General features: G+C 40.7%; 12 non-coding genes across 12 annotated transcripts; 2 read left to right on the forward strand and 10 right to left on the reverse strand.

Moving 5' to 3' along the window:
* The first annotated feature begins 3,244 nt into the window (after nucleotides 1–3,244).
* trnah-gug (transfer RNA histidin (anticodon GUG)) lies at nucleotides 3,245–3,316 on the forward strand. Its single transcript has one exon. It is a non-coding gene; the product is annotated as a tRNA-His (tRNA).
* An 18,194-nt stretch (nucleotides 3,317–21,510) lies between these two features.
* Nucleotides 21,511–21,582, reverse strand: trnaw-cca (transfer RNA tryptophan (anticodon CCA)). The gene has a single exon. It is a non-coding gene; the product is annotated as a tRNA-Trp (tRNA).
* Nucleotides 21,583–24,605: 3,023 nt separating this feature from the next.
* On the reverse strand, nucleotides 24,606–24,677 carry trnaw-cca (transfer RNA tryptophan (anticodon CCA)). Its single transcript has one exon. It is a non-coding gene; the product is annotated as a tRNA-Trp (tRNA).
* A 1,423-nt stretch (nucleotides 24,678–26,100) lies between these two features.
* On the reverse strand, nucleotides 26,101–26,174 carry trnan-guu (transfer RNA asparagine (anticodon GUU)). Its single transcript has one exon. It is a non-coding gene; the product is annotated as a tRNA-Asn (tRNA).
* A 1,599-nt stretch (nucleotides 26,175–27,773) lies between these two features.
* On the reverse strand, nucleotides 27,774–27,845 carry trnal-caa (transfer RNA leucine (anticodon CAA)). The gene has a single exon. It is a non-coding gene; the product is annotated as a tRNA-Leu (tRNA).
* Nucleotides 27,846–30,286: 2,441 nt separating this feature from the next.
* On the reverse strand, nucleotides 30,287–30,369 carry trnal-uaa (transfer RNA leucine (anticodon UAA)). Its single transcript has one exon. It is a non-coding gene; the product is annotated as a tRNA-Leu (tRNA).
* A 3,526-nt stretch (nucleotides 30,370–33,895) lies between these two features.
* Nucleotides 33,896–33,983, reverse strand: trnay-gua (transfer RNA tyrosine (anticodon GUA)). Its single transcript is given in 2 exon segments — nucleotides 33,896–33,931; nucleotides 33,947–33,983. It is a non-coding gene; the product is annotated as a tRNA-Tyr (tRNA).
* Nucleotides 33,984–39,820: 5,837 nt separating this feature from the next.
* trnas-gcu (transfer RNA serine (anticodon GCU)) lies at nucleotides 39,821–39,902 on the reverse strand. The gene has a single exon. It is a non-coding gene; the product is annotated as a tRNA-Ser (tRNA).
* A 7,596-nt stretch (nucleotides 39,903–47,498) lies between these two features.
* On the reverse strand, nucleotides 47,499–47,570 carry trnaw-cca (transfer RNA tryptophan (anticodon CCA)). The gene has a single exon. It is a non-coding gene; the product is annotated as a tRNA-Trp (tRNA).
* Nucleotides 47,571–50,032: 2,462 nt separating this feature from the next.
* Nucleotides 50,033–50,116, reverse strand: trnal-uaa (transfer RNA leucine (anticodon UAA)). Its single transcript has one exon. It is a non-coding gene; the product is annotated as a tRNA-Leu (tRNA).
* Nucleotides 50,117–63,378: 13,262 nt separating this feature from the next.
* trnat-agu (transfer RNA threonine (anticodon AGU)) lies at nucleotides 63,379–63,452 on the forward strand. The gene has a single exon. It is a non-coding gene; the product is annotated as a tRNA-Thr (tRNA).
* A 3,773-nt stretch (nucleotides 63,453–67,225) lies between these two features.
* trnal-caa (transfer RNA leucine (anticodon CAA)) lies at nucleotides 67,226–67,336 on the reverse strand. The gene is made up of 2 exons: nucleotides 67,299–67,336; nucleotides 67,226–67,271 (listed from the first exon to the last, which is right to left on the reverse strand). It is a non-coding gene; the product is annotated as a tRNA-Leu (tRNA).
* Between the last annotated feature and the right edge of the window lie 4,395 nt (nucleotides 67,337–71,731).

Below are 71,731 nucleotides of genomic sequence, written 5' to 3' on the forward strand. Positions count from 1 at the left end.
CTTAGACAACCAGCCATCTTGCCTGTGGTTCTTATAATTAATTATATATTTTATTTCTTTCTCCTCGTTGATAAGAAAAAAAGTGAAATCATGTAATAAGAGAAATGTCTTTTTTCATGAGGAAAACCAGCACAAGCAAATGAAAAGTTTAGAGCAGCGCTCAATAAAAACGATCAGAAACAGACAGCGCTTATTATGCGGATCAGTATATTCCGATACCGCTGGTTCTGCAGAAGAAATAAGAAAAGCCGAACTCCTAACACTGTGTTGCCATTAAGGCTACTTAGTTAAAATAAAATTGTACCGTCACCTTTTTAAACGTGATTGTTAGAGACCTGTTGAATCTCAACTGGGGTTTCTTGAGAGATCGTTCAGCGAGCCAGTAATAAGAAAACTACTTCGCTTCCAATCTCTCCTGTCACTGTAAACTCGGACGTGATGTTCCGCAGATGTGCAGTGTGTGCTTTTCCTCTTGTTGTATTCAAGAGTACTCACTGTGTGAGCTCCTCACTGCGTTTCTTTTACTTTTCCTGTGATTATCTACGTGGAATGCGGTGACAAAATAGTCTTGAACATTTTCGGTTTGTGAAAGGAAACACTAAAGAAAATACAAGTAATGAACTTTTAAAATAACCACAGTACAGCTAGAAGAGAGGAAGATAAAATACGATTTATAATGAAATTTATAATACACTTAAGGGAAACACAGCCGCCCGAACAAGGACTTGAACCGTGGACCCTCAGATTAAAAGTCAGATGCGCTACCGACTGAGCTATCCGGGCACTGAAAGAAAGTGCCACTGTCGGGATCCTCGTAAGTCACATGTCTCTTCTTGTGCCGAAGCGCAGTCATACCTGACCCGTCTGGAATGTCTACTAACAGACTTCAGCCACAAGCGACGGCACCACTCCCAGTAGAATGACTGAGAAATACAGCATGACATGGGGAGGTAAGGGGCTCCCACAATTAATCTTTCCTCACATTACTGATTTTTTCAATAGCATTTTAACCTTTTTTCACATTCAGATTTTTTCCCATTTAATAAGATCTTTTAATCAACAACATTAAGAAAGAAAACAAATGGAACATTTTTTGGAACAACAATTTAAAAAAAACCTTTCAATGCCTTGGTTCTATAACTGTGCACACCCTTTATAAAGGGAGTTGTAACTATGCTGAAATTTAAAGAGCATTTCTGTAGAGAAAACAAAACATTTTTTCTGCCTTGATGTTAAGCTCAGGGAGCCTGCCTTTTAGAAATTCTATCTCTAAACACCTTATGCAGCCTCCTGAGAGACTAACAAATATTGTTTTGAGAAATTGGCTCACACACCGGAAGGCACTAACGTTTCTCTTCGTTAGAGTATGTGAATAACTGTTTAACCCAAAATGTTTGGAATTGTGATTTTGTTAAAATTCAATAAATAATCTATCACCAGCACGAAATTATTATGAAAGTAAGATTTTTTTATCATAAACTGTAAGACATGAAGAGAGTTTACAGGTCGTATCCTTCGCTTTGTCTCTTAAATTAAGCGTTCAGGATTCAAACCGGTGTTCGGACTGTTGTGTTTCTTGAATTTCTTGTAATCTTGTAATCATCAAATGTCGATGTCCATCAGTGTTTTTCTCGGTTATACAATGGAATTCGCGCAGTTTTCAGCTCAGTGCGGAGTCCAGAGGGAGGACTCGCTCGCTGAATGATCTCTCAAGAAATCCTGGGTGAGATTCAAAAGGTGTCTTCAACAGCCACGACACGTCTGAAGACCTCTGGATTTCCTGAATCTGACATAAAATTAGTTCAAATCATTTGGTAGTTAACAGAACTAAATGCTTTAGAGGTACATTTAAAACAGCAGAGCAACACCATAGCACTTCGAGTGTGCCTGAATTTAATTTTATAAACCCGGTGGTACACCAGGACGTGCATTGAAGTGAAAGCAGGAAGCGCTGCGATATGCACTGTGCAGATCCCGCCACACTAAGAGGTGATAGGGTCTGTTCGATGCACAAAGAACGCTTTGAAAAGCGTCCAAAGCAAGTCATTCCGAGTTGGTCGTTTGTGTTTTCCGTTCAGACGCGAAATGCACGCATGGAAGCATGGAAGCCCTGCGACATGGTGAGGGGGTCTGTTCGATGCACAAAGAACGCTTTGAGGGGGTCTACAAGTCATTCCGAGTTGGTCGTTTGTGTTTTCTGTTCAGACGCGAAATGCTGAAATGATCTCTCGGCTCCTCGGTTGTCATTTCTGCTCCGTAAAGAAATCACAGCACGCGTCGGCTTCCAGCACGGTGGGTCGGGACACGATGCCGGGGGTCGGAGAGAGCGATGTCTTCCTCGTTAGTATAGTGGTGATTATCCCCACCTGTCACGCGGGAGACTGGGGTACATCAGGACGCGCATTGGAGTGAAAGCAGGATGCGCTACGACATGCACTGTGTAGATCCCGCCACACTAAGAGGTGAGTGGGTCTGTTCGATCACAGCGCTAGGCGAATCCCCAATCCCCTTTTGTGCGTGGCGACAGAAGAAGCCGCACTGTTTCGAACCAGGGAACTTTCGCGTGTGAGGCAAACGTGATAACCACTACACTACGGAAACGGTGGCAAACCCTGCCCAGCGGCTCAGAGCTGAGCCTGTCATGGACGGAGCAGGAAAGGCGGCGCCACATTCTACAGCCCTCTCCACGCAATCGACGAAATCGGGCCACTGAAGTGGAGAAAATCGCCTCTCCATAAAGTGCAAATATCATCTTGGAGAGTATAAATCCTATTGCCAAAGGTCAGCCCTGTCTACCAGAGTAACCCTCCCACCTCCTGCAGCGATGATCAGCTCGTCTCACACGCGAGAAGTCTTCGGTTGGAAACAAGCGCCCCCTCTTCTCGCGCGTTTTGCACGTTCGAGAGCTTTTAATGCGGTTCCTTCGTACACGGTGCTGATCTTTTGGAAAGCAGGAGGCAAAACTGACACGTTCCCATACCGGGAGTCAAACCCGGGCCGCCTGGGTGAAAACCAGGAATCCTAAACGCTAGACCATATGGGAGCACACAACCCCGCTGTTCCGGGCATCATGCAAGCAAACTACATAAATATGAGAAAACACGCAAGAGAGTTGTCACTCAGAGTGTCGAAGGGTCGATGTATACTGGGGCTCAGTTGAAATGCAACGTCAGGACTTTGCCGAATTAGGTAACACGAAGAGAGCACAGCCTTTTCCGCCCTGCCGTGTGTGTCTCGGTAACTCGCCGTGATCGTATAGTGGTCAGTACTTTGCGTTGTGGCCGCAACAACCCCGGTTCGAATCCGGGTCACGGCAGAATAGGGGCGTCTGCTTTTACTACTTGCGCGAATGAAGGCAAAAAAAAGCCAATCGATGTGAACGAACGGCGCTTTACAGAGGAGTACTGCCTGACTGGATCGTTGATGAACGACAGAGGCCACTCCGACCTCTTCTCGGTTTTCTTCAATGACTTACTAAGGATCTTCTTCACATTCGCCCATGCAGGGGAAGCCAGTTACACCAAAGCAAACGCAGGAAAGTGCATTTCAAGCAGAGACCAGGAGGGACTTGTTTACACCGAGAGTGGTCGGAGAATGGAACAATGCGCCCAGCCCTGTTGCTGGAGCCGATTCTTGATGAGATCTTGGGCTCACTAAGAGGCCCCCACTGGATGCTAATCTTTCTGTTGTTCTTGCAGGTCCTGCGCTGCTTTTGAGCCGACAGAGCTCGTCCTGGTCTGTCGGCACAGCCCAATTGCAAATGATCGGCTCCGCGTAGAGAAGGAACGTGCGTTTGGTACAAGAGTGCATGAAGGGACCGGAAATACATTGGGAACAAATGACCGGTCGCTCAAGACCTCTGTGAAGTACAGGAGCGTGCAAAAAGAGGCTGTTTCCGCCCGGTCTCGAACCGGGGACCTTTCGTGTGTTAGGCGAACGTGATAGCCGCTACACTACAGAAACCTGCGGGGACCGCTGCTGGTGTCTCGCTTGCGTTTCGGGCTGAGAAAGGGACGCGTCACTTTAGGCAGGGGGCGCTGGAGAGAGGAACAAAGGGCGCGATGAAACAAAATGCCGAAACCCAGGATCGAACCAGGGACCTTTAGATCTTCAGTCTAACGCTCTCCCAACTGAGCCATTTTGGCGGTGCGCAGAGCACACAGCCACCTGCTCCAGCCTTCCTGTGTTGCGGCATGAGCGCACCAAGAGGAGCGGGAGAGTGTTACAGGAACGTCACTCAGAAGGAAAGCCACCCAGCTGCGCCCTCTGAGCTCTGTCCAGCGCATCTTCCTCGCATGGACTCCTGCCTGCGACAGGCAGGAAACAATTAGCAAGAACAGAACAGCACCCCATGGGTGTCTCATGACCACACCTTAGGTTGTGACACGTGCAGGTGTGAGGGGTTGCCGGGCTACTCTGGAGCAAAACTTGGGCGGAGGGGCGGCGGGAAAGCAGACAAAGAGGTGACACCTCAAGGTCTGCACGATCACAGCTCTCCGCCGCCCCAGGCTTCCGCTCGATAAGCTACTGGACACACCCGCCCCTCCTCACACAGACCGTGGAAAACCCCCCGAGTGGGAGGGCTCTCTCTTCCTCCCAGGAGCTCTTGGACACGACGCACAGACAGAGCGCGGGGAGCCGCCGCCTGCAAACACGGCTCCAGGCAGGACTCCACTCCACTCCGCAGGAGCCGCAGAGCAGAGGAGATGGGGGCAGCTTAGCTCCTGTGCAGAGACCTGAGCTGTTGTTGCTGCGGACGCTGTCTTTTCTGTTCTCGGGGTAGGAGTGAATGTTGAGTTGCCCTTTGAAATGAAGCAGAGCACTTCAACGGCACGGGTGTGTGTGTGTGGGTGCGCCCTGGTGATTCTGGGAGACAGATCGAACCTGGGCTAAAAGAGAGGGTGTTTAGCCCTCTTCCATTTGCTAGTTCAGAGTTGTACAACCCATTTGTATCTGCTAGGCGGCGCAGTCGTCGTGCACAAAGATCGCTTTGAAAAGCGTCCAAAGCAAGTCATTCCGAGTTGGTCGTTTGTGTTTTCCGTTCAGACGCGAAATGCTGAAATGAACTCTTGGCTCCTCGGTTGTCATTTCTGCTCCGTAAAGGAATCACAGCACGCGTCGCCTTCCAGCACGCTGGGTCGGGACACGATGCCGGGGATCGGCGAGTGCAATGTCTTCCTCGTTAGTATAGTGGCAAGTATCCCCGCCTGTCACGCGGGAGACCGGGGTTCGATTCCCCGATGGGGAGTAGGAAGCTTTTATTTTACCTCCTTAGAGAAAGGACTGCCTTTCACTTCTCTGTTTTCTTTCACAGCGTCGTGCACCTTTTCATTGCTCTCGCTTTCAGAGCCTCCGCACGGCACACGACTCGACATCAGGAAGCACATTGAAGTGAAAGCAGGAAGCCCTGCGACATGCACTGTGCAGATCCCACCACACTTAGAGGTAAGTGGGTCTGTTCGACGCACAAAGTACGCTTTGATAAGCGTCAAAGGCAAGTCATTCCGAGTTGGTCGTTTGTGTTTTCCGTTCAGACGCGAAATGCTGAAATGATCTCTCGGCTCCTCGGTTGTCATTCTGCTCCGTAAAGAAATCACAGCACGCGTCGGCTTCCAGCACGGTGGGTCGGGACACGATGCCGGGGGTCGGAGAGAGCGATGTCTTCCTCGTTAGTATAGTGGTGATTATCCCCACCTGTCACGCGGGAGACCGGGGTACATCAGGACGTGTATTGACGTGAAAGCAGGATGCGCTGCCACATGCACTGTGCAGATCCCGCCACACTAAGAGGTGAGTGGGTCTGTTCGATCACAGCTCTAGGCGAATCCCCAATCCCCTTTTGTGCGTGGCGACAAAAGAAGCCGCTCTGTTTCCACCGAGTTTCAAACTAGGGACCTTGCACGTGGGAGGCGGAAGTGATAACCACTACACTACGGAAACGGTGGGAAACTGTGCCCAGCGGCCCAGCGCTGAGTTTCGCCAATGCGATTCAGCTGCTTCCAGTGCCTTTATTAAAGTGCGCTGATGGACCGTGCTCTCTCTCCAGAGACCAGCACGCCTGTCATGGACGGAGCAGGAAAGGCGGCGCCACATTCTACAGCCCTCTCCACGCAATCGACGAAATCGGGCTACAGAAGTGGAGAATTCTACAAGGCAGCGCCACATTCTACACATTCTATTGGGCCCGATTTTCTCGGTTCGAAACCGGGCGGAAGCAGGCCCGTTTCGTTTTTTGCCACGCACACTGTTTGCGGATTTGCCTAGCGCTGTGATCGAACAGACCCACTCACCCCTTAGTGTGGTGGGATCTGCACAGTGGATGTCGCAGCACATCCTGCTTTCACTTTAATGCGTGTCCTGATGTACCCCGGTCTCCCGCGTGACAGGTGGGGATACTCGCCACTATACTAACGAGGAAGACACCGCTCTCTGCTTAGTGAGCAAAACACTTACTTGGAGCATTGTGGGTGCTGTGGTTTAAATGCTATTGGTCTGTGAACAGAATACCCCTATCCCAGTGCATTGTGCCACATTAAATAAACGCACGAGAAAAAGAGATTCAGAACGCAAAGCTGTGTCAGTGTTCTGTGTAAAAAATCGGTTTGAACATCATGGGAGCTGTTTTTAATAAGCTGTTGAGTAAAGAATATTTTAATCTTCCTGCTGTCAGTAGTATTGTGCATATAGTTGACTCTTACCTTAATGAAAACAGGACGTAAAGGAAGGGTTTCAGAATTCAGACAAAGCTTTATTCCCGTGCTTACAGTCTGAGTAATTGGAGACTGCACTATTCTGTTGCCTATGGTCATATACGGGTTTTTCGCATGAAGCCGTATTGAACAGTATTTCTCGCGGTGTGAACTTGTGTATACAGCGGTCCCCCGAGTTCCAGTTAGTGCGTAATTACGCATCGATGAAAAACCGAAGGTTTAAAAAAGGATAATTAGCTCACTGATACTTTGATGTAGAGGCTGTGGAAATATCCACATGTCGTGGTCATTAAAATGCATTTGGTTTGAAGGCGTTCTGTGCTTCCGTTGCGAAGATATGGACAAAAGAATATTCGTGCTTGGTCAAAAAAATGTCATATAAACGAAAAAGTAAAGGCTTAGAAAGCATTCACAATGTATTTTATACACAAAGCAAGTATTCTCGCGATTCTAAGAGGTTTCGTGTAAAATCGTTTTCGAACTTTAAGCTAACTTTACCCCGGTCTATATTTAGCGTTCGGTAGGGATAACACTGCTGATATTGATTGAGTAAAAATCTGCGATGTATTGACACCTTTATCTGAAGCGAGAAGTCCTCGAACGCCGCTTATGAAGTCTTGGGATTCATACCAAGAAATACTTTTTGTTTTCCCTCCCAAAATGCTGCTATTGCATTACACATTATATGAACATTACCAGTTTTGGTAGCTTCTGGGTGCGATTTTCCAAAACTGAAACTAATTACAAAATTATTTGAGATGAACCATGTCCAAAAATTGTAAATCATGACTAATATTAATATCAACTGAAATTACTACAGAAAAAAAGATTTAACCGAGACATTCATAAGGCTATGCAAGCCTTAAAAGTAGAACAATTAATTTAATATAACTTTTATTTTTTTAGAAATGGGCTCATACAGCTGAAGACTCTCCGCTAGAGTACGTGAATAACAGTTTAACCCAGAATGTTTGTAATTGTGATTTTGTTCAAATGCAATAAATCGTCTATCAACAGTAAGAAATTATTAAGAAAGTAAGAAATTGTTTTATTTCATAAACTGTAAGACGTGAAGAGAGTTTACAGTTCGTATCCTTCGTTTTGTGTTTTAACTTAAGCGTTCAGGATCCAAGCCCGTGTGCGGACGGTTGTGTTTCTTGAATCTCTTCGACTAAAGTCGTTGTTTAGTCTTCAGTTTTTTCTCGAGTTGTACCATGGATATTTTATACGATTCAGCTTTCAGCTCAGTGCGGAGTGCAGAAGGAGGACTCACTCGCTGAACGATCTCTCAAGAAATCCCGGGTAAGATTCAACAGGTGGTTTCTTCAACAGCCACGACAAGTCTGACTTTCTCTGAATTTCCTGAATATACTGTAACATTAAATTAGTTCAAATAATTTGGTAGTTAACACAACTAAATGCTTTGGAGGTATATTTAAAACAGCAGAGGAAGACTTTAGGCACTTCGAGTATGCATTAAATTAATTGTGAAAACCTGGATCTATATGAACAACAGTTCTCTTGTTCATAATATCTTTTTATATTTGTTAATTGAATATATCAATTGAGTATATCTATTATATTTTTGAATGGGATGGGACTGTACACTGGTGGTTCCCAGGGGAAAACAGGGTTATTGAGCCATTGGACATTCAGAGATTATATGTTGTGTGGGCCAATGTAACCGTGTGCGAAAGTTAAAAAATCCCCTTAGATGATCAAAGAATAAGTTGGGTGGGTGAATGTAATTGTGCTCTAACAATCCTCTTAGATGAAGCGCTACAGATGCAGCCCCTGAAAGTGTATTCGACTTACCTGTATAGTACTGCTGACACAAATGTAGCCTCTACATCAGACAGAAAAGGCAATGTGTTTGCTTAATTGTGTGAAGGATCTCCTCGTGAATCTGTCTCATTCATCAATTGAAATAGAAGCCATTAGAATATGATACATGTTCACCCTCAACCCCGGAGCTGCTGGACGAGCTTGTTTCAGCTCAGTGAAGTTGGCCCCCTACAAACAGCAAAAACGATGAAACCCACCTTGGTCTTTAGTGCTGTGTTTGTGCCGTTGAAAGTAGCATTTCTGCTACATTAATAATATTTTCTTGGAATAGAGAAGTTGTCAATTTTAAAACATATTTGAATCGAAATGTGGTTTTGAGTTAGATATTGGCGTGTTCATGTAATTAGTCTGTGTTTGTCATTACTATATATATATATTGCCATGTTACTAGAACTTGTAGCTGAAGTTTACTAGTTGTGTTTTTATGATGATTAGCCATATGTTGATAACAATATTGTATATAATGTATAATTTGAACTACATATTTTCCTGGTGTGAATAATTGTATATTTTCAGAATAAATTTCTAAACCAAATCATTGGCTTGATTTACTAGTTTCTACCCCTATAACATCTATCTTTGATGTATAATAGACCTTTAACCATATATGTATAATAGTCCTCTAAAGTTATCCGTATAATAGAACTCCAACCATTTATGTATAATGAACATATAATCATAGATGTCTAATTGACCTATAGCGAAATACGTATATTAGAATTTCATTCTAGAGGAATTATGGACCACATTTATACAGTACGTCTAAGATATGAGTTTCATAGACGTATATTCTACATCATTTGCCCATTGGGATGTCCCGATTTTAATTGAACAAAGCTAGATACACATTTTCTAATGCAGCCTTCATTACAAGACAGTTTATTTCTCGAAAGCATGTTATGTAAAAAAGAGAAAAACAAAAATATATGGATGACAATCTTTTAAAGCTGAAGATTTTACTTATGAGAAATTGTCATCTTATGTATCTAAACGCTTTTCAACCGCTGGTTTTAGAACTTTGCTGTGCTTCCTGCATCATTTTCAGTGTTATAAACTGGGTGTAGAGGGAGCCATCACTGTGTAGAGCAGTTGATAGGCTGGAGCTGTTCAGACTACTCTTGTTATTTCTCAAATGCTTCCATTGTTTTTCTTTCACGCTAGGACGCGAGTCTGTACATGTGTTTGGTTTTCGTTTCTCTGATTCTCATTGAAGATTTGGGAATTAACGACGAAAGAATCAGTTGCCTCGGAAGGCAGAAGCTTTGGTTCTCAATGATCTTGAAGAAACGCCCATGTAGAGTAGCATGTGATGATTTGTACTACAAAACACCAAGTGCTTAATGTGACGTCTGCGTTTACCATTGAAACTTTTCATCTCGGGTGAAAAAGCAGTTGTGTTGAATAGCTCCCCTCAGCAAAAGCATGCTGGAGTCGACGAATGGAAACCATCCTCTGCTATGAGCATTTTGCGCATGATTGATAAGTACACCATCAGTTTAATGAAGTGCATTGAAACTGATTTTTTCTCTCATGTGTGCAAACTTCACACTTATGGTGCTCTTTAATCTTTACAAATATGCAGATGCCCAAATGTATCTTTGGATGTTCTGAGATCCTTGATAGTTTCCTCAAATTCTTCAAATGAACATCCATATCAAAGCAATTATGTTTATATATATATATTCCAGATGTGGTACATATAAAAAATATCAACATACATTTGTACAGTGCTCATTTAATAAAAATTGTCAAGTTCTCTAACAAATCTGTTTTCTAATTTTAAAATATTTTTGCTAAGGATACAACAGGTGTATAAATAAATTATCCCGAAAGCCAGTTGAAGATAAAATTCCACACGTGAAAATGGTTTTCTTGGACATTGACGTAGGTACTTAACTCTTTACTTGTTGTAGTTCCACACGAGTAAAACACATTTCCTCCAAAGTTCAAAAGGGTTTGCAAAGAAATCCCATCAATTTTTAGCAGAGATTATGTTTACATCGTAACAATCTGAGCTTGAACCACTAGCCCTTTGTTTAACAGCTGCACAGGGACACATTTTTTCACCATTCATACGTTTGTAGTTAAAGAAAATAAAATACTAGCATATTCCTGCCAGCTGGCAGTATTTCTTCTGCACTGACGAAGAATAATCAAGAACTTTATTTAATCTTTCGCAGGCTATAATTTCCAGAAAAGGAAGTGAATACTTGTATTAAGCTAAATCAAGCCGACGGAGATGCACTGCTGTTGTTTTTCTGCACTTTTCGTTAAAAGGAGAAAGAATCACTGACATTTTTTTTGCAGTATTTTTTCTGTCCTCATAAGCAAGATTTGTATTTTATCTTCCAGAAGTTGTATGAATTTCTTGAAGTTTGGAAACAGCTTCTTCTAGAAAGGAAATGAACACTTGCTTCAAAGTAAATCAAGACATATCTCTCTCGCTGTGTGTGCTCTTATCTGTCCATCTCTCTCTTCTCTCACTCTGACAGTCTGTGCAGAGTCTCTGAAGGGGATGTAACACCACTTGGCAAAGAAGAAAAATTCTGAGGCAGAATAAAAAATCATTATTCTCTTCTCAGTCAGATTCACAGTTTAGACTCACACTCAGACTGAAGTTCAACTCCATACTGCTCTCTATCCTCACAATCCAGAACAAGAGTACATTCAGACAATCAGTGCTGCTACATGAATAATATCAGAACAGCCTGGACTCAGGTCACATCTCCCCCTTTTCTCCTTCCTCACAGCCTCTTAGAGACAGAGAAGAGCTCCTGGTTCTCCTCTTCGTGAACAGGGCTCAGGGGTCACTGATCTGGCAGCTGTGGGCTCTGTTCCAGGTCAGAAGCAACAAGTTTCTATTAACCCTTTCCAGGACTTCCAGCCATTCAGTATTACTTTCTTTACTGTATTTCAGCCTCCAAAGATGTTTTTTATAAACGTTTTATAACACAAGTGAGTGTGGAATTATCTTAGTATTTATGTAATTAACACCAGTAGTGACACTGTGATCAGTATATTGATTATCAGTAGCCAATGGTCTGAAGGTCATGTCTACAATAGTGACCAGTTGACCAGTCTGTAGCTCTGAGCAGTGGGACTCAGATCAAACAGAAGACCTGTCTGTGTGTGATTCCACACCAGACCTGGGATTCAGCATCTCCCACACGTCTCTCAGAGTCTTATAAATATACAGTTAAACAGAGTCTAATAACATTTATACAGTTAATTAAATCATCAAACCCGCAGAGGAATTGAGAGATCAGGAGTCTGAAGATTACACTGAAGATTCGTGTAAAACCCTTAAAAGCGCTTATTTCAGGGACTCATGCTTGTTCTCTACTGCTCCACATGGGTACGCTTTGTAACGCATTAATCTGCGAAGTCAACTATTTTTTTCTGTTTAATGAATATCTTTCCTAGGTCCGTCACTCTCCTTTTCCAACTGTGATGATTCGCTTCTCTTCACAGCCCGGTGTTTTCTTTTTTTATTTGGAGATGTTATATCTTTAAGAAAAGCCCTCCGGGCTCCGGACAGGAGTCTCCTCCAGCGGAGACGCTCTGCTCTGTCAGAAACAGGGCTGTGATGTCACAGACACTAACAGGATCGCCGGGATCAGAGAGCAAGACCGCGGGAGGTGCGCGGAGAGCACGCAGGAGAGTTATTGATCACTTATCAATCGACAACCAATTAATTCAACTGAAGAACCGTAGAAAAATCGATTAACTTCACCGATTGGTGAGTATTGATTCTTTTCTCAACCCTGTTTGAATATCTAGAAAACACTCAATAAAGACTATATCAATCAATTACCATAATGCGTTTAGTGTTAATAATGTTCAATCCAAAATTAAACAATGATTATTCATATTATTATTTAGGCAACTGTATCCTAGAGCTAGAAAATTATATTCCAAGTTGATAAATGTATGTAACAGTTTAAATGAATTTTTCCAATGTTTATAAATCATAAGAATGGTAACCACGGCGACAGGCGCCCTGTTGCATTTGTCACAGAGAGCGGTGTGACGTCACAGGCAGCAACTAATACTAATACCAGTGTCTTCATGTTAATATTAATCAGAGTACAACTGGTAGTTTTAATGTTAGTGTTCAAGTGAGTATTAATGACAATAACGCTACTTTTAATGTTCATTTTCATGTTAATATTAATTATAACTAAAGTGTTACGGTTAGAGTATTAACACCAGTAGTAATGTTAATTTTAATAATATCATTCCTGTTATCATTAGTAGTTTGTGTCAGTGTTAGTGATAGTGTTACTGTTGTAATATTAGTAGAATCAATTTGTGCTAGTTATCATGTATATGTAGATAAGTGTGTTTGTGGTATCTGTGTGTGTGTTGTCTGTTCATGTGTGGGCTGTGTGTCTGTGAGTGTCTGTGAGCTTGTTGTGTCTGTTAGTGTGTGGGGTCTCTGAGTGTGTGGTGTCTATAAGTGTGTGTCTGTACGTATGTGTAATGTCTATTTGTTTCTGTGAATGCATGCCTGTGAATGTGTGTGTATGGTGTGTGTCTGTGAGTGTGTGGTGTCTCAGTATGTAGTTTTATATTTGTAAGTGTATGTGTGGGTATGTCTGTCAGTGTGTGTAGTGTCTATGTGTCTATGTGAGTATTAATGATGATAGGATTACTGATAGTTTTAGTATGAATGCTAGTATTCATGTTAATATTAGTGAGAGAATATCTGGTAGTTTTACTAATAATATAAGTAAACATGTAAGAGTTTGTGATGATAGATACTTTTAATTTTAGTTGTAATGGTAGTATTCATGTAAATATTAGTGATAATTATACTGTTAGTGTCAGAGTATCATCATCATGTTAGTTTTCATGACAGTATTACTGTAATTATAAGTATTATTAGTCTAGTAGTAGATTTTGTCAGTGTTAGTAACAATGATAGTGTAAGTTTTGGTGATGGTGTTATTGTTGTAATATTAGCAGTATCTGCATTAGTGTTAGTTATAGTGCATCTGTACCTAAGAGTGTATGCGGTGTCTATTTGTGTATATAGTGCTAATTTGTGTGTCTGTGAATGTGTGTGAGTAAGTGTGTGGGTGTGTATCTGTGAGTGTGTGTATAATGTGTGTTGTGTCTGTGAGAGTGTGTTGTGTCTGTGGGTGTAAATGTGTGTGAGTGTGTAGGTATATATCTGTCAGTGTGTGTAAATGAGTGTGGGCCCCACTGGTGTGTTTGACAGAAGTGACCCATCAACAGGTGTTGAGGTCCAGCGTAGCTTGTGAATTGAAACACGGTCTAGAGTCCAGACCAACATCCACTGTGCACAGCTGTGTATGTACCATACACTGATCGATTGCACCACTGGACCTCTGTAAGCCAGGCTCCTACACAGATTGTAAAACTGGCACAAACGTAGGGTGAAACACAGGGTTTTGGCTGTGGACATCTCAACATGGGGGAAAGGGACAGTAAAATAGTAAGGAAAATACAAAAGAAGAAACTGAAATATATGTGCTCACTGTAAAGTAGGAAGAGGTGGTCAGACAAGCAAAACAGCTTTGCAGATAATGCGTAGCGACATTATTTTGTGTCAATCAGCTCACAGATTTCACTTCATGTGCCTTAAGCTGTAATTTGTATGATTGTTGAATGAGATTCTTCACAAGCCTGCTCAATTGCCAGTGGAGAGCTTCACGACACACACCTTCATGAAGACTCTCTTTAAGATGATTACACCTTTCATTGTCATGTTGCCTTCTTTGCATACAGTAGTAGCACCAACACCAAGAGAAAGGATGAGAAATGGCTTTTATCAAGTGATTGCAGTGTTTGTTTGACTGAGGATCCTTGTGTGCTGAACTGTGTAGTGCAGTAAAAGAGAAGGTTTGTGTCATTCAAGACTGTAACAGAACAGAACAATACAATTACAATGCTTTTATGAGCGTAAATATTAGTGGTACATCACAGTTCACAGTATAATGCTGAAAACCTTCTCTACATTTTTGACTGATGTATTTAAAAGGCAAGAAATACTATCATTATTTAATTGAGCTCCTCTAAATGTTGTAGACTGATGATAAAATGTATAGAATTAGGTGACAATATTGGAATTCATTCAAATGCACAAGATTTGTCACTGGACACTGCGTCACAGAGGCTGATCTCTTCTCCCTCATTATGCAGGTTTACCCACTCATGAAGAACTGTCCTCCAGAGATAGTCAGCTGCCATTACTGACTCAGACATGATGTTCGTGTACATATTATACCTTAATTGTACCTGGCACTGCATTTCAATAATTTGATCAAAATGTCTAATGAACAAACAATAATCAAATATTTCTTTCCTTCTTTTAGTAGATAAAGTCTTTGTCCAAAAATGAAGCATTTGTTCCTTTCCTCTCCTACCAGCCTTTATAAGTCACCCAGTTTTCTCTGAGCCAACAGTGTGAAGTATGAGGCAGTCAAGGCTAACACAGCCGAGCGCTCTAAAGAGCTGGATTAAAGCTCCAGTCTCTTTGGGGGCGTTGAGTTGGATTCCCACTGCTGCCAAATATCTCCAACTATCTCTGTGTCAAGAAGAACTTGTTTTTTTCTTGTTACATCCCTGTGGTTTCAACCAATTTCAGACCAATTAATTTAAACAACCATGCTGTTCTTATGGCACGGCAAAAAAAAAATAACATGACACCGTCTTTAAAACACACATTTGCTGCAGGGGGAACAGGAGAACTCAGTCTTATAGTGTAATGTCATTTTCTCATGCTTGTTTTTAGATGATTGTGATCGAATCTATGATCAGATCTATGACCCTTTATAAAGGTAGCACACATATAACGTGCCACGTTTTCAGAGAATTGAGTTAAATACAGGTCAGAAGAAAGTGACAAAATGTCCGCTAGGCAGTTCAGCAATTTCATCGGTGTTCTCTGTTGTTTAGGTGTAGAGTGCCAGCCGTTACAACCAGGAACCACACAGTTTCAGGCGTCAAAAAGACTTCCCCAAAACGCTGATTCTCTCCTTGCTCCGATGATGGCATCCACACATTTCCTGCAACAAAGCCGGGATACGGTCTTCAACAACACAATTGAAAAGCTTGTTTAGAGAACCACACAGTGTCAGGAATCAAAAAGACTCCCCTAAACCCTGATCCTCTCCTTCCTACAATGATGGCATCCAGACAATTCCTGCAACAAAGCCAAAAAAACGAGTGAAAAGAATACTCCCTACTCCTGCAATCTTTCGCAACGAAGGACCGTGTGTGGTCTGTGTTAAATACACTGTTCATCATTTATAATAATCATAAACCTTATTTTATATAGCTCCTTTAAAGGTGGTTTCTCAAAGTACTTTACAGAATGATAACAACAATAAAATAAAAAAAAATACACAAGATAAGCAGGATGAGGATATACAGTTAGAGGAGACAGTAGATGGTGATACTAAGTACAGTAGAAGCAGAGGGGTAAGGAACAGTTAAATAAAGGTTCTTCTAAAGAAGAAGGTTTTGAGTCTGGATTTGAAGGAGCTTAGAGAAGGTGACTCTCTGATATGCTTGGGGAGAGAGTTCCAGAGCTATGGGGCATAACGGGAGAAGACCCTATCACCCAGGGAGTGTTGACGGGCTTGGGGGACATATAGGAGACCAAAATTAAAAGAGCAAAGATTGCAAGGTGGGGAGTTGGGCAATAACAGCTCAGAAAGGTACTGAGGTGCCAAGCCATGCGGAGCCTTATAGGTGAGCATGAGGATTTTGATGTCAACACAAAACTTGACAGGCAGCCAGTGCAAGGACTACAGGATAGGAATAATGTGATCACTGATCAGGCATAGTGCTAATTTCTCCATTGTGGCCGCTGGTTCATTTTCGACTGTCGGCTATTAATAAGTCCTCTATTTGACTTGATCAACACCAATCCCCAGAGATTAAATCAGTGAAAGATTTATTTGACAGTCTGTCCTGAGCTAAGTCTTTCAAGATAGTCTTTGTCAGCTGAACATCAAGGCAGAAAAAAGCTTTAATTTGTCTTCTCAACAGAAATGCTCATTGGTCCCTTCAGCTTTATGCTGGCAACAACAGCTGCCGAGAGTCAGTGCAAACCATAGTGTGCCATCAGTTCCACTTAATATTGCTTTTGGCTACACCACAGAGAAAATATAATATCATGCCAGCAGCAAGGACTCGCTCGTGTGTACAGAACTCTTCCATTGTGCTCAGCCTCTTGATGTGGAATTGGGAGTCCAACGGTTCTGTACACCTTCTCACATGCCTCAATTCATCTCTGATCTCTATAGGAGACTCAATACCCACTTCTGAAACTCTGAAATCATTCACATTTTGTATCAGCATTTGAAAGGAATTAGGTGAGGATTTTCTTACACTATTGTTATATTAGCATTACTGTAGTGTTGCTAATGTGCTACATGCAATTTATAATCCTAAAATTTTAAAATTCCCACATTTGTAGTTGATTTTGTGTGATCTTCACCTTCACACTATTTTATGTGCCATTTATTGCTTATTAACGTACTATTTTTAACCAAAATAATATTAAGTAAGACCTGTATGTATTCAAATAGTATTATTATTATTTATACTTACTTGTCAAAAGAGGACTTCTGAGATTTTTGCAGATTTCTTCTTCGTTGAAAAACGTGAAAGTATTTAACCAAAATGGCGACTAACGAATATCAGCAATGCATTGTGGTATATAACCGGAAAAGTTACTGTGTTTCCAATGTCAATTATATATGCGTTTATTAATGTTGTCGATATTACAGTTACAATTTAACATTGATAATACATCGCAGCAATGTGCTCCCTGCTGTGTGCTGATGTGCAACTTTAACGCATGCAGTTAGTAAGGAAACGGTCACTGTTGTAAGGTATTATATATAATGACATTATGGAATAGGATGGGGACAGGCCTGGCGTCACGGGGGGAGGGAGGAGTGTCGCCCCCTCAGTTCTGGACAAAAGGATTTTTGAACACTTTCTCTCACTTAACCTGCACCCTAAAAAAAAGTTGTACTTTGTCAATGGTCAGATAACACTAATTGACACTAACAGTCACTCGGACTGTTTGATGTGAAGGAGGGCTATCCGTCCAGGAACGGCACATATCAGTGTCATTATTGGGTGTCAACATTACGATCCTGTTTGCTCAGCTGGACCGATTCCTTGCAGTAGTTTATCCTTATACTTAAAATTCTTATATAACTAGACTAGTTATAGCAGTCTGTGCTTTCTGTTGGTTTTACAACAGTGTTGACGGAACTGTTGTTCCGTCTTTATTACAGAGATGAAGACAAATTTCAGCGGCCAAGTTCGTTGCAATCGACCCATTGTAGATACTGATCAGCCTCAAGAAAAAAACATCACTTGTGCCTTTAAAAAAAAAAAAGAAAAACAGAGTTGTAGGTATTGAGGTAATTTCAGGTAGAATATAAGAACTAAAGTTAACTAATCCCACAGTAATGCGTGGGGTCCTATCAATAGAAAAAAAATAGTTGTAACCCGAAAACACAACAACCACAACACGAGAAGTCTTCCGGAAACCTAGGTAAATCCCTGTAGAAGTCTAACAGCTATAAAAACAAACAAATGAAACAACTTAAAAAGATCGCAGGGTCCAACCCCGTCCATTCCTATTTCGTTTGCCAAGATTTACTTTATCTATATCGTCAATTGTCTTGCAATGTAGAAATCTCTGTAATAAGAAGAAAAGAACTATCAGTAGTAGTTAATAATCCTTCGACAAAGAAACAGGTGCATTCAAAACACCAGCCTCCACTGCTTGTTAGGATGGCTGAGTGGTCTTAGGTGCCAGACTCAAGGACTCAATCATGTGTAGTGACAGTTTTATGTTATTCACAACACGGATTTCCATTCATGTTTATTAAGATCTGTAATTTGTATGTTGATTGTATGAGAACAGTTTCTTCAAAAGTCCTGTCAATTAACAGTGGAGACCTAGCCGACGTATGTCTTCATGAAAACGCTCTTTAAGGCGATTACAAATGTCTTGAACAAATCTGTGTCATATTTTTAAAATAGTTTAGCTCAAGATGCAACGGGAGTATAAATGAATTCTCCCGCCCTCCATTCCAAGATAAAACTGCATGTGTGAATCTTATTTTACGTGAAGTTGATGATGTTGGTCACTATTGGAAATTGCCCAGTGATATTGACTCAGGTACTCAGTTGTTACGTGCTGTAATTCGATACATGCAAAGCATTTGCATTCCCTCCAATTATCAATAAAGTCAATAATGTATTAAGCATTACATGCCACTTCTTCCCTAGATGATGTTCATGTTGGATCAGTGAGAAAGGCATGCCAGGTTGTACTTTAACCAGCACCTTACTATCATTTTAGTCCCAACCTGACCGCACTAAGCAATTGTACCACAGAGACTCAAATGGGTCGGTTTTCTCCATTTACGGTTTTTGGGAAAAAAATCATCTGCATTTTTAAGCAAGATTGTATTTCAAATTTCACAAATTGTAAGTATTTCTGGAAAAACGCTGTTGCAGAAAGAAACTGAGTAGACGGGAATAGCCCAGTCAGTAGAATATCGAACTTTTCTTCTCAGGGTCACTATTCAGGCGGCTGATATTCTTGCAACTACTTATTCCATGCTGAAATGAGCAGGAAACAACGTTTCAGCAGTGGAGCCTTCTTTGGGTGTGATATAGAATAAACCTTTACTTGTTTCTTTCAAATGAATTTAAACCTCATCTCCAGTACCTAAACTCGTCAGTTGCCTTCAGTAGCTAAAGACACAGGGCATACTGCTCCAGGTGAGGTTTGAACTCACAACCTCGGCATAGCTCCGCTGGGTACTGCCATACTGTATGTGGTGTACAGGTACAAGTTCACTACGTGTTGTAGATTCCAGGTTTGGTACCAGCAGAACCAGCAAACACATCAACTGATCTCAACGTGATTTGAACACACAAAGCTCTAATTTGAGTCAGAGTCGCTACCATTGCACTACGAAGTCACTCACAAGATTTGCTTTTAACTCCCCCAAAGAGAAAAATCAGTGTCCCTGAAAAATATTTTTTTCATTCTCTCCTGTGAGGAGCGCCGCTCTTCCAACGAGGGTCTCTTTCCATGGGTGAATATGGTTGTCTGGGGAGTTGCGGTGTTTATCACTATTGGACTTCCCCAGTCTTAAGTGCTGTTGTTGGACACGGGCAAAAGACTCGCATTTTCGGCAAATATAAAGAGGGTTAAGGTTTCGGCTTTAGCGGAGCCGGTGTTTACATTGACAATAATAAGAAGATCGTCCCTGGGTGGGCTCGAACCACCAACCTTTCAGTTAACAGCCGAACGCGCTCGCCGATTGCGTCACAGAGACTGACAAGAGAAGCTTTTCTCCATTCGCACCTTTCCGGTCAAAAAATAAACATTGCTTGCATTTTCTTGCCAGTCGGCAATATTCCTTCTGCTCTGATAGCCAAGAATTAAATTTCATTTTTCACAAGCTGTATGAATTTCTTGAAAAACAAGTTGTTGCAGAAAGGAAATGCATTCATGCATTAAACTAAATCAAGCCCTATGCGGTTGTCCAAAATGGTACTTTCTGCACAAAAAGACAGGAAGAAAGGCACAGCTGGGATGTGGAGCCAGGATCTCCAAATAAAGAGACAGGTACTTAAAGCAACTAAGCTACGGCGCCAGCAGAATTCTCCTCTTTTACAGCCGCTTGGACACACCGCTCTGAGCCATCTGCATTCAGTAAGCACTGAGTCTGCTGGCTGAGCAAGCTGCCTCCTTTACATGCAACAGAAACCCCGACTGTAAGAGAAACGAAGAGACATGGCTTTTATTGGGCACTTTTCATGTCCAATGCGCTTGACATCTCCCAAGGGCGGCAGAGTTCATTTACGACACTTTTCCTTTCTTTCTTCTTTCTGCACTCTTTGATGAAACAAAGCGAGAAATCATGTAAGGGAAAATGACTTTTTTCATGGAGAAAACATGCACCAGGAAATGTTGTGTTTAGAAGACGTGAGTTAACATGAAAAGTGACCTAATTTACAGGAGCAAATGCTCGCCTAGCAAGATCTGCTTTACTACAAGAGAGAAGTAGAGTGAAAGACGTGATCATTTCACGCCGTTGTGGAACAAAACGCTTTTTTCTTGGAATTCTAAATCAATTAGAAATTCAGAGCGACACATAAAGGCTTTGTCTGCTTAAAAGTGATGATTTTTAAAAACTGATAAAAATGTAGAAAACACGTTTCTCACGTAGAAATTTAAGATGGGGGTGGGGTATTACTAGTAGCGGCGCTGAACTCACCATGAACATCACCAATTCATTTACGTGACGGGCTAGTGGTTTAATGGATAACGCGTCTGATTTCGGTTTATTAGATTGTCGATTCGACTTCTACCGGGGTTGTGTGATTTAAATCAGGCTCCTCAGAAATAGATGTCCGTTATGTAAAAGAACCGCACCTGAAAGCAAACGTTGGGTCTGGGTTCCTTTCTTTCCTGCATGAAATAGCAAATCGTTACAAAAAAAACACCAACTAATGTCCAATAGCGTTAGTCATTTAAGTAAACATGAATATACTGTAAGGTCTTGGTACATGGGAGTGGATTTCAACTACAATTAAAAAAGAGCAAATTATAATTACAGGCTTCAGACACTTTTTCATACAACAGTGACCAAACACTCCCTACCTTTCAGATTTGCTTGAACCTGTAACAAGAAGGAGGTCTGAAACTTCCATTCTCTGATGTTACTGTCTCTAAAACCGGACGTGATGTTTCGCGGATGTGCAGTGTGCCTTTTCTCTTGCCGTGTTCAAGATGCTTCGCTGCATAAGCTCCTGACTGGGTGTTCCGTACTGTGCTGTTACTTTGTTGAAATTACCCGTGCGGTGTACAGATAAAACCCGACTGCGTGGTGTAAGTTCCGGGTTTGGCACCAGCAGCACCTGCAGACTCATCAGCTGACCTCGATGTGATTTGAACACGCAACCTTCTGACCTGGAGTCAGACGCGCTACCGTTGCGCCACGAGGTCACGCACCTCTAGTGCTTTTAATTCCCCCAAAGAGAACAATCAGCGTCCCTGGAAAAGTTTTTTTTCATTCTCTCCTGTGAGGAGCGCCGCTCTTCCAATGAGGGTCTCTTCTTCCCAGACCACAGATTATTCTTTCCGCCCGGCTCTCTCACAGAGAGCAGGCACACCGTCTCCACTGATGTGTTTACTACATCTATAGATCTGACCCCCTACAGCCACGATATTCCTGGACAGGATATTTACCACCAGCCTCGTGAACTTCTCATCTTGACCTCTCCCAGGAGGAGCACAATTAACACAGAATCCACTCTCCATTTAGCAAATAACACAAAACACTGTTTACCTGTCAAGACAGAAAACCAGGCTGCTCCAGGTGTGGCTTGAACTCACAACCTCGGTATGACTCCACTGCTCATGTCATTGGACATGGCCTGAACCAGGAAAGAGATTGGAAATCGAGACTTCATGGCGTTGTTTTAAAACTTGCCTACTCTTTCAATTTTTTCGGTCAAATCTTTTATCTGGGAGTACTTTCAGTTGATGTTAATCCTTGTCCCTATGCACGATTCTGGGCCATGGTGCATCTTGAATAATGTTCTTATAGGCTTCAGTTTGGAAAAGTGCGCTCTTCAGAAGCTACCGAAAACGCTAATGGTTACATAACACTTAAGCAAAAGCAACGTTCGGGTTTGAAAACTAATATTACTTGCTATGAATACAAACACTGTTACAGGAGGCGTGTTAGGGCTATTTTAGCTTAGATCATCAATTCATCTGACATTTCTTCTCCATCTATATCAACAGCGTAATCGCTACTGAGCTATAAAGGCAGGTCCTGGCAATACAATCTTCTTTAGAAAACATTTTTAAAACTGTTTCCACGACCACACGTAAAGTAAAAGATACCGATTGCACGCAACTAATACATTCTCTTTTCCAGGGACGTTGTAGCTAGATGCAAATTACAATCGAAAATGTATCAGCATAGATTGTACAGCATTTATGTTTATATTTATGTTAAAATGAAGGATAATATATCAAAATATCAACATCCAACTTCACAGTGCTAACGTAACAATGCTTGTTAAATTCTCAAACAAATCCGCGTTGTATTTCTAAACTATTTTAGCAGAGGACGCAACAGGAGTATAAATGATATCTCCCGCCAGCCCTTCAAAGATACTTTTCCATGGGTGAATATGGTTGTCTGGGGAGTTGCGGTGTTGGTCACTATTGGACTTCCCCGGTCTCAAGTGTTGTTGTTGGACACGGGCAAAAGACTCGCATTTTCGGCAAATATAAAGAGGGTTAAGGTTTCGGCTTTAGCGGAGCCAGTGATCACATTGACAATAATAAGAAGACCGTCCCTGGGTGGGCTCGAACCACCAACCTTTCAGTTAACAGCCGAACGCGCTCGCCGATTGCGCCACAGAAACTGACGTAAGAGGCTTCTCTCCATTCGCACCTTTCCGGTCAAAAAATAAACATTGCTTGCATTTTCTTGCCAGTCGGCAATATTCCTTCTGCTCTGATAGCCAAGAATTAAATTTCATTTTTCACAAGCTGTATGAATTTCTTGAAAAACAAGTTGTTGCAGAAAGGAAATGCATTCATGCATTAAACTAAATCAAGCCCTATGCGGTTGTCCAAAATGGTACTTTCTGCACGAAAAGACAGGAAGAAAGGCACAGCCGGGATGTGGAGCCAGGATCTCCAGTTAAAGAGACAGGTACTTAAGCAACTGAGCTACGGCGCCAGCAAAATTCTCCTCTTTTACAGCCGCATGGACACACCGCTCTGAGCCCAGTAAGCACTGAGTCTGCTGGCTGAGCAAGCTGCCTCCTATTCACGCAACAGGAGCCCCGACTGTAAGAGAAACGAAGAGAAATGGCTTTTATTGGGCACTTTTCATGTCCAATGCGCTTGACATCTCCCAAGGGCGGCAGAGTTCATTTACGACACTTTTCCTTTCTTTCTTCTTTCTGCACTCTTTGATGAAACAAAGCGAGAAATCATGTAAGGGAAAATGACTTTTTTCATGGAGAAAACATGCACCAGGAAATGTTGTGTTTAGAAGACGTGAGTTAACATGAAAAGTGACCTAATTTACCGGAGCAAATGCTCGCCTAGCAAGATCTGCTTTACTACAAGAGAGAAGTAGAGTGAAAGACGTGAGCATTTCACGCCGTTGTGGAACAAAACGCTTTTTTCTTGGAATTCTAAATCAATTAGAAATTCAGAGCGACACATAAAGGCTTTGTCTGCTTAAAAGTGATGATTTTTAAAAACTGATAAAAATGTAGAAAACACGTTTCTCACGTAGAAATTTAAGATGGGGGTGGGGTATTACTAGTAGCGGCGCTGAACTCACCATGGTGCAATTCATTTACGTGACGGGCTAGTGGTTTAATGGATAAGGCGTCTGATTTCGGTTTATTAGATTGTCGATTCGACTTCTACCGGGATTGTGTGATTTAAATCAGGCTCCTCAGAAATAGATGTCCGTAATGTAAATGAACCGCACCTGAAAGCAAACGTTGGGTCTGGGTTCCTTTCTTTCCTGCATGAAATAGCAAATCGTTACAAAAAAAACACCAACTAATGTCCAATAGCGTTAGTCATTTAAGTAAACATGAATATACTGTAAGGTCTTGGTACATGGGAGTGGATTTCAACCACAATTAAAAAAGAGCAAATTATAATTACAGGCTTCAGACACTTTTTCATACAAAAGTGACCAAACTGCCTAACTTTCAGGTTTGCTTGAACCTGTAACAGAAAGGAGGTCTGAAACTTCCATTCTCTGATGTTACTGTCTCTAAAGCGGGACGTGATGTTTCGCGGATGTGCAGTGTGCCTTTTCTCTTGCCGTGTTCAAGATGCTTCGCTGCATAAGCTCCTGACTGGGTGTTCCGTACTGCGCTGTTACTTCGTTCAGATTACCCATGCGGTGTACAGATAAAAACCATCTGCGTGGTGTGAGTTCCGGGTTCGGCACCAGCAGCACCTGCAAACTCATCAGCTGACCTCGACGTGATTTGAACACGCAACCTTCTGATCTGGAGTCAGACGCGCTACCGTTGCGCCACGAGGTCACTTGCCTCAAGTGCTTTTAATTCCCCCAAAGAGAACAATCAGCGTCCCTGGAAAACTTTTTTTTCATTCTCTCCTGTGAGGAGCGCCGCTCTTCCAACGAGGGTCTCTTCTTCCCAGACCACAGATTATTCTTTCCGCCCGGCTCTCTCACAGAGAGCAGACACACCGTCTCCACTGACGTGTTTACTACATCTATAGATCTGACCCCCTAAAGCCACGATATTCCTGGACAGGATATTTACCAGCAGCCTCGTGAACTTCTCATCTTGATCTCTCCCAGGAGGAGCACAATTAACACAGAATCCTCTCTCCATTAAGCAAATAACACAAAACACTGTTTACCTGTCAAGACAGAAAACCAGGCTGCTCCAGGTGAGGCTTGAACTCACAACCTCGGTATGACTCCACTGCTCATGTCATTGGACATGGCCTGAACCAGGAAAGAGATTGGAAATCGAGACGTCATGGCGTTGTTTTAAAACTTGCCTACTCTATCAATTTTTTCGGTCAAATCTTTTATCTGGGAGTACTTTCAGTTGATGTTAATCCTTGTCCCGATGCACGATTCTGGGCCATGGTGCATCTTGAATAATGTTCTTATAGGCTTCAGTTTGGAAAAGTGCGCTCTTCAGAAGCTACCGAAACCGCTAATGGTTACATAACACTTAAGCAAAAGCAACGTTCGGGTTTGAAAACTAATATTACCTGCTATGAATACAAACACTGTTACAGGAGGCGTGTTAGGGCTATTTTAGCTTAGATCATCAATTCATCTGACATTTCTTCTCCATCTATATCAACAGCGTAATCGCTACTGAGCTATAAAGGCAGCTCCTGGCAATACAATCTTCTTTAGAAAACATTTTTAAAACTGTTTCCACGACCACACGTAAAGTAAAAGATACCGATTGCACGCAACTAATAAATTCTCTTTTCCAGGGACGTTGTAGCTAGATGCAAATTACAATCGAAAATGTATCAGCTTTAAAATTTTCTTTTGGATCCACAGGACGATCAGCACGAGACTCAAAATATGCCTGTGTTTGATTGTACAGCATAGATTGTACAGCATTTATGTTAAAATGAAGGTAAATATATCAAAATATCAACATCCAACTTCACAGTGCTAACGTAACAATGCTTGTCAAATTCTCAAACAAATCCGCGTTGTATTTCTAAACTATTTTAGCAGAGGACGCATCAGGAGTATAAATGATATCTCCCGCCAGCCCTTCAAAGATACTTTTCCATGGGTGAATATGGTTGTCTGGGGAGTTGCGGTGTTGGTCACTATTGGACTACCCCGGTCTCAAGTGTTGTTGTTGGACACGGGCAAAAGCCTCGCATATCCGGCAAATATAAAGAGGGTTAAGGTTTCGGCTTTAGCGGAGCCAGTGTTCACATTGACAATAATAAGAAGACCGTCCCTGGGTGGGTTCGAACCACCAACCTTTCAGTTAACAGCCGAACGCGCTCGCCGATTGCGCCACAGAGACTGACGAGAGAGGCTTCTCTCCATTCGCACCTTTCCGGTCAAAAAATAAACATTGCTTGCATTTTCTTGCCAGTCGGCAATATTCCTTCTGCTCTGATAGCCAAGAATTAAATTTCATTTTTCACAAGCTGTATGAATTTCTTGAAAAACAAGTTGTTGCAGAAAGGAAATGCATTCATGCATTAAACTAAATGAAGCCCTATGCGGTTGTCCAAAATGGTACTTTCTGCACGAAAAGACAGGAAGAAAGGCACAGCCGGGATGTGGAGCCAGGATCTCCAGTTAAAGAGACAGGTACTTAAGCAACTGAGCTACGGCGCCAGCAGAATTCTCCTCTTTTACAGCCGCTTGGACACACCGCTCTGAGCCATCTGCGTTCAGTAAGCACTGAGTCTGCTGGCTGAGCAAGCTGCCTCCTTTACACGCAACAGGAGCCCCGACTGTAAGAGAAACGAAGAGAAATGGCTTTTATTGGGCACTTTTCATGTCCAATGCGCTTGACATCTCCCAAGGGCGGCAGAGTTCATTTACGACACTTTTCCTTTCTTTCTTCTTTCTGCACTCTTTGATGAAACAAAGCGAGAAATCATGTAAGGGAAAATGACTTTTTTTCATGGAGAAAACATGCACCAGGAAATGCTGTGTTTAGAAGACGTGAGTTAACATGAAAAGTGACCTAATTTACCGGAGCAAATGCTCGCCTAGCAAGATCTGCTTTACTACAAGAGAGAAGTAGAGTGAAAGACGTGAGCATTTCACGCCGTTGTGGAACAAAACGCTTTTTTCTTGGAATTCTAAATCAATTAGAAATTCAGAGCGACACATAAAGGCTTTGTCTGCTTAAAGTGATGATTTTTAAAAACTGATAAAAATGTAGAAAACACGTTTCTCACGTAGAAATTTAAGATGGGGGTGGGGTATTACTAGTAGCGGCGCTGAACTCACCATGGTGCAATTCATTTACGTGACGGGCTAGTGGTTTAATGGATAAGGCGTCTGATTTCGGTTTATTAGTTTGTCGATTCGACTTCTACCGGGGTTGTGTGATTTAAATCAGGCTCCTCAGAAATAGATGTCCGTAATGTAAATGAACCGCACCTGAAAGCAAACGTTGGGTCTGGGTTCCTTTCTTTCCTGCATGAAATAGCAAATCGTTACAAAAAAAAACACCAACTAATGTCCAATAGCGTTAGTCATTTAAGTAAACATGAATATACTGTAAGGTCTTGGTACATGGGAGAGGATTTCAACCACAATTAAAAAAGAGCAAATTATAATTACAGGCTTCAGACACATTTTCATACAAAAGAGACCAAACACTGCCTGACTTTCAGGTTTGCTTGAACCTGTAACAGAAAGGAGGTCTGAAACTTCCATTCTCTGATGTTACTGTCTCTAAAGCCGGACGTGATGTTTCGCGGATGTGCAGTGTGCCTTTTCTCTTGCCGTGTTCAAGATGCTTCGCTGCATAAGCTCCTGACTGGGTGTTCCGTACTGCGCTGTTACTTCGTTCAGATTACCCGTGCGGTGTACAGATAAAACCCGACTGCGTGGTGTAAGTTCCGGGTTCGGCACCAGCAGCACCTGCAAACTCATCAGCTGACCTCGACGTGATTTGAACACACAACCGTCTGACCTTGAGTCAGACGCGCTACCGTTGCGCCACGAGGTCACTTGCCTCAAGTGCTTTTAATTCCCCCAAAGAGAACAATCAGCGTCCCTGGAAAAGTTTTTTTTCATTCTCTCCTGTGAGGAGCGCCGCTCTTCCAACGAGGGTCTCTTCTTCCCAGACCACAGATTATTCTTTCCGCCCGGCTCTCTCACAGAGAGCAGACACACCGTCTCCACTGATGTGTTTACTACATCTATAGATCTGACCCCCTACAGCCACGATATTCCTGGACAGGATATTTACCAGCAGCCTCGTGAACTTCTCATCTTGACCTCTCCCAGGAGGAGCACCATTAACACAGAATCCTCTCTCCATTTAGCAAATAACACAAAACACTGTTTACCTGTCAAGACAGAAAACCAGGCTGCTCCAGGTGAGGCTTGAACTCACAACCTCGGTATGACTCCACTGCTCATGTCATTGGACATGGCCTGAACCAGGAAAAAGATTGGAAATCGAGATGTCATGGCGTTGTTTTAAAACTTGCCTACTCTTTCAATTTTTTCGGTCAAATCTTTTATCTGGGAGTACTTTCAGTTGATGTTAATCCTTGTCCCGATGCACGATTCTGGGCCATGGTGCATCTTCAATAATGTTCTTATAGGCTTCAGTTTGGAAAAGTGCGCTCTTCAGAAGCTACCGAAACCGCTAATGGTTACATAACACTTAAGCAAAAGCAACGTTCGGGTTTGAAAACTAATATTACTTACTATGAATACAAACACTGTTACAGGAGGCGTGTTAGGGCTATTTTAGCTTAGATCATCAATTCATCTGACATTTCTTCTCCATCTATATCAACAGCGAAATCGCTACTGAGCGCTAAAGGCAAGTCCTGGCAATACAATCTTCTTTAGAAAACATTATTCAAACTATTTCTACTACCATACATCAAGTAAAAGATACCGATTGCACGCAACTAATACAATCTCTTTTCCAGGGACGTTGTAGCTAGATGCAAATTACAATCGAAAATGTATGAGTTTTAAAATTTTCTTTTGGATCCACAGGATGATCAGCATGAACCATCAAAGAGCCTGTAGCTGCAAGAAGGTTAAAAGCGCACAAGTGATCTGTCTTTGGTCAAAGGAATTGCTGGAGCAGTAGGACGCAGAGCAATATCTAGCAGCTGTAGACGATGTTCGGGGAAGAGATAATTCTGTTTTCAGCACAGGGAGTGAGAATGAGCTCAGTCCGGCTCCCAGCAGAATCCATTCTGGTTTGGTTACTGTCAGACTGTGCATCTGAGGCTCTTTGGATCGCAACGTGAAAAAAAAAAAAGTACAAAAAACATTTGCTCACATCTTGTGATTTCCACGAGAGGAAGAGAAGATATCACAAAAAAAAAATCAGAACTGAAGATTTGGATCCGGGACCTCATACTTGTCAAATGATTAAAATAATAATTATGAAAATATCAGGTTGTGTTTCTGCAACATATCGTGCACAGTACGCCATTTTTTCTAAAAATACAGTAGATTGTACTTAATAAAAATGTACAATTCATCGCTGGTATAAACAGATGTGTGCTGTGTTTGCCTTTGTAAGCATTTGTTTAAAAAAGAAGTTCACAATATGATAAAAACACAGAAAGCACAAACCTAATAATATAACGATACAAAATCAATACCAAATCATAAAGCCAATTAAGTACCTATCCTTTGAAAACAGTGACATTTGTATATACTTTTGAATTACAAATCAGACAGAGTAGTCCCTTAATTCAAAGATCAGATCTTGGCCAAAACAAGACAATTAGATGTTAGCTGAATTCGGAACAAGAGCCTCTGCTTCATCGTTTATTGAGCTTTTGATCAACGTCTGAGCGAAAAAGATTCGCTATTTTAACTCTTTGATTAAAGTTTACAAAAGCACCTTCCTTCGAGCAGGAGTGAAAACAGCGACTTGAGGATTCCTAACTGTTTTTAATACAGTCCGCCACGCTACCAACTGAGCTATCGAAGGGATTTAAAGTGCTCCTCTCTGGCACATATTGCCCAATGTAGTGAAATATTCCGGGTGATTAAATTCCAGTTCGACATCAAGTTTCCAACTCGTTTCCTTAGTCTTGTTTACCTTGAATTTAAGCCACAAACCAGGATTCTACTGTATAAACTTCCGGGGATGTTACAAAATGTTTGAGGGGGCATCAATCATTACAGGCGGAAATTCACTCCTTTTTTTTCTCGAGGCATCATATTAAACATTTCATTTGGATCGAGAAGAGGATCACCATGCGAGACAGAACAAACTGTTTGATTCCATCTTTATTGGGAGCTGCATCACAGCTAATGGATGTAAAGCCTTCAATATGCGATAGTGAGAGTTCAGTTATGCCAGGGAGTGGGAGTGAAGAGAACTGAACTGAAATTTAGTAAATTCATATTTAAATAGAGTGTAAATCATCAAAGTGTTCTGTCACTTCAAACTTAGTACGACACTACCAGGAGTGGGGATCGAACCCACGTGGACTTTCGTCCATTGGATCTTAAGTCCAACGCCTTAACCACTCGGCCATCCTGGTCTACAGCAATATGCTGCTCAGTTGTTTAACATTTGAATATGATTCATCTATTAAAAAAAATTAAACCAGCGCCCTGTCACAGAAACGTACCCCGGTCTCCCGCGCAACAAGCAGGGGTACTCAGCACTGTACTAACGAGGAGCGCTTGTCCGCAGCTCGGCGTGAGCTCTGTTTACTGTCAGCAGACATTTCCTCATTTCAAAAGACGTTTTCGCCTGCTCTCAGTAATTAATGTCGGTTTGAAGTCTGTTCCTGTTGTCTCCACTCTTGACGAAGAGCAGCCTTACGTAGGAGACTCCCTCTCTCAAGAATTTTGCCATCACCCTGCAAGAGAGAAGAGCCATCAACCACCAAGACACTTAACATTAAGCACATGAAATGGGAGATGTTTTTTACTTAAGGATGTTACCGTTTCCACTCTAACTTCTTTGTCAGAAGTGGGATATGAACAAACATCTCTAGGGGAAACTACAACCTGAACGCAATGCCTTGGACCACCAGCCATCCTGCCTGTGGCTCTTAAATGGAATGATATGTTTTATTTCTACTTGATGATAAGGGGAAAAAAAAGTTAAATGTAATTAGGGAAATGTCTTTTTTCATATGGAGAAAAAAAGTCTAAGCAAATGTAAAGTTTAGAGCAGCACTCAATAAAAACTATCTGAAACCGAAAGCGCTTCTTATGCGGATCAATATATTCCGATACCAGTGGTTCCGCAGAAGAAATAAGAAAAGCTGAACTCCAAGCACTGTGTTGCCATTACGGCTACTCTGGCTGTAGCTGCTTTAAGATCTACTCAGCGGGCACAGAATGTTGTATGAGGTCAGACTGGTTTGCGATGTCTAAATAACAGCATGCGAATTTAAGCTTATTTAAGAGTATTTAGAATATAATACATGCACCAAAAGCGTTAATCCTTCACTGGCTGCTATTTGAAACGCCTTCATAAATGACACGTAATAGAGATTTATGCAGCTAGATTTTATGCTTCACCATACATTGCAGTCGGGAAAATAAATCAACTTTCTTTAACACCTCTGGATAAAGTTCTTGGATAAAGTGGAGCAGGTTTTAGACCTCTGCGTACAGCGCCCTTGATGTCATTTTATTTTTACAGCAGCAAGCATCCTGAAAGTTTTTTTTATATTTTTTTATTTGAACAACAAAAATACATATAATACAAAAAAGATCACATATGACGTATCAACAACATCGTCAGGGGCACGTGCCCCGTGTAATCCAATTACACTTTCTGAAAAATCTACTGTCCATGCAAATGTACATGCTGATCTACAGGGTTCTTTTCTGCACTGAGCTGCTCATTTGAAATCCAGAAGGCAACACAGACGCGCTCCTATACCAAGAGTCTTATCTGGACCACCTGGGTAAAAAAACAGGAAACCTAAGCACTATTCTATACTGACAGCTTTTGAAAAGGAGCTCTGTAATATGCACAAATACAAAGACAAGATATAAATACTCCATAGGTTTAAAATTCAGGAATATGAATGGTCAATTGTTTACAATTGGAGTTTTTATGTTTCGTATGATTTAGCGACTTTTTTTCAACATGTAAAAAAAAACAGCACACCTAAATGATAAAGCCTTAGAGCTACAGAGAAAAAAACAAATTGCGTTTAAAGTAATTTTAAAGGCTCGAGAAAACATTGCACTATGAACGCAAATGTTTGTCTTCTTTGTCGCACTTACGTTTTGTTGCTTTAGCAAATTTCATGCAGTTTATTTCTGACACAAGACATAACAAGCTTGTGTATTTATGACAAAAAACCAGGGCAACAATTTTCATTGACCTTGAAACTAAAATTGTTAAAAAGTAAGTTAAATGCACATATAGTAAATATATTTTCTCATATAATGGTGTGTTTTTCTGTCTAAGAATCCTTCATGAATGGTTTAACAGAAACTTTGCATGATTAAAACAAATATTTACGAATTTTAACGTTTTATACAATAAAGTTTTATTGTGAACATGAGCCCTGTTTATCGATATCACCAATACAGTTCTGGATTTTATTCTGCCTTCCTACGCACATATGAATTTTCTTTCACACAACAGCTCGCATGTGTGGTAGGGTATTAGCGCCAGGGATAAAAAGAATGATGTTGGCTTTTAAATGATAAACCATTTGCGTTTATACAAAATCACAATGCGTTGTCGCAGACATTGGGACATACTCTGTTTAAACACCTGTCGTTTTCTCTTATATTGGCTTCTGTGCTTCGGTCCATTTGAGAGAGAAGACACTGAAAAAGTCGTGTGAAAGTGGATTTTGCACCTGCGCCAGTGCTGTAGTGGTATCATACAGACGCCCATACAAATCCATCACATGCTGAAAGCTCCGGAAGGCAACATAAAATGTTGCTCTGTCTGTTGGTGGATTAGGTATGCACGCTTTTTTCAATGTAAAATACAATGTAAAAAGATCAAATTTGATTCAAAATCGATTAATGTAAAAACCAATAAAGCTCATGTTTTTTATCTAGTTTTATCTATATCTATATCTATATCTAGTTTTTCAAAGTTCTTTTAAAAAAAAAGTTTATCGCGATTGTGAAAGTTAGAGAAGGTGTACCAGCGCGTGCCTTCATATCGCCAGCTTCAGTCTCGCCTGTAGCTGTGAGAAGGTTAAAAGCGCACAAGTAATCTGTCTTTCGTCAAAATAATTGCTGGAGCAGCAGGACGCAGAGTACCATCCAGCAGCTGTAGATGGTACTCTCAGTCCGGCTCCCAGCAGAATCCATTCTGGTTTGGTTACTGTCAGACTGGGCGTCTGAGGCTCTTTGGATCACAACGTGAAAAAAAAAAAGAACAAAAAACAATTGCTCACATCGTGTGATTTCCACGAGAGGAAGGGAAGATATCACTTAAAAAAAAACAGAACTGAATATTTGGATCCGGGGCCTCATACTTATCAAATTATTAAAATAATGATTATTAAAATATCAGATTGTGTTTCTGCAACATTTCGTGCACAGTACGCCGTATTTAACAATAAAACAACAGTCACAACGAGGGCTTTACACGCAGACTGGGGTATTTTCCCTTTTTATATTTTTGCCACTTTATATCGAACCTGTTATACTCCCAAAAGTGCAGAGTAGCTTGTAAATAAAAATGTACAATTCACCGCTGGTATAAACAGATGTGTGCCTTGTTTGCCTTTGTACGTTAAAAACACAAAAAACACAAACTTAATAATATAACGATACAAAATCAATACCAAATCATAAAGCCAATTGAGTACATATCCTTTCCTTTGAAAACAGAGAACACCTTTATATCTACAAAAAAAAACGTGACATTTGTATATTCTTTTGAATTACGAAGCAGACAGAGTAGTCCCTTAATTCAAAGATCATATTTTGGCCAAAACAAGACATTCAGACGGGAGTTTAATTTGGAACAAGAGCCTCTGCTTCGTGGTTTATTGAGCTTTTGATCAACGTCTGAGTGAAAAAGATTTGCTATTTTAACTGTTTGATTAAAGTTCACAAAAAGCACCTTTCTTCGAGCTGGAGTCAAACCAGCAACCTAAGGATGCCTCACCATTTCCACTACAGTCCTCCGCTCTACCAACTGAGCTATCGAAGGGAAGGGGGGAATACTGTTTACCTTGAATTTAAGCCACGAATCAGGTTTCTACAGTATGAACTTCCGGGGATATTACAAAATGTTTGATGGGGCATCAATCGTTCCAGGCGGATATTGACTCCTTTTTTTTCTCGAGGGATCATATTAAACATTTCATTCGTATCGAGAGGAGGATCACCATGAGACACAGAACAGTTTCATTCTGTCTTTATTAGAAAGTAGTGTTTGTGCTACATTAATAATATTTTCGTGGAAATATAGAAGTTGTAATTTTTAAAACTTTTAAAAGTTAAATATTAGCATGTTAATGTAATTAGTTTGTGTTTGTCATTACTATACATATTCCCATGTTACTATAATTTGTAGCTGAAGTTTACTAGTTGTGTTTTTTATGATGATTATCATGTTTATTACAATATTGTATAAAATGCATAATTTGAACTACATATTTTTCAGGTGTGAATAATTGTATATTTTCAGAATAAATTTCTAAACCAAATAATTTGCTTGATTTACTAGTTTCTACACCTATAAGACCTATCTTTGATGTATAATAGACCTTTAACTACATAGGTATAACAGTCCTCTACATGTATCCGTATAATAGAACTCCAACCATTTATGTATAATGGACATACTGTATAATCAGAGATGTCTAATTGACGTATAATGATATACGTATATTAGAATTTCATTCTAGACCCATTACGGACCACATTTATATGTCTAAGGTATGTGTTTAATCAACGTATATTCTACAGTACATCTTTTGCCCACTGGGGAGACACTACAACAGAGCATCTGTAAAAGCTCTCTACCTGCCCGCTCTTAACAGAGACGTGACGAGGGTCTAAAGGGACATTTTGAGCCGTAGAAACATTTTATCATTCTGTACTTTCCTGTGCAGTCAGGCCAATTCCACTTCAACTGCGCCCGACAACAGAGGTCGTTTTGAAAACAACGAGAGTAAAGGGACACTGCATATCTGCAGAACATCACCTCCGAGTTTCAGGACAGTAACATCAGAGATTGGAAGCTAGGGAGTTTCAGGTCTGTTTTTTTATTATAGGTTCATGAAAGTCATACCTTTGCAATAAATATTTCAGAATACCAGTCAAATTAAGTACAATTGCTGCACAGATCTGCATTCTACAATAAGAAAACTGTCCGTTTAATCAAACACGCCGCATAAAGCATTTTTAAAACAGGAGATATTGTTTTGGAATGCATCTTTCTATAAAAATAAAATGATTTGAAGGGCGCTATAAGCAGAGGTGTGAAAGCCTGCTCTACAGAAGAACTATATCCAGAGGTGCCAAATAAGTCGAGGTTTCACCTCGTGAGAGAAAGCATCTCAGAAAACGAAGTTGCAGTCGCTTCCATGCCTCATAACACCACTAGGTCAGACAACAAGAGCTGAAGAGCCGCTGTCGAGAGTAACGCAGCCGAGCTCTCTAAGGAGCTGGATTAAAGCTCCAGTCTCTTGTCAGGCCCCCCGGGTGATTCAGGGGCACGATCCGGCACACTTGCTCCCCGGCTTGCAGGCCCGGTCCGCTCCGGTGACTGCCACCGCCACTGCCTCTTTTTCCCCCGGCTCCGGCAAGCCCGTGTCCCTCGGCCTTCGCCGGGCCTGCCCTCCACCAGGTGAAGTCGCTCTCCCTGCCACACCAACTCCTGCCAGCCCAAGTACAAATTGGCCCCTGCCTGCTGCAGCAGGTCCAGCCCCAGGATGCAGTCCTCCTGGATAGGTGCGAGGTAGCAGGGGTGGCGCACCGTCACTGTACCCAGACGGAAGGCAAGCACCTGTTTCCCCTGGACTGCAGCAAGCTGTCCCATCATGGTCTTCAGCTGCAGGCTGGAGGCCTCCCATCCTGGGGGGTTGGTGCCCTCGGTGTCGGGGAGGACGCCAGGCCGGAGTAGGGTTACCGATGAACCGGTGTCGAGCAGGGCCAGGCAGGGTTGGTCCTCGATTCGGCAGTGGAGGTACAGGCCCTGGCTACAGCTGACTCGCCCCACAGTGGCGTGCAGGGCGCCGGTCTTCACAGCGCTCTCCGGAGCTGGGGTTGAGGTGTTCCAATGGCGGCCGTCCCCGCGCTGAGCCGCCCCGTTCCCGTTTTCCGATGCCGATGTAATTGTGTGAGGCTTTGGGGCCCGGCAGTCCCGGGCTCGGTGTCCCCTCTTCCCATAGCCTTGGTAAAACCAAAACCAAAACCAAAACCGTTGGTCAGCCGGCAGGGCGCACTGCATCTGCTGGTGCTTCCAGCCACCCCAAATACGGCCTCAGCCCATGTAGCAAGGGCCAAGGCCTGCCCCAGCGAGGCCGGCGCGGCCAGCTGTACGTGGCGCCGCTGCTCCTCAGGTGAGAGGGCCTTGAGAAAGGCCTGGAGAGCCATCTCCCGCTGCGCCTCCTGGGGGAAAGCTGGGTATCCTTGGCGGGCGAGGAACATGACATCAGCGGCGACCGAGCCCAGTCGCTCTCCTGGTCGGCGCCGCCGTAGGGCCAGCCTCTCCCGCATCAGGTCAGGCGCCTCCTCCACCTCCAGCCGGAGAGCTGCTGCCAGTGCCGCATATTCTCCTCGGTCCTCCTCCAGGACATCCAGGAGCACCTGGCAGGCTGCTCCTTCCAGCGCCACAGCCAGGTGGCTGGCCATCTCTGCCCAGTTCCAGCCATTCGTTTGGGCTGCGAGCTGGAACTGCCTTAGGTTTCCCAAGGTGCTTCCCAGTCGTAGAGACCGGGTCGCACCCGTGCCAATGAGTGTGGGAATCGCTGGTCGGCTCTGGCAGGGAGAGTATCTTCTCTCTGGGGTGTCTGCTGGCCAGGCGTAGCAGGCAGTTGCCCCAATTCTACCGGCAGAACCACTACTGAGTAGCCCTGGTAAGGGCTGTGGCCACCTGTCGCACCCAGGAGTTGCTCAGGCTCCATATGTGCGCTGCCGGTGGGTTCTGTCTCTTTTAGAGTCAGCCACCGCTTGAAAGAATCGGTTAATGTCTGCCACGGTTTGTCCATCCTGCCCGCTTCTGACACCAATGTAGCATTTACAGGTTCTTCTCAGGACAAAGGACCAATGGAGATGAGATAAATGAACCAAACGATAGCTTTATTCTTTATCAACCACACAAAACCAAACACAGAATATACACACACATGAGGAGACTGACAGAGCATGTAAACATCTTTAGGGTGGTAATTACTTAACAACAAGCTATACACTTATAAGACTACACAGGACACTAGAACTACTATGACATTATTTACACAGGTAGGGTCAGCTGCTGGTCATCGTGCTGACCCTCAGACTCTCCCCGGCTACAACTCCCAGCCTGCCCAGCGGTACTATGAGCGCCTAGGGGCGCTTCCTCTTCACAACCGGGAGAGGGCGTTACAATACGTATGTTTGACGAATCACTGCCCACTGGCGTTGCTTTCCAGACACCACAACTATTCACGATGAATCTTATGAATACACATCTTTATGAATAATAGTATTATTTATTAATAATTAACTTTAATGTATATCTTTATTAGTAGCTGTATTACAGGTAATGCATGTACAGCCTTTATTATGTGATAGTGAATTTGCAGGTATCCTGGGGAGGGAAGAGAACTGAAATGAAGGAAATACATATTTAAAGGGGGTGTAAGTCTTACATCCGTTCTGTCACATCTGGGTGTTAACTGAATAGATTTGTGGTATTATTTATTGTGTTTGAACTCTATACTTGTGTTTCTCAGGAGACAGCAGAAATATTGGCGATCTGTGGCTACAGAAAATAGTGTGAACTTTATAGGCAAATGTAAGGTTACGTTAATGAAAAAAACTTATTGTCACCTTTATCAACGTGATTATTTAAGACAGTTGTTCGGAACAGTATCTCTTCTCATATCTGTGGCTGTTGTCCTACAATAACGGTGGTGAAACAGGCAGAATGTGTGGAAAGAACTGGAGATGGAACAGGAGACTTATCCAGTCAATAGTAAGGTTGTGTAGGACCGCACACACTAGGGGACAGTGTTGAGTAGCGTGGTTTAAAAGCTTCACGAGCCAGGAAGGAATCTATCCTCCAATCTTCTAATCCGAAGTCAGACGCGTTATCTATTGCGCCTCTGGCCCTACTGTCACTTTAGTCAACTGCACTACAGTGAGCTCAGAGCCGCTACTAGTAATGCATTGCCCCTGTCCACATTTTCTCAATTAGATTCACGTGTTTTTTACGTGTGTCTAATTACTACGTCTTTCGTTTTGTCTGGTTTTAAAAAAATGTCTCTTTAAAACAGACAAAGGGTTTATGTGTCTCCCTGAAATTCACACACGAGGGAAGTCACACGAGGAAGGAAAGATATCGCGTTTAAAAGGAATCGGGAGTGGAGACGCCGGCGATTGAAAACGAAGCTTCATAGAGTACGTGCGCGCTACCACTGAACTAAACTCCCAATACCAAGTTTTTTCCGCAGGTCTTTAATAGTGTTAGGAACTCCCATGTCACATGGTCTGTGATTGAATCCAATGGACCGTCAACGGTGCACATTTTAAAGGTCAAAGCAAGACAATCAGACGTGACGATAGATCAGAACAGAAGTCTCTGCTTCTCTGTTTGCTGAGCGTTTGGTGAACGTAAAAGTGAAAGACAAATTCGCTGTTTTCACTTTTTAATTAAGGAACAAGAAAACACCATGCTTCGAGCCGGATTCAAAACAGCGACATAACAATCACCCGTTGTTTTTTAAAACAGTTTTACGCTCTAGCAACTGAGCTATGGAAAGGTCACCTCAAAACGCCCACGTTTTGTCATACGCGTAGCCCAATGTAGTGTACTGTTTCTGTTTATTTAAATTCCAGTTCGACATCAAAATACTCACTCCCATAGTCTCTTTTAGTAGAAGAAATAGACCACGATTCTACTGTATATTCTACCTGAGATCTTACAAATCGTTTGAAGGGATATCAGTGCAGGCAGAAATTGACTCTTTTTCTACTGGAATCAGGATCATACAAAACCTTTCTTTTGAATTGAGAAGAGGATCATGGTGACACTCAAAACATCCCTGCCATTGTTTCTTTCGAGGACTAATGGATTATTGAGGTGCAAACATCGGTTCAAATCAAAACTCCGCTACTGGAGTTGCTTCTTGGAGAGTTTCTTCAAATCTTTCAGCTCAACGTCGATATCTTGGGATATTAACGATGATATACAGAGTGGTTTTCTTTTGATCGAAAATTTTATTAAAATATGAGCCTCTTTTACCTTTGTCTTGGATGTTTCGCAAGGTATAATACTTTCCCTTGCATCCTCAGATAAACATTATAAATACCACAAAGTTACAATATATGGAATAGCATTTACTTTTACATATATTTTAAAATTTACTCTTATTTAAAGCTACATTTAGTGCTAGGTAAAGATAACGTTGCTAATACTGATGTAGTAGAAATGTAAGATGAATTGATAGCTTTATCTGAGGTAAAAAAAAGTCCTAAAACGCCTCCTGTAACAGGTGAGGACTCATATCTAGATTCAACTCCAAACGTTGCTATTGCATTGCGCATTATGTAAACACGACCTGTTTCAGTTTCTGGTGAGTGCAGTTTTTCCAAATTGAAATTAACAAGAACATTTTTCAAGATGCACCATGTCCCAAAACCGTTCATCAGGACTACTATTAATATCAGGTGAAAGCAGTACAAAACATAAGTGTAACCTAAATATTAAGAGACTATTGTCTGTCAGCTACTGCTGTAAGCCATGTTTAGCCAGCGCTAGAAATATTACTGCTCTACTACAGTAGCACAAGTGCACAAACCCGACTTAGAAACGGATCACAAGTCAAAAGCTCAAGACGACAAGGATGGGATTCGAACCCACGCGTGCAGAGCACAATGGATTAGCAGTCCATCGCCTTAACCACTCGGCCACCTCGTCGAGAAAATCAGCCACTTCGGACATGAGTTGGCGCGCTCAAGATCATCTTTCTTCATTCTTGATGGTCATTTTCTTCTTCCACCTGCCATTTCACTATTTTGCTTGAGTGATGTCAATCCACCAGGCGTGTCCTGTGCTTCAGTGGCGAGTATAGAGGACACCCTGTTGTACACGGAAAGCACATCGATCTCCTTGGATATGAAAAGTGACAGATAAAAGCCATTTCTCTTCCTATCTCTTAGTATCGGGGCTGCTAGTGCATGAAAAGGAGGCAACTTGCTCGGCGAGCAGGCTCAGCGCACACCGAACGCAGATGTCTCAGAGCGGTGTGTCCACGCGGCTGTAAGCATAGCGCTTTGCTAGCGCCGTGGTTTAGCTGGTTAAAGCACCTGTTTAATAAAGAGGAAATTCTGCGTTCAAATTCTTAGCGAAACCTTTCTTCCTGTTTTGTTTTACAGAACAGATCATTTGGGACACTCACAGAAGGCTTGATTTGGTTTAATGCATGTATTCATTTCCTTTGTCGGACTTTTTTAAATCATATATCTTACGAAAGATGAAATGTGGGCGAATTTTGTGTTCACCAAAAGTATGTAAATGGCAAAAAGCGGCGGGTAAGCGTTTCTGTGGTGCATTTGGTTGGCGTGTTCGGATCTTAACCCAACGTTGGGTGTTTTGAGCCCACCCAGGGAAGCACTTCCTCCCATAGTAAACATCATCACCACAGATATTTAATTTGTCCGCAAAACCTTAACTATTTTGATATTTGCAGTAGTAAACAATTGAGGGTTGGTCAGAGGTAAAGACTGCGACAGAGTCAACATTACCGGGAATTTCCAATAATTACCGACAAGGGCAACTTCCAAGCAGATAGTATTCACCCATGGAAATTTATGTTCCAATGTGTGGCGGGAGAATTCACTTATACTCCTGTTGCATCCTCAGCTAAAATAATTAAAATTATCTGAGAACTTGACAAGCAAAAACGACAGATCGCCGGAGTTATATTTTAATATTTTCGTATATTTACCTTAATTTGAATTCTAAATGTTAACCTAGTGTAATTTTGTTGTTCTTTTAAAATATTTTAGCTGAAGATGCGAGGGAGGATATTACACCTTGCCAAACATCTAAAATAACTGTAAAAGAGGCTGGCATTTTAATAAAACAGGCGATCAAAAGAAAGCTACAGATAGTATGGTATTATCCACAATATCCCTCGATATTGAAAGTCAGATCAGGAATTTGAAGAAACTATCAAAGAAGCAACGGCAATAGCAGAGGATGTTGATTTTGAACCAATGTTTACACGTCAATAATCCAGCAGTCCTCGCTTGCCAGACTTCTTCAAGTTATTCTGTGTTCTATACAAAAAATCGAAAATTAAGCGCACATGCGGCAAGAGGGGTGGTCCGAAGCAAAGACTGCGGTAGAGGAGGAAAAAACTCCGCACGATGACTCGTGTCTAATATTCGGCCCCTGAAAGGCATCATATTCGTTGAATTGCTTGTGAGCGTGTGATTTCGCAATGCCTGTGTGCGGGCTTATACTTCCGGAATATCAATGGTCAGACGCTTGCGATGAGTGATTGTGTTTTGTATTATTTAGATAATTGAAAATAAAACATTTTCAAATTTACAGCTCGAATGAAATAAAAAAGTTAATTTGTCTCTTTTTTGTAACAACATTGCCATAACTATTCAGATACATCAGAATAGTACCTGGACGTGACAGGACTTTATTGGATTTTAGGGGATTTATTTTTGCGCATCTTCGCCTAGGAATTCGCGATCAGGAATACCTTCCTGTTTTCAGCGTGTCTATTGTTTCTGCCTGTGATCTCGGAAAGAAAGACCCAACAAATGTTCACCGAGTTTGCTGTGGTTTGAGAGGAGTGTATGAAGGTAATAAAGGAGGGAGGACGCGCGCATTCCGCATGGGGAGCGCAGAGTAATGAGCCGCACCTGCAGCTCGCTGAGTCTTTTCTCATATAACCGCTCAGCCTAGACACACAGCGCCTCCAGTCTGTGTTGGAGATTTGCAGTTCAGAAAACAGCTGTGTCGAGCAGAAACTGATCTTCCTGCTTTAGTTAAGGTTATTGGAATCGACGATTACTGTGGGGGTATAGCGCTTGTATCTCTCTTCTCTGGCTAAACACTATCTACTGTAAAGTATAGAAATAGACAGAAGCTGAAATACAGCTACAAATACTTCAGTAAGGCCAGGCACATAGGAAAGTTTAATACAAATGTTCTATGAATCACTTTGCCTAGATTTTCGAATTCTGTTCGAGCTCTGATATACTGTAATCGTCTCGGCTCCTGCCGCTGTCACTGGGAGAGTGACTGCATTCCGTAGGGCTACAGGTTGATTTCACAATGCCACATTTAGTGAAATACAGGAGAAACTGCAAGGAAAACAATGTTTTAATAAATCTTCTTCTGTTTTTTTTTTTATTGCGGTCTTTCACATTTGAATGCATACCTTGGAGTAAATCTTTCCAGATTACAGGCAGCCCAAACAGTTCTTAAGGCAGAATTCGAAGCCTATTTGACTTTCTGCTGATCACATTGAAGAGTTCACGAAGCATTTCCCTGCCTTTCATGTGCCCGCAAACTGGTTTCTCCATTTTTCCGTGTAAGCGAGCACAACAGTCGGGAAACATGCAAGATAGTAGCTGTAAGGAGTGGGATATGAACCCACGCGTCTATTCAGAAGACCGGGACACCCAAGCAAGGAAAGACAAGAGTTCTTGAGTTTGGCGCCTTAGACCACTCAGCCATCCTGACGAGCTGAATAATACTGTCTGTTAAAAGCACCAGTAAAGTAAATGCTTTGCAGGAGAAGCGCCAAGTTCCCTGTTGGAGCCTAAACGGTTCGCGGAAATCAGATTTTCGGATCGATTCAGAGTGTGCTTTACAGCCTTTGTGTAATATTTTGATCTGCTAGGATGCAGTTGTCTTCACAATCTGGATTATCTCATAAAGAGCGACGTCAGTGTAAAACAGCTATCATTTTTAAGAACAGACGTTGTTTTGCATTATTCTAATTGGTTTATTTTCCTGATTGCAATGTATTGTGAAGCATAAAAGCCAGCTGCATAAATCTCTAATTCGCGTCTTTCATGAAGGCGTTTCAAATAGCAGCCAGTGCAGGATTAACGCTTTTAGAGCATGTATTACATTGTATATAGTAATACATAAGCTTAAATTCGCACACTGTTATTTAGACAGTGCCAACCAGTCTGACCTCCTACAACTTTCTGTGCTGACGGATTAGGTCTTACAGCAGCTGCAGCCAGAGTAGCCGTAATGGCAACACAGTGCTTGGAGTTCGGCTATTCTTATTTCTTCTGCAGAACCAGCGGTATCGGAATATATTGATCCGCATAAGAAGCGCTTTCGGTTTCTGATCGTTTTTATTGAGCGCTGCTCTAAACTTTACATGTGCTCGTACTAGTTTTCCCTATGAACAAAAGACATTTCCCTAATTACATGATTTCACTTTTTTCTTTTCAACAAGTAGAAAGAAATAAAATATAATTCCATATAAAAGCCCCAGGCAGGATAATTGGTGGTCTAAGGCGTTGCATTCAGGTTGCAGTTTCTCCTTGAGGCGTTTGTTGAAATTCCACTTCTGACAAAGAAGTTAGAGTAGAAACGATAAAATCCCTAGGTAGAAAACATCTCTCATTTCACGTGTTTAATGTTAATTGTCTCAGTGGTTGCCTCGGTGATTGATGGATCTTCTCTCTTGCAGGGTGACGGCAAACGTCTTCAGAGAGGGAGTCTCACACGCCCGGCTTTTCTTCATCAGGCGCGGAGACAACAGAAACAGACTTCAAACTGAAATGAATTACTTCTTGAGCATTTATGACCGTCTATAAAATGCTGAGAGCAGGTGAAAACGTCTTTTGAAATGAGGAAATGTCTGCCGACAGTAAACAGAGCTCACGCTGAGCTGCAAACAAGTGCTCCTCGTTAGTACAGTGCTGAGTACCCCCGCTTGTTGCGCGGGAGACTGGGGTACGTTTCTGTGACAGGGCGCTGGTTTAATTTTTTAACAACCTGACTTCACTTAAAAAGTGTGTACTGTGTTCTAAGTTTCGGACTAGTTAGTGTGGTAGAATATGGAGATCATCCCCAGCTCTGAGCTCAAATGCAACAACATGTCATGCTGAACAAAGTCAGAGCCCAGCTGAACGTGTGCTCAGTGTAGTGCTCAGGACTCAGGAGCATTGTTGAGTTCTAATTAGTACGAACTGCAGGGGTTCTGAATCAGAACATTTCAATTTATCTGATCAGTACATTAAAATGCAGGACACTGTAAAATAGGATTATGACTGTGTCTCTGTCTCGTTTGTCCCTCACAGTTTAAAAGATACCAGTAAGGACACACAACTACTAATGTGATACTTATTGGAAATAGTCCCAAAACAAGCACGTCTGGCAGCTGGTAGACTCCTGTAATTTTGCAGTGACAGAACACTTAGAAGATTTGCAATCTATTTAAATATGAATTTACTAAATTTCAGTTCTCTTCACTCCCCGGCATAACTGAACTTTCACTGTCGCATACTAAAGGCTTTACATGCATTAGCTGTGATAAAGCTTCTAATAAACACATAATGAAACTTAGTTTTGTTCCTCATGATCCTCTTCTCGATCCAAATGAAATGTTTAATATGATTCCCTGAGAAAAAAAATGAGTCCATTTCCGCCTGGAATGATTGATGCCTCATCAAACATTTTGTAATATCCCCGGAAGTTTATACAGTAGAATCCTGGTTCGTGGGTTAAATTCAAGGTAAGAAAGACTAAGGAAACGAGTGGGAAACGATGTCGATCTGTGATTTAAATCATCCGGAACACTGCACAACATCGGGCAGTATGTGACAGAGAGCAGCACCTGATATCCCTTCGATAGCTCAGCTAGTAGAGTGAAGGACTGTAGTAAAAAACAGCTGGGAATCCTTAGATGTCTGGTTTGACTCCAGCACGAAGGAAGGTACTTTAATCAAATAGTTAAAATAGCGAATCTGTTTCATTCAGACATTGTTCAAAAGCTCAATAAATGAAGCAGAGGCTCCTGTTCTGAATTCAGCTCACGTCTGATTGTCTTGTTTTGGCCAAGATCTGATCTTTCAATTAAGGGACTACACTGTCTGCTTTGTAATTCAAAAATACATACAAATGTCAAGTTTTTTGTAGATATAAAGGTTTTCTCTGTTTTCAAAGGATAGCTACTTAATTGGCTTTATGATTTGGTATTGATTTTGTATCGTTGTATTATTAAGTTTGTGCTTTCTGTGTTTTTATCGTATTGTGAACTTATTTTTTAAACAAATGCTTACAAAGGCAGACAAGGCACACATCTGTTTATACCAGTGGTGAATTGTACATTTTTATTAAGTACAATCTACTGTGCACTTTTGGGAGTATAACAGGTTCGATATAAAGTGGCAAAAATATAAAAGGGAAAAATACCCCAGACTGCGTGTAAAGGCCTCGTTGTGACTGTTTTATTTTTAGATAAAGGCGGCGTACTGTGCACAAAATGTTGCAGAAACACAATCTGATATTTTAATAACAATTATTTTAATAATTGGATAAGTATGAGGCCCCGGATCCAAATCATCAGTCCTGATATTTTTAAAAATGATATCTTCCCTTCCTCTCGTGGAAGTCACACGATGTGAACAATTGTTTTTTTTTCCACGTTGTGATCCAAAGAGCCTCAGACGCACAGTCAACAGTAACCAAACCAGGATGGATTCTGCTGGGAGCCGGACTGAGCTCATTCTCACTCCCTGTGCTGAAAACAGAATTATCTCTTCCCCGAACAACGTCTACAGCTGCTAGATATTGCTCTGCATCCTACTGCTCCAGCAATTCCTTTGACCAAAGACAGATCACTTGTGCGCTTTTAACCTTCTTGCAACTACAGGCGAGACTGAAGCTGGAGATGTGAAGGCACCCGCTGGTGCATGTTCTCCAAATTTCACAATCGTGACAGACTTCTCTTTTTTAAAAAAAGTAGATATAGCCCTGAAAAAAGCATTAGCTTTATCAGTTTTTACATTAATCAAACATGATATTTTTATTACATTTGTTTAAACTTATATAGCGCTTTTCTGGACACTCCACTCAAAGCGCTTTACAGGTAATGGGGACTCCCCTAGTGCGCCAGAACACTCACCACACATCAGCTATTAGTGGGGAGGAGAGCAGAGTGATGAAGCCAGTTCAGAGATGGGGATTATTAGGAGGCCATGAGTGGTAAGGGTCAATGGGTAATTTGGCCAGGATGCCGGGGTTACACCCCTACGCTTTCGAGAGACGACCTGGGATTTTTAATGACCACAGAGTCAGGACCTCGGTTTTACGTCTCAGCCAAAGGACGGCACCTGTTTACAGTCCAGTGTCCCCGTCATAATACTGGGGCATTAGAACCCACACAGACCCGCCCAGCGACAGAAACCAGACGGTACCGTGTGTCGGGCTCGGCTGCGAGCAGGACAATGACGTTATGGGGACAAAGTAGAGAAAATCAAAACGGTTCTATAAAAGAACTGTGTCAGCTGTCAGTTCTCAGTCTGTACTCTAAATCCACCGATCCGATTTCCAATCTAACACCTGAGCTGCGGCTTCTTTCGAGTAGTTATTCAGGAGAACATTATGTTAATCATATAGATGAAACGTTTAATATATTCAGGTGGGTAGCTACGTCAGCATTCGAATCTGCAAAGGAACAAGTAATACTGTAGGTTTATTCCATGCTGAAAAGAGAAGAGAGAAAACAAACCTGAAGAAGGTTTCACAGCTGAAACGTGATGTTTTCTCTCTTCTCTTTTCAGCATGGAATAAACCTATTCCCAGTGGGCGGTGATTCGTCGAATATAGGTATATTCACAGCGAAAATACGGCTTTACGTATATATACGTCGTTGCGACGTATAATCAACGTCGAATTGCAACCGTAAAATTGACGACATTAATAAACGCATATATAACGTCGAAAACACATCTAACACAGTGCCTGAGGCTTTTTACTGTATATATCGTGTGTGCCGCAACTAGGAGTATACGGCACTCTGCATAGTGTACGAAGTAAATTTATTTTATTATTTTATTAATAAATATAATAAATTAATTAATTACTGCGAAAATAATTTACTTCGTACACTGTGCAGAGTGCCGTATACTCCTAGTTTTAAAACTGACAAAAATGTAGAAAACACGTTTCTCACTTAGAATTTAAGATGGGGGTGGTGTATTACTAGTAGCGGCGCAGAACTCACCATGGTGCAATTCATTTACGTGACGGGCTAGTGGTTTAATGGATAACGCGTCTGATTTCGTTTTATAAGATTGTCGATTCGACTTCTACCGGGGTTTTGTGATTTAAATCAGGCTTTTTGGGCAGTGTACCTTTTCTCTTGTCGTGTTCAAGATGATTCGCTGCATAAGCTCCTGACTGGGTGCTCTGTACTGCTCTGTTATTTCATTCAGATTACTTAAGTGGTGTACAGATAAAACCCGACTGCGTGGTGTAATTTCCGGGTTCGGCACCAGCAGCACCTGCAAACATATCAGCTGACCTCGACGTGAGTTGAACACACAACTTTCTAATCTGGAGTCAGACACGCTACCGTTGCGCCACGAGGTCACTCGCCACAAGTGCTTTTAATTCCCCCAAAGAGAAAAATCAGCGTCCCTGGAAAAGATTTTTTTCATTCTCTCCTGTGAGGAGCGCCGCTCTTCCAACGAGGGTCTCTTCTTCCCAGACCACAGATTATTCTTCCCGCCAGGCTCTCTCACAGAGAGCACACACACCGTCTCCACTAATGTGTTTACTACATCTATAGATCTGACCCCCTACAGCCCCGATATACAGCCCGGATATTCGATATTCCCCGATAAAGAACAAAAAATATTCCTGGATAGGATATTTACCACCAGCCTCGTGAACATCTCATCTTGACCTCTTCCAGGAGGAGCACAATTAACACAGAATCCTCTCTCCATTTAGCAAATAACACAAAACACTGTTTACCTGTCAAGACAGAAAACCAGGCTGCTCCAGGTGAGGCTTAAGCTCACAACCTCGGCATGACTCCACTGATGATGTCATTTTACATGGCCTGAACCAGGAAAGAGTTTGGAAGTTATGGTGTTGTTTTAATACTTGCCTACTCTTTTAATTTTTCGGTCAAATCTTTTATTTGGGAGTACTTTCAATTGATGTTAATCCTTGTCCCGATGCACGATTCTGGGCCATGGTGCATCTTGAATAATGTTCTTATACAGTAGGCTTCAGTTTGGAAAAGTGCGCTCTTCAGAAGCTACCGAAACCGCTAATGGTTACATAACACTTAATGCAAAAGCAACGGTCGGGTTTGAAAAAGAATATTACTTGCTATGAATACAAACACTGCTACAGGAGGGGTGTTAGGGCTATTTTAGCTTAGATCATCCATTCATCTTACATTTCTTCTCCATCTATATCAACAGCGAAATCGCTACTGAGCGCTAAAGGCAGGTCCTGGCAATACAATCTTCTTTAGAAAACATTATTCAAACTATTTCTACTACCATACGTCAAGTAAAAGATACCGATTGCACGCAACTAATACAATCTCTTTTCCAGGGACGTTGTAGCTAGATGCAAATTACAATCGAAAATGTATGAGTTTTAAAATTTTCTTTTGGATCCACAATGATCAGCATGAACCATCAAAGAGCCTGTAGCTGCAAGAAGGTTAAAAGCGCACAAGTGATCTGTCTTTGGTCAAAGGAATTGCTGGAGCAGTAGGACGCAGAGCAATATCTAGCAGCTGTAGACGATGTTCGGGGAAGAGATAATTCTGTTTTCAGCACAGGGAGTGAGAATGAGCTCAGTCCGGCTCCCAGCAGAATCCATTCTGGTTTGGTTACTGTCAGACTGTGCGTCTGAGGCTCTTTGGATCGCAACGTGAAAAAAAAAGAACAAAAAACATTTGCTCACATCTTGTGATTTCCACGAGAGGAAGAGAAGATATCACAAAAAAAAATCAGCACTGAAGATTTGGATCCGGGACCTCATACTTGTCAAATGATTAAAATAATAATTATGAAAATATCAGGTTGTGTTTCTGCAACATATCGTGCACAGTACGCCATTTTTTCTAAAAATACAGTAGATTGTACTTAATAAAAATGTACAATTCATCGCTGGTATAAACAGATGTGTGCTGTGTTTGCCTTTGTAAGCATTTGTTTAAAAAAGAAGTTCACAATATGATAAAAACACAGAAAGCACAAACCTAATAATATAACGATACAAAATCAATACCAAATTATAAAGCCAATTAAGTACCTATCCTTTGAAAACAGTGACATTTGTATATACTTTTGAATTACAAATCAGACAGAGTAGTCCCTTAATTCAAAGATCAGATCTTGGCCAAAACAAGACAATTAGATGTTAGCTGAATTCGGAACAAGAGCCTCTGCTTCATCGTTTATTGAGCTTTTGATCAACGTCTGAGCGAAAAAGATTCGCTATTTTAACTCTTTGATTAAAGTTCACAAAAGCACCTTCCTTCGAGCTGGAGTGAAAACAGCGACTTGAGGATTCCTAACTGTTTTTAATACAGTCCGCCACGCTACCAACTGAGCTATCGAAGGGATCTAAAGTGCTCCTCTCTGGCACATATTGCCCAATGTAGTGAAATATTCCGGGTGATTAAATTCCAGTTCGACATCAAGTTTCCAACTCGTTTCCTTAGTCTTGTTTACCTTGAATTTAAGCCACAAACCAGGATTCTACTGTATAAACTTCCGGGGATGTTACAAAATGTTTGAGGGGGCATCAATCATTACAGGCGGAAATTCACTCCTTTTTTTTCTCGAGGCATCATATTAAACATTTCATTTGGATCGAGAAGAGGATCACCATGCGAGACAGAACAAACTGTTTGATTCTGTCTTTATTGGGAGCTGTATCACAGCTAATGGATGTAAAGCCTTCAGTATGCGATAGTGAGAGTTCAGTTATGTGAAGAGAACTGAACTGAAATTTAGTGAATTCATATTTAAATAGAGTGTAAATCATCAAAGTGTTCTGTCACTTCAAACTTAGTACGACACTAACAGGAGTGGGGATCGAACCCACGTGGACTTTCGTCCATTGGATCTTAAATCCAACGCCTTAACCATTCGGCCATCCTGGTCTACAGCAATATGCTGCTCAGTTGTTTAACATTTGAATATGATTCATCTATTAAAAAAAAAACAGCGCCCTGTCACAGAAACGTACCCCGGTCTCCCGCGCAACAAGCAGGGGTACTCAGCACTGTACTAACGAGGAGCGCTTGTCCGCAGCTCACCGTGAGCTCTGTTTACTGTCAGCAGACATTTCCTCATTTCAAAAGACGTTTTCGCCTGCTCTCAGTAATTAATGTCGGTTTGAAGTCTGTTCCTGTTGTCTCCACTCTTGACGAAGAGCAGCCTTACGTAGGAGACTCCCTCTCTCAAGAATTTTGCCATCACCCTGCAAGAGAGAAGAGCCATCAACCACCAAGACACTTAACATTAAACACATGAAATGTGAAATGTTTTTTACTTAAGGATGTTACCGTTTCCACTCTAACGTCTTTGTCAGAAGTGGGAAATGAACAAACATCTCTAGGGGAAGCTACAACCTGAACGCAACGCCTTGGACCACCAGCCATCCTGCCTGTGGCTCTTAAATGGAATGATATGTTTTATTTCTACTTGATGATAAGGGAAAAAAAAGTTAAATGTAATTAGGGAAATGTCTTTTTTTCATGGGGAAAACAAGTCTAAGCAAATGTAAAGTTTAGAGCAGCACTCAATAAAAACTATCTGAAACCGGTAGCGCTTCTTATGCGGATCAGTATATTCCGATACCAGTGGTTCCGCAGAAGAAATAAGAAAAGCTGAACTCCAAGCACTGTGTTGCCATTACTGCTACTCTGGCTGTAGCTGCTTTAAGATCTACTCAGCGGGCACAGAATGTTGTATGAGGTCAGACTGGTTTGCGATGTCTAAATAACAGCATGCGAATTTAAGCTTATTTAAGTAAGAGTATTTAGAATATAATACATGCTCCAAAAACGTTAATCCTTCACTGGCTGCTATTTGAAACGCCTTCATAAATGACACGTAATAGAGATTTATGCAGCTAGATTTTATGCTTCACCATACATTGCAGTCAGGAAAATAAATCAATTTTCTTTAACACCTCTGGATAAAGTTCTTGGATAAAGTGGAGCAGGTTTCAGACCTCTGCGTACAGCGCCCTTGATGTCATTTTATTTTTACAGCAGCAAGCATCCTGAAAGTTTTTTTTTATATTTTTTTATTTGAACAACAAAAATACATATAATACAAAAAAGAGCACATATGATGTATCAACAACATCGTCAGGGGCACGTGCTATAATCCAATTACACTTTCTGAAAAATCTACTGTCCATGCAAATGTACATGCTGATCTACAGGGTTCTTTTCTGCACTGAGCTGCTCATTTGAAATCCAGAAGGCAACACAGACGCGCTCCTATACCAAGAGTCTTATCTGGACCACCTGGGTAAAAAAAACAGGAAACCTAAGCACTATTCTATACTGACAGCTTTTGAAAAGGAGCTCTGTAATATGCACAAATACAAAGACAAGGTATAAATACTCCATAGGTTTAAAATTCAGGAATATGAATGGTCAATTGTTTACAATTGGAGTTTTTATGTTTCGTATGATTTAGCGACTTTTTTTCAACATGTAAAAAAAAAACAGCACACCTAAATGACAAAGCCTTAGAGCTACAGAGAAAAAACAAATTGCGTTTAAAGTAATTTTAAAGGCTCGAGAAAACATTGCACTATGAACGCAAATGTTTGTCTTCTTTGTCGCACTTACGTTTTGTTGCTTTAGCAAATTTCATGCAGTTTATTTCTGACACAAGACATAACAAGCTTGTGTATTTATGACAAAAAACCAGGGCAACAATTTTCATTGACCTTGAAACTAAAATTGTTAAAAAGTAAGTTAAATGCACATATAGTAAATATATTTTCTCATATAATGGTGTGTTTTTCTGTCTAAGAATCCTTCATGAATGGTTTAACAGACACTTTGCATGATTAAAACAAATATTTACGAATTTTAACGTTTTATACAATAAAGTTTTATTGTGAACATGAGCCCTGTTTATCGATATCACCAATACAGTTCTGGATTTTATTCTGCCTTCCTACGCACATATGAATTTTCTTTCACACAACAGCTCGCATGTGTGGTAGGGTATTAGCGCCAGGGATAAAAAGAATGATGTTGGCTTTTAAATGATAAACCATTTGCGTTTATACAAAATCACAATGCGTTGTCGCAGACATTGGGACATACTCTGTTTAAACACCTGTCGTTTTCTCTTATATTGGCTCCTGTGCTTCGGTCCATTCGGTCCATTCGGTCCAAAAAGTGGATTTTGCACCTGCGCCAGTGCTGTAGTGGTATCATACAGACGCCCATACAAATCCATCACACGCTGAAAGCTCCGGAAGGCAACATAAAATATTGCTCTGTCTGTTGGTGGATTAGGTATGCACGCTTTTTTCAATGTAAAATACAATGTAAAAAGATCAAATTTGATTCAAAATCGATTAATGTAAAAACCAAAAAAGCTCATGTTTTTTATCTAGTTTTATCTTTATCTATATCTATATCTAGTTTTTCAAAGGTCTTTTAAAAAGAAAGTTTATCGCGATTGTGAAAGTTAGAGAAGGTGTACCAGCACGTGCCTTCATATCTCGCCTGTAGCTGCGAGAAGGTTAAAAGCGCACAAGTAATCTGTCTTTCGTCAAAATAATTGCTGGAGCAGCAGGACGCAGAGTACCATCCAGCAGCTGTAGATGGTACTCTCAGTCCGGCTCCCAGCAGAATCCATTCTGGTTTGGTTACTGTCAGACTGGGCGTCTGAGGCTCTTCGGATCACAACGTGAAAAAAAAAAAGAACAAAAAACAATTGCTCACATCGTGTGATTTCCACGAGAGGAAGGGAAGATATCACTTAAAAAAAACAGAACTGAATATTTGGATCCGGGGCCTCATACTTATCAAATTATTAAAATAATGATTATTAAAATATCAGATTGTGTTTCTGCAACATTTCGTGCACAGTACGCCGAATTTAACAATAAAACAACAGTCACAGTGAGGGCTTTACACGCAGACTGGGGTATTTTCCCTTTTTATATTTTTGCCACTTTATATCGAACCTGTTATACTCCCAAAAGTGCAGAGTAGCTTGTAAATAAAAACGTACAATTCACCGCTGGTATAAACAGATGTGTGCCTTGTTTGCCTTTGTACGTTAAAAACACAAAAAACACAAACTTAATAATATAACGATACAAAATCAATACCAAATCATAAAGCCAATTAAGTACATATCCTTTCCTTTGAAAACAGAGAACACCTTTATATCTACAAAAAAAAAAACGTGACATTTGTATATACTTTTGAATTACAAAGCAGACAGAGTAGTCCCTTAATTCAAAGATCAGATTTTGGCCAAAACAAGACATTCAGACGGGAGTTTAATTCGGAACAAGAGCCTCTGCTTCGTGGTTTATTGACCTTTTGATCAACGTCTGAGTGAAAAAGATTTGCTATTTTAACTGTTTGATTAAAGTTCACAAGAAGCACCTTTCTTCGAGCTGGAGTCAAACCAGCAACCTAAGGATGCCTCACCATTTCCACTACAGTCCTCCGCTCTACCAACTGAGCTATCAAAGGGAAGTGGGGAATACTGTTTACCTTGAATTTAAGCCACGAATCAGGTTTCTAAAGTATGAACTTCCGGGGATATTACAAAATGTTTGATGGGGCATCAATCGTTCCAGGCGGATATTGACACCTTTTTTTCTCGAGGGATCATATTAAACATTTCATTCGTATCGAGAGGAGGATCACCATGAGACACAGAACAGTTTCATTCTGTCTTTATTAGAAAGTAGTGTTTGTGCTACATTAATAATATTTTAGTGGAAATATAGAAGTTGTAATTTTTAAAACTTATATTTGAATCGAAATGTGGTTTTAAGTTAAATATTAGCATGTTAATGTAATTAGTTTGTGTTTGTCATTACTATATATATTCCCATGTTACTATAATTTGTAGCTGAAGTTTACTAGTTGTGTTTTTATGATGATTATCATGTTTATTACAATATTGTATAAAATGCATAATTTGAACTACATATTTTTCAGGTGTGAATAATTGTATATTTTCAGAATAAATTTCTAAACCAAATCATTTGCTTGATTTACTAGTTTCTACACCTATAAGACCTATCTTTGATGTATAATAGACCTTTAACTACATAGGTATAACAGTCCTCTAAATGTATCCGTATAATAGAACTCCAACCATTTATGTATAATGGACATACTGTATAATCAGAGATGTCTAATTGAAGTATAATGATATACGTATATTAGAATTTCATTCTAGACCCATTACGGACCACATTTATATGTCTAAGGTATGTGTTTAATCAACGTATATTCTACAGTACATCTTTTGCCCACTGGGGAGACACTACAACAGAGCATCTGTAAAAGCTCTCTACCTACCCGCTCTTAACAGAGACGTGACGAGGGTCTAAAGGGACATTTTGAGCCGTAGAAACATTTTATCATTCTGTACTTTCCTGTGCAGTCAGGCCAATTCCACTTCAACTGCGCCCGACAACAGAGGTCATTTTGAAAACAACGAGAGATATTACTAATAGTATTAATAATGAATGACCTTGGACAAGCTGTAAGTGTAAACTCAAAGTATTGCCCTGGTCAACATTCTTTCTTTCATTGACCGTCTTTGTAAAAATAACACCACAGCATTTCACAATCACGCATTTGTTTCCAATCATGCAAAGTACAGTAATTTTTGAGAATCGATTCACCATGCCTTTCACATGCTCATAAAAGAGATTGATTTAGGAACATTAACATATTACCGTATAAAAACTGTACTGTATACTGTACAGTATGTATATGTATATTTAATGTCTTAACTGTGCCCGTTTAAGTATTGAATATTCATATCTAATTTTACCACTGAAGGGAAATCTTAGTAGCTGAGCATAAAAAGAATAGGAGCATACTGCAACGCGTGTGAAGGCCATAAACGATATTAATTTTGGAACATAAACATACAGTATATGGCTGGTCTCGGTACTTTAAAGAAAACATACACGAAACATGGTTTCATTATGACCAGAATCGGTCTTGAGATATTTTTAACTTGATTTACAGTATTTGAGAGGTTTGTCTTAACACCGATACTACAGTACGTAAATACTGCTCACGTATATGTCTCTAGGTTTATATTATGCATTTCATACGGTCAAATTACTTTTGAGAAACTAATAAGAAGCGCGAAACGATATGCCCAGGGCGTTTTAGTTTCGTTTTGTGCTGGGACTCTGCTTTAACAATGTCGCCGTGGATTGATTAGAGATATCAAGTACATACAAGTCATTTTTTAAATGTTGTAGTTCGTCTTGTAAAAATGTTACGAGTACATCATCTATCAACAATTACACAGGTTCTGTTTCCATATTGCGGATTTTGGTTACATAATATTATTTTCTAAATTTCACGATGAGAATATATGATTTGGGCAAACAGAGCCGCAAAGAAGTACATTATGGGTTGTTGTTTTTTTTTTTTTTGCAGTTTTATCTAGAACAAGCGATGCTTAAACCTTTGTCTGATTCTTGTGAAACTATCCACACGACAGTTACAGTACCTAGGAGTTGACTTCAGTGATGTCACTGATGGGATGTTTCTAAAAATCCATCCTCTGTAAAACATCTTCTCTAGTTCTGCATATGTATTCGCTAATGAAGCTGTGTGTTCTGAGCCTGGATCTCTACGTTTCTGTATGAACCAGCTTAGAGGGCTAAAGACAGCTTGTGTTTAAATTGAGTGTAAGGTAATTTATGCTTCTAAAGTCATGGTCAGCATTTATTATTGTACTGTGCTGTAAACTTGTTCTGTGCCTAGTCACATTATTTTATAGCGTTTTTATAGCGTTATCAAATCTGGTGGCGCTGTGTATTAGTTTCTTGACTCCCATGTCACATGGTCTGTGATTGAATCCCATGGAACTATGACTTTATTTTTTAACAAACATTTCTTTGAAAAAATGAAACGTTTCTCTTGGTCAGAGATTAAATAAAACCTCACTCGCACCAAACAAATTTATATTTCTACATATCACAACATGATCGAATTTAAGTCTTTTTAATAACAATGAATAGTCACCTATGCGTTACAAAATAAACATTTATATTGATTTGAATCGCGTTTTGATTTAAATCGTAGACGCGTGTTTAAATATATGCGTTTAAAGGCGATATACTGTATAAAAGCGCTGATTCTTATGGAGTGTGTTCCGCCGGGGATTCAAAAAATTTATTTTTTTTAATCGCGTATCTAAGGAAAATTGCAGTATAACTTTGTTCATGCACAAACAGTGGCATGTTACATTATAATTTGGGTGTCTCCTCTTGCCAGAAAGCTCTAAATTGCATTTTGAGTGCTGTTTTTGACTTTTTCTAAATTGCAACCCATAAATAAAGCTGATAAAGCTTAGACTAACTGCATTCTAAACTGTATTACAACGTAAATTGCAAAAATGCACTTGGAATCTGTCCAAGCCCTCCTACGAAAATTATTTAAACTGCGACACTGATCATTCATCTCTAAATAAACTTTATTTTATATAGCGTTTTAGGCGAATAGGTAATTAGATTGCTCATAAACCTAATCGCTTTTTCTACATAAACACAGCGTGATTGCTCTCTGAAAATGCTTTTCCTTTATATTTAGGCTCAGATTTCAACTATAGATCGCATTATTATAAACTTTCTTGGAAAAATGTATTTTATGTAAACCATGTTTGCTATTAATTCATTTAGGGCTAAAATACGTTCATTGTCTTCCAATCGAGTCGAGTTGACATTAGAAGCTTGCCACTCCCGGACTGTTACACCAACGCATTAGCATGTTAAAGCGATTTCATTGAGGAGCCCAGCTACCAGTTAACACTGTACTTCCTACTTTGAAAATACCTGTGAAACCGGTTTAATTCGTCACAGCCAGCACTCCTGCAGAGAGGGGGTTGTAGTCGTAAAGTAGAAGCAGGCGAGATTTCCAGCGAAAGACACCTCCCCCCCCCCACTCAAAAACCCAGTAAGCAGTAATGCTTTATGTTGAAAATTGAGGTGGATTTTGTTTATGATAAAGAGGAGAAACTGGGATGGGAGGAGGGTTTGGTTTTGCATAAGGGGCGGGACTATGATAATTGGAGGAATTTGCGAGAGTATAATGGTTTGATATATTTGATTTTGTATTGTGGTCGTTATCTATGTTTTTGGTTGGTATTATGTTTATATGGTTGTTTTTGTTGGTTGGTTGTTATTATGGTTATTAATAATACGATCTATAGTTGAAATCTGAGCCTAAATAAAAAGAGAAAGCAAGTGATTAGGTTTATGAGCAATCTAACTACTTATTCGTTTAAAAAGCTATATAAAATAAAGTTTATTATTAATTTGCTGGACAGAGCGGTGAACATTATTATGCAAGACAAAGATAACGATCCTGATCAGTTTAGAAATCTGTGTCAGGTTTTTCCTTCTTAAACTTTTAAAATACACGTTTCGAATAGAAAGAAATCCTCTTCCTGGTACAGTCGCATGAAGAGAGAGGCAAAACAGCCCTACACAGCCCTGTCGCAGTACACGAATATAATCATATCGTTATTAAATTCTTTAGATACGCGATTCCATATTATATTAGCAGAAAAGCTTAAACTACCACTTTTTCACATGCTATTTCACATGTTAGTAAAATTTAATTTATTTATATATTATATATTTATATCTCTGACCAAGGGAAACGTCTCATTTTTCCAAAGAAATGTTTGTTCACAACGGCGACTGTCAGAAGATAGGACACAGCGGCTCAGGCACCCGCTGAATGGAAAAGGGGCACTTTAATGTTCTGTATGGCTAATACTAAAGCCAATACTAATATTCAATACTTTAATATCCTTTTCTGTATGTTTAACAATAGTGGGTACTGGCCTAATTCGTCCCTGCTCCCGTTGTTAGGTGTTAATGTGTTGTTAAGTGTGAATTTGTAGCTGTTTCCCTGGGGTCTGGCTTTTTTTCTGGAAAACCATAACTGGTCTTGTCCAGATTGACTGTCGGCGCCCAGGTCTGATCTTTGTCTTCTAAGATCTCTGTGTACAGTGGAACCTCCTGTCCAGCCAGCACATGTCCACAGACATTCACAACAGCGACATATCATAAAACGTTTGCACATATAGTGTGCAAAAATGCACTTTATTTACTAAAAATAAGACAGAGATACTGTATCAATTTATGTTGCATTAGCCTGATTATGATTAAAAAAACACATATAATTAAACACGCGTTTGCGATTTAAATCAAAACACGATTTAAATCAATATAAATGTTTATATTGTATCGCATACTCTCCAGCCTCCATTTCTCTATACAAATTTACTCTATTACACACACACACAATAGAAGCAGGAAGCAGAAGCAGGGACCGTTTCCCGCAGAAGGGAAGAAGGTGACTATTCATTGTTATCAAAAATGACTTAGAATTGATCATGTTGCGATATTTTGAAATATAAAAGTCAATTGATTGTCCATAATATCGCTATTCTATTTTTTCGAAGAAATGTTTGTTAAAAGAAAAGTCCAGCACCAGCTGGAATTGAACACACAATCTGAAAATTGCTAATCAGGCACGTAGACCAGTAGGCTATAACACAACTCGCATGATAGGGAGGCGAAACAGCCCAACATAGCCCTGTCGCAGTACACGAATATAATCATATCGTTATTAAATTCTTTAGATACGCGATTCCATATTATATTAGCAGAAAAGCTTAAAACTACCACTTTTTCACACGCTATTTCACATGCTAGTTAAATACTTCGATGCTTGAAATGTTTAGGGAGAAATGGAATACCGGTGTGTATTTTTCTTTTAAAGTACCGATTCCTGGAATCTGACTGGCTGACACCCTTCTGAAGTGGTTCCATAAAATCTGGTATACGGAAAAGAAAGCGTTGATAAAAAAAGCCTGGATTCTCATGTATCTCATACAAGTATCTTTTAATACAGTCTTTGCTGTGCTCTTGAGGATCCTTGTGATATTTTGAGCTCTAGTTGAATGATAAGTGTCACATTTTAAATCATTTTCGTAGTTAGAAATTATGAAATGCCCTGTTAAAAGCAAGGGAGTTTTTATGCCCGTTGAAGTAAAACAAAATGCCTGACAAAATATGGCTTGGACAGATTTCAAGTGCTTGTACAAATGTGCTAAAGAAATTATACTTTGAGTATACAGCTTGTCCAAAGTCATTCATTATCAATACTATTAGTAATATCTTCAGTAAAGGCTTTGATGCATAAATATTTCTGATAAAGGTAGGTTGTGTACTTTTGTCCAGCTGAGCAATCTTGCTTTCATAAAATATATACGCGATTCAAAATTATATTCCCTTTTAATCAAATTCTAAAAGTATGCCTGTTGACTCCAGTATCTCTTTAGTTAAAGACTTCGATGCTTAAAATGTTTAGGGAGAAATGAAATACTGGTGTGTATTTTTTCTTTAAAGTACCAAGACCAGCCATATACTGTATGTTTATGTTCCAAAATTAATATCGTTTATGGCCTTCACACGCGTTACAGTATGCTCCTATTCTTTTTATGCTCAGCTACTAAGATTTCCTTTCAGTGGTAAAATTCAATATCTACAACGGGCACAGCAAAGACGTTTACTGTAAGTCTTTCTACGACAGACCAACGGACCACGAGTGCCCCTGTCGGTCAACCAATCACGTACTGCGGTGCCTCGCGTCATCTTGCGTCACAATGCGCGACGCCACCTGCAGTACGTGTCTATAACACGCACTTTGAATGGCTGCGTCTGTATGTGATCAGCTGATATTAAATAGGACTAATACGAATCAATACAATTGATGTCTGGCAAAGGCAAATAACCTTTGTACATGATCTGGAATGTGACTGGTTAAATTTCAGCACAGTTGCTACCCCCTTTATAAAGGGTGTGCACACGTATACAACCAAGACATTGAAGGTTTTTTTTAATTATTGTTCCAAAAAATGTTCCATTTGTTTTCTTTCTTAAATGTTGTTGATTAAAGGATCTTATTAAATGTGAAAAAATCTGATTGTGAAAAGGTCAAATTCTTTGTGAAAAAATCAGTAATGTGAGGAAAGATGAATTGTGGGAGTCCCTTGACTCCTCGTGTCGTACTGTATTTCTCTCTCATTCTACTGGGAGTGGCGCCGTCACTTCTGGATAAAGTCCGTCAGTGGTCATTCCAGACGGGTCAGGTACGACTGCGCTTCGGAACAAGAAGAGACGTGACTTGCAAGAATCCCGACAGTATCGCTTTGCTTGTGGGGCCTGGATAGCTCAGTTGGTAGAGCATCAGGCTTTTAATCTGAGGGTCCAGGGTTCAAGTCCCTGTTTGAGCAGTTGTGCTTTTCTTCAATCTATTGTGAATGTCATTCTAAATCATCTTTTATCTTTCCCTCTACTAGCTGTACTGTGGTTATTTTAAATGTTCATCACTTGTATTTTCTTTAGTGTTTCCTTTCACAAACCGAAAATGTTCAAGGTGATCTTCTCACCACACTCCACGTAGATAAATTAAAAGAAATCAAAGTAGAGTAAAGGACACGCAGTGAGGAGCTCCCGCAGTGAGTACTCTTGAATACGACAAGAGGAAAGGCACACTGCACATCTGCGGAACATCGCAAAGTATTTTTTTTTTATTAAAGGTTCAAGGAAACCTGAATATGTTTGCTAGAAGTATTTCAGAATCACAGTCAAATCGAGTATGATTGCTGCACAGATCTGCCGTGTTGAAATTAGAATACTGTTTGTGCGCTGTTCAAAGCTTTTCTAAAACTACAGAGATACGTTTCGGAATGCGTCTTCCTGTAAAAATAAAATCTCTACACGGGCGCTATAAGCAGAGTCTGAAGCTTGCTTAACAGAAGAACTATATTCAGAGGGCCAAAGAAGTGAATATTTCACCAAGTGAGAGAAAGCATCTCGAAAAAAGGAGGTGCAGTCTCTTCCATGGAGCATAACACCACAAAGTCAGACTACAAGTGCTGAAAAGCTGCTATCAAGCGTAACCCTGGTCGAGCGCTCTAAGGAGCTGGATTAAAGCTCCATCTCTTCGAGGGCGTGAGCTGGAATCCCACTGCTGCCCAGTATCTCCTTGTTAAGAATCATGGTTTTGTTGTTGTAGATTCTGCGCGATTAAATCAGTTTCAATAGAATTCATTTGAACAGTCATATTTGTTTTATTCCTCCTACCATGGCAATTTGTGCTCAAAGATGGAACTTTTTTGTATTTTAAAAAACATGCTAGCCTTGATGGGAAAGTAAGTGGAACTGCAGGCGTGATGGCCAAGTGGTAAGACATCGGTATCAATTAGGTCAATAATCTGTTAAATATTTTATGCCATTTTTTCCATAGATGTTCACATTTGAACAGTGAGAAAGGTGTGCCTGGATGCACTTGAACCATCACCTTACTATAATTTTAGTCCCAACCTGGCCGCACTAAGCAATTGTACCACAGAGACTCCAAAGAGTCTGTTTTCTCCATTTGCAGTTTTGCGTAAAAAATAATCTGCACTTTTAAGCAAGTATTGTATTTCAAATTTTGCAAATTTCTTGAAAAACGTTGTTTCAGAGAGAAACTGAGTAGACAGGAATAGCCCAGTCAGTAGAATATCGAACTTTTTATCTCTAGGTCACTAGTCAGGCGACTGGTTTTCTTGCAACTACTGTGAACCTGCAAAATAGATGGTCTTTTGTCCCTCAGTTTTCAAGTTGTTCTATGAATGTTTAAAATGTTCAATATTTTTTATGCTCTTAAGCACTTTCCGTCACAAAGTTTATGGTGTTCTTGGTGCTGTGCTGCACATCGATAATGCAGACGAGAGCACAGGTAACAATACAGGACAAGCAGTGAGGAGCTACTGTAGCTTTCAACTCAGTGCAGAGTCCAGAGGGAGGCCTAGGTCGCTAAACGATCAACAGATATCTAATAATGACGTTCACAAAGGTGACAATACATTTTTTTCAACATATCCTTACATTTACCTGTACAGCACAACATATTTTCTATACCCTCAAACCCCCAATGTAACGACTTTCTCCTGAGAAACACAACTATAGAGTGAAATCACAATAACTTATACAACAAATCTATTCAAACGCCCAGATATGACAGAACACACCCCTTTAAATATGTATTTCCTTCATTTCAGTTTTCTTCCCTCCCCAGGATACCTGAAAATTCATTATCACATATTAAAGGCTGTACATGTAATACATCTACTAATAAAGATGGGCATTAAAGTTAATTATTAAAAAATTACACTTTTCATTAAGACATGTATTGATAAAATTATTGTGAATAGTTGTGGTGTCTGGAAAGCAATTTTTGTTAAATATAACAATTTTCAAGCGAGTGGTGCATAAGCTTGTTATTTAGTGACTAAATTATTTCCACTGCATTCACAACAGTTCGAAATGTGTTCACTTGTTCTGCATAGCCTGCTACTGAGTTGTTTTCGGAACTGAAATCTATAAGAACATTATTTAAGATGCACCATGGCCCAGAATCGTTCATTGGGACTAGGATTAATATCAATTGAAAGTACTCCCAAATAAAAGATTAAACCTGAATATTAAAAGAGCAGGAAAGTATTAAAAAAACACCATAACGTCTTGACTTCCAATCTTCTTCCTGGTTCAGGCCATGTACAGTAAAATGACAATCAGTGGAGTTATGCCGAGGTTGAAAGTTTAAGCCTCACCTGGAGCAGCCTGGTTTTCTGTCTTGACAAAAAAAGCGTTTTGTTCCACAACGGTGTGAAATGATCACGTCTTTACTCTACTTCTCTCTTGTAGCAAAGCAGCTCTTGCTAGGTGAGCATTTGCTCCGGTAAATTAGGTCACTTTTCATGTTAACTCACTTCTTCTAAACACAACATTTCCTGGTGCACGTTTTCTCTATGAAAAAATACATTGTCCCTTACATGATTGCTCGTTTTTTTTCATCAAAGAGTACAGAAAGAATAAAGAAAGGAAAAGTGTCGTAAATGAACTCTGCCGCCCGTGGGAGATGTCAAGCGCATTGGACATGAAAAGTGCCCGATAAAAGCCATTTCTGTACCTTTCTCTTAGTGTCGGGGCTCCTATTGAATGTAAAGGAGGCAACGTGCTCAGCCAGCCGACTCAGCGCTTACTGAACGCAGGTGTCTCAGAGCGGTGTGTCCAAGTGGAAGTAAAAGAGGCGAATTCTGCCGGCGTCGTGGCTTAGTTGGTTAAAGCGCCTGTCTAGTAAACAGGAGATCCTGGGTTCAAATCCCAGCGGTGCCTGTCTTCCTGTCTTCGCGCACCGTTTATTGTTACAGACAATATTCTTCAGCATTATATTTAAATGAAATGTTCATTTCGTTTTTGGCACGACTTGTTTTTCAAGAAATCCACACATTGCGAAAGATAAATTGCTCATCTTTCTTATCAGTGCAAAAGAATTACTGCCAGCTGGCAAGAAAATGACAACGATTTTTTTTTTTACTTTAGCCAAAAATCTGTGAATGTAGAAAAAATACGACGTGTGTCAGTTTCTATGGCACACTCAGTCAGGGTGTCCTTCAGTTAAACACAACGTTGGTAGATCAAACGCACCCAGAGACACACTTCGAATTAATCCGATCTAAACATTACCTTCTCTAAATGTGATTGAGTTTCTTTCCACGTCCTTAGCCATCTTGATGTTTGCAGAGATTTTCAACTTTTGACACGAGTCAAACTACAAGTAAATAGTTGAGTACCTAAGTCAATATCACCGGGAATGTGAATATAAATGTAAACATCAATATTTCTGCTGTCTCCTGAGAAACACAAGTATAGAGTCAAAACACAATAAATAATGCTAAAAAAACTGTTCAGTTAACACCCAGATGTGACAAAACACATTTAAGACTTACATCCCCTTTAAATATGTATTTCCTTAATATCAGTTCTCTTCCCTACCCAGGATACCTGCAAATTCACTATCGCACATTAAAGGCTGTGTGTAAGTCTTACATGTGTTCTGTCACATCTGGGTGTTAAATTAATAGATGTGTTGTGTTATTTAATATGATTTGACTCCACGCTTGTGTTTCTCGGGAGACAGCAGAAATATTGGGGATTTGCGGCTACAGAAAAAAATGTGAACTTTACAGGCAAAAGTAAGGTTACCTTAAAGAAACAAAAAAAAAACGTATTGTCACCCTTTTCAACGTGATTTTTCAAGACATTTGTTCGGAATAGTGTATCTTCTCGTGTCTGTGGCTGTTATCCTACAATAACGGTGGTGAAATAGCAGGAATGTGCGGAAAGAATCGGGATGGAACAGAAGACATATCTAGTTGATAGTAAGGTTGTGTAGGACCGCACACACTACGATGTCAGTGTTGAGTAGCGTGGTTTAAAAGCTTCTTCACGAACCGGGAAGGAGTAGAAACCTAAAGTCTTCTTATCCGTAATCAGACACGTTATCCATTGTGCCACTGGCGTTTGCATCGCATTCCCATACAGCACCACATTGAGTTCAGAGCAGCTAGTAATACTGTACATCGCCACGGTCAACATTTTCTCAATTAGATTCATGTGTTTTGTACGTGTGTCTAATTACTCCGTCTTTCATTATGTCTGGTTTAAAATAATGTATCTTTAAAACAGACAAAGGGTTTATGAGTCTCCCTGAAATTCACACACGAAGAATAAAAGATATCGCGTTTAAAAAGAATACAAAGATGCCGGCGATAGAAAACAGAGAGTCTTAAGTGCGCGCTATCACTGAACTAAACTCCCGATCGGTAACTTGTCGGCGGGTTTTTAATTGTGTTAGGAAGCGCAAACAGTCAACAGTGTACATTTTAAAGGTCTAAGCAAAACAATCAGACTTGAGGATTAATCAGAACAGGACCCTCTACTTCTTTGTATACTGAGGTTTCGGGTGAACATCAAAGTGAAAGACAAATTCGAAATTTTCACTTTTTGATTAAGGAACAAGAAAACACCATCATTTGAACTGGATTCAAACCAGGGACATAAGAAACGCCTGCTGTTGTTGTCTACAGTCTTAAGAGCTAGCAACTGAGCTATCGAGAGGTCGGAAAGTAAATGTTTTGTCACACGCGTAGCCCAATGCAGTGTAGTGTTCCTCTTTATTTAAATCCCAGTTCGATATCAAAATACTCACTCCCATAGTCTCGTTTAGTAGAAGAAATGGACCAGGCTTCTACTCTATAAACGTCCATAGTTCTTATAAAACATTTGAAGGGACATCGGTGCAGGCAGAAATCGACTCTTTTTCTAGTGGGAACAGGATCACATAAAAACTTTCTTTTGAATTGAGAAGAGGATCATGGTGACACTCAAAACATACTTGCCTTTGCTTCTTTCGAGGACGAATGGATTATTGAACTGCAAACATCGGAACATCGGATCAAATCTCTCCACTACTGCAGTTGCTTCTTTGAGAGTTTCTTCAAATATTTCAACTGAAGGTCAAATTCAATCTTACGGATTTTGGTTTTCTTTTGATCGAAATTGTATTAAAATCCGAGCCTCTTTCACAGTTGTATAATACTTTCCCCTGCATCCTCAGATAAAAATTCTAAATACCACAAAGTTACAATATATGGAATAGCATTTATTTTTAAATGTATTTTAAAATTTGCATTTATTTAGAGCTACATTTAGTGCTAGGTAAAGATAACATTGCTAATATTGATGGAGTACAAATGGAAGATGGATTTATGAGCTAAAAGTCCTAAAACGCCTCTTGTAACAACTAAGGACTCGTAGCAAGATTTATTTTCAAATCCAAACTTTGCTATTGCATTGCGTATTATGTAAACACGACCAGTTCCGGTTTCTGGTGCGTGCATTTTTTTCAAACTGAAATTCACAAGAACATTTTTCAAGATGCGCCATGTCCCAAAACCGTTTATCAGGACTACTATTAATATCAGGTGAAAGCAGTACAAAACATAAATTTAGCCGAAATATTAAGAGACTATTGTCTGTCAGCTACTAAGCCATGTTCAGCCAACGCTAGAAATATTGCTGCTCTCCTAAAGTAGCAAAAGACCGCCAACCCAACTTAGAAACAGAACACAAAGGCTCAAACCGACGGGAGTGGGATTCGAGCCCACGCGTGCAGAGCCCAATAGATTAGCATTGCAAATTCGTGCCAAAACTATTGAGATACATCAGAATCGTACCTGTATTTCTTTGGATTTTAGGAAATGTATTTCAGCGTGTTTATTTTTTCTGCCTGTGATCTCGGAAAGAAAGACCCACTACCTGTTCACCGAAATATTCCGGGAGTTTGCTGTGGTTTAAGAGGAGTGTATGAAGGTAATAAAGGAGGGAGGACACGTGAATTGTATAGCTGCTGAACCCGGACACACACCGTCTCCAGCTACTGTTGGAGATTTACAGTTCAGAAAACTGCTGTCTCGAGCAGAAACTGATCTTCCTGCTTTAGTCAAGGTTATTGGAATCGGAGGTTACCGTGGGGTATAGCGCTTATATCTCTCTTCTCTGGCTAAACGGACAAGTTTAAGTTTACAACTGTAAAGTATAGAAATAGACAAAAAAAAAAGCTAAAATACTTCAGTAAGGCCGAGCAGATAGGAAAGTTTAATAAAATGTTCTGTAAATCAATTTCCCTCGATTTCCGAACTCTCTGTTCGAGCTCTGATATAATCTCTCTGCTCCTGCCGCTGTCACTGGGAGAGTGACTACATTCGGTAGGGCTACAGGTTGATTTCACAATGCCACATTTAATTAAATAAAGGATAAACCACAAGGAAAACAGATATGTTTTAATAAATCTTCTTCTGGCTTTATATTTCGGTCTTTCACATTGGAATACATACTTTGCAGTAAATCTTTACTCGATTACAGGCAGCCCGAACGTAAGGGAGAATCGAAGCCTATTTGACTTTCTGCTAATCACATTGAAGTGTTCACGAAGCATTTCCCTGCCCATCATGTGCCCGCAAACCGGTTTATCCGTTTTCCTCTTCCTGTCATTGTCAGCGAGCGCAACAAGAAGGGAAAATGCAGGACAGAGAAAAGGTATTATTTGTCAGGAGTGGGATTTGAACCCACGCCTCTATTCAGAGACCAGAACACCCAAGCAATGGAAAGACAGGAGCCCTTGAGTCTGGCGCCTTAGACCGCTCGGCCATCCTGACGAACTACGTTCAGATCTCTTAAAAGCACCAGTAGTTCACTAAACTGAGAAATGCTTTGCTGGATAAACGTAAAATTGCCTGTTGTAGCCTAAACGGACCGGGAAATTAAATATTCGGATCGATTCAGAGTGTGCTTTACAGCCTTCTTGTAATATTTTGATCTGCTAGGGCGCAGTCGTTTTTACAATTTGGATTATTTCAAAAAGACCGACATCAGTGTAATACAGCTTTCACGTTTGGGAACAGACCTTGTATTGTACATTTCTTATAGGTTTATTTTCCTGATTGCAACATACTGTGAAGCATAGAAGCCAGCTGCATAAATCTCTATTACACGTCATTTATGAAGGCGTTTCAAATAGCAGCCACTGCAGGATTAACGCTTTTGGAGCATGTATTATATTGTAAATAATCTTATTTAAATAAGCTTAAATTCGCATACTGTTTTTCAGACAGCGCAAACAAGTCTGACCTCCTACAACTTTCTGTGCCGCTGAGTAGATCTTAAAACAGCTGCAGCCAGAGTAGCCGTAATGGCAACACACTGCTTTGAGATCGGCTTTTCTTATTCTGCAGAACCACCGGCATCGGAATATACTGATCCGCATAAGAAGCGCTTTCGGTTTCTGATCGTTTTTATTGAGCGCTGCTCTAACTTTACATTTGCTCGTACTAGTTTTTCCCATGAAAAAAGACATTTCCCTCATTACATGATTTCACTTTTTTATTTTCAACAAGTAGAAAGAAATAAAATATAATTCCATATAAGAGACACAGGTTGGATGGTTGGTGGTCTAAGGTGTTGCGTTTAGGTTGCAGCTTTTCCTGGAGACCTTTGTTTAAATCCTACTTCTGACAAAGTAGAAACGAAAAAATCCCTAAGTAGAAAGCATCTCGCATTTCACGTGTTTAATGTTAATTGTCTCAGCGGTTGCCTCGGTGAATGATGGATCTTCTCTCTTGCAGGGTGACGGCAAACTTCTTCAGAGAGGGGATCTCCCACGCACGGCTTTTCTTCATCAAAAGTGGAGACAAAAGAAACAGACTTCAAACTGAAATTAATTACTTCTTGATCGTTTATGACCGTCTTTAAAAAGCTGAGAGAAGGCGAAAACGTCTTTCGAAATGAGGAAATGTCTGCTGACAGTAAACACAGCTCCTCTTTAGTACTGTGCTAAGTACCCGTTTGTTGCGCGGCAGAACGGGGTACGTTTCTGTGACAGGGCCCTGGTTTATTTTTTTTAAATAGTTGAATCATATTGAAATGTTAAACAACGGAGACAAAGTCGCTGTTGACCAGAATGGCCGAGTGGTTAAGGCGTTGGATTTAAGACTTAGTGGACAAATGTCCCTGTGGGTTCAAACCCCCCTCCTGGTAGAGTCTTGTAAAAATTTTGAAGTGAGAGGTAACTTTTAAGACTTACACTCTATTTAAATGTCATTTTACTTAATTTCAGTTCTCTTCACTCCCTGGGATAACTGAACTCACAATCGCATACTGAAAGCTTTATATGCATTATCTGTGATACAGCTTCTAATAAAGACGGAATGAAACTGTATTAATAATAAATGACATTGTTTTAAATAAACGTGTATTGATAAACTTCATAATTAATAAAAGTGGTGTGACAGGAAAGCAAATTAAATATTACAATGATATTCCAAGCAACTGATGCGTAAATTCATTATGTCGTGACAGTTTTATTCCCACTATAAAGGGCAATATTCTAATGTGATCCAGTGTTCCGCTTAGTCTGCTTCTGAATTTCTTCATTTCAATCAGTCCTCTATTTCAGTAACCTCTAGAGGGCTCAGGATTGGGTTCCTTGAAGTTAAGAACAGGTTAATTAAGGAGCTGCAGGCTGAGTTCGTTGTAGTCTTAAATTCAAGAATTCTTCGATTTTAAGAAAAAAGACAGGTATGTTTTGTGTCTCATGGTGATCCTCTTCTCGATCCAAATGAAAGGTTTAATATGATCCCTCTAGAAAAAAAATAAGTCAATTTCCGCCTGGAGTGATTGATGCCCCATCAAACATTGTGTAATATTCCTGGACGTTTATACAGTAGAATCCTGGTTCGTGTCTTAAATTCAAGGTAAACAAGACTAAGGAAACGATTTGGAAACTTGATGTTAAACTGGGATTTAAATCACCCGGAACATGACACTACATTGGGCAGTATGTGTGAAGCAACAACTCCTGTCATCCCTTCGATAGCTCAGTTGATAAAGCGGAGGACTGTTGTGGAAACAGCGTTGAATCCTTAGGTCGCTGGTTTGATTCCGGCTCGTAGGAAGGTCCCTTTTGTGTACTTTAATCAAAGACAATAAATAATTTTCACTCAGACGTTGATCAGAAGCTCAATAAACGACGAAGCAGAGGCTCCTGTTCCGAATTCCCCTCACGTCTGATGGTCTTGTTCTAACCGAGATCAATCTAAAGTGGTACAAGGGATTTTAACAAATCTGTTCTTTGAATTCAGGGACTGCTCTGTCTGCTTTGTGCTGACCACATTTATATGTCTAAGGTATGCGTTTAATAGAAGTATATTCTACATCTTTTGCCCACTGGGCCAATTGCTGTTCACGAGCTCCTAGCCCCACTTGTTCCCAGTGGAACCAGCCTGAAGCAGCAGAACAGAGGTTTTGTTTCATTATATTGTCTGCTGTTGTAAAACAAGTCATCCCTTAGGGATAAAAACTCTCCCTCGAGTAACGCGTCTCCCGTATTTGCCCCATACGCCCAGGGCTCATCTCTCAGCTGAGTGATCAAAAGCTGAGCTCCAAGATTCTGAATTTCAAGTTGGGGTACAACAGACCCTGCTGTGAGATTGGGCAGGGGAGAGCTGGTTGTGCTCCTGAACTAGTCCCTCCTCTCTTAGTTATTCCTGTATTTGCATCACAGTCTATAAACTCCAGCAGTGCCCTATTGCTTTTCTTCCAGTTCCCATATTTTGTTATAAAAACAGCTCTGGTGAGTTAGGTATCTAACTCAAATTTCACAAACCTATCCAAAACGAGTTCTGGTACAATTCCTTTTTTACTTGAAGGTCTTTAGCTTAGTTGGCAAGACCTGGGTTCGAGCCTATACAGTGAGGCATGAACTAGGGTGGGAGCGATAAGGACAGAAACCCTAGAACCCGTTACAATAACCAAAGGACAGAAATATATGGGGATAATTTCGAAATCGCAAATATGAGATACCATAGCGCGGTTTTTTCTCACTCCCTGGCGGAAATGGGCTTCATTATTATGTGTATTCTTGATACATCACAAGGAGGTACTGTTCTCTTTATCGTAGCCCCGAACACCTCGTATGGAGTTTATGTGAGTGAGGTCAGTAACGAGCTCGATCAGACCCAATCTACTGCTTTCATCCAAAACAGCCCTTTATTTGGCTTTAAACTCCACCTGTTACCCCTCACACTCAATGTTTCAGAAAAAGGTTTTAATTTAAGCTTTGCCCAGCAGAGTATTTGAGCAGAGAAAATGAATAGAAGCGCTTTTCGCGCCAGTCTAGCACAGTAACCACTAACTCCAATAATAAAATAATAATAATAATAATAATAATAGCAGCGAAAAAATCCCGGCTTCTGCTTAAACTTTTAACTTTTAAAAGTTTTTATTGATACACAAGCAATAACAAGTTACACTATTAAGTTCTTACATAAAATTAAATAAAATACAAAAGCGAAGAATAAAAACACTAGACAGATTTTGTGCAAGGCAAGAGGCATCACAAAAAAAAGTTTCCAACATGACCTGCTGAAACATGACCTGTGATCCATCACCACTTGATTGCAACATGCTTGGGCCATAATGTCAACTTCCAGACCCTCTCAGTCTCTTTCTCCCCAAATCTTCTCCGGTGGATCAAAATGTAGTCTCTCAAATAAGACACAGCCTTCTGTATCACTGACAGAGGCAGGGTTTTTTCCATTCTATATACCAATGTAGTTCTAGTCTTCCATAAAGCTTCCCTTAGGCAACAGATGACCTGCCAGGCTTTGCTTTCTTCCGATTTTGATAACTTCTCAAGTCCATGTCCATAGAGCACTACCTGGGGGTCACTTATACCGCAAGCCAGAAAACACCTTATCCAGCTGTTAGCCAATGTCCACACCTCTTTTGCGATGCCACAGTCCCACAGGACGTGCCGGATGGATTCTTCTTGTCCGCATCCTTCCACTGGACACCTTGATGTCTTCCCCATGCCTCTCGAATGCATCACAGCCCTTGTTGGTAAAACTTCATGTGCAATCAACCAGCACATATCTCTGTGTCTATTCAACAAAACTGTGTGGCCAACCCTTTTCCAAACATGGCTGGGATCCCCAGCCACAAGGCCACGAATGTGACATACTGCACCTCTACCCTGCACAACAAGTTCCAACCTT

The sequence above is a fragment of the Atractosteus spatula genome, assembly GCF_055471065.1.
Source record: "Atractosteus spatula isolate fAtrSpa1 chromosome 10 unlocalized genomic scaffold, fAtrSpa1.hap1 SUPER_10_unloc_5, whole genome shotgun sequence".
Taxonomy (NCBI): Eukaryota; Metazoa; Chordata; class Actinopteri; order Semionotiformes; family Lepisosteidae; genus Atractosteus; species Atractosteus spatula.